A 72,089-nucleotide genomic window follows, 5' to 3' on the forward strand; every position below is an offset into this window, starting at 1 on the left:
ATGTATCCAGATCGAGACTCGAAGTCATCCAGATCGGTGTCAAAGCTTGCATCGACGTAACTCTTTACGATGAACTCTTTATCACCTCCATAACCGAGAAATATTTCCTTAGTCCTCTAAGGATAATTTTGACCGCTGTCCAGTGATCTACTCTTGGCTCACTATTGTACCCTATTGCCAAACTCATGGCAAGGTACACAATGGGTCTGGTACACAGCATGACATACTTTATAGAACCTATGACTGAGGCATAGGGAATGACTTTCATTCTCTCTCTATCTTATGTCGTGGTCGGGCTTTGAGTCTTACTCAACTTCACACCTTACAATACAGGCAAGATCTAATCCATTTTGAACTCCTTCAAAATCTTGTCAAGGTATGTACTCATTGAAGAAATCTTATCAAGCATCTTGATCTATCTTTATAGATCTTGATGCCTAATATATAAGTAGCTTCACTGAGATCTTTCATTGAAAAAATTATTATTCAAGTATCCTTTTATGTTATCCAAAAATTCTATATCATTCCAATCAACAATATGTCATCCACATATAATATAAAAAATGCTACAGAGATCCCACTAACTTTCTTGTAAATACAGGCTTCACCATAAGTCTGTATAAAACCATATGCTTTGATCATCTTATCAAAGTGTATATTCCAACTCCGAGATGCTTGCACATGTCCATAGATGGATCGCTGGAGTTTGCACACTTTGTTAGCACCTTTAGGATCGAGAAAACCTTTTGGTTGCATCATATACAACTCTTCTTTAAGAAATCCATTAAGGAATGCAGTTTTGACATCCATTTGCCAAATTTCATAAAATGTGGCAATTGCTAACATGATTTGGACAGACTTAAGCATTGCTACGATTGAGAAAATCTCATCATAGTCAACACCTTGAACTTGTCAATAAACTTTTGCGACAAGTCAAGCTTTGTAGATAGTACACTACCATCAGCGTCCGTCATCTTCTTGAAGATCCATTTATTCTCAATGGCTTGCCGATCATCGGGCAAATCCACCAAAGTCCACACTTTTTTCTCATAATGGATCCTATCTCAGATTTCATGGCCTCAAGCCATTTATCGGAATCTGGGCTCATCTTCGCTTCCTCGTAGATCGTAGGTTCGTCAAGGTCTAGTAACATGACTTCCAGAACAGGATTACCGTACCACTCTTGTGTGGTTCGTGCTCTGGTTGACCTACGAGGTTCGGTAGTAACTTGATCTGAAGTTTCACTATCATTATCATTAGCTTCCTCTCTAGTTGGTGTAGGCATCACGGGAACGGTTTTCTGTGATGAGCTACTTTCCAATTCGAGAGAAGGTACAATTACCTCATCAAGTTCTACTTTCCTTCCACTCACTTCTTTCGAGAGAAACTCCTTCTCTAGAAAGTTTCCATTCTTGGCAACAAATATCTTGCCCTCGGATTTGTGGTAGAAGGTGTACCCAATTGTTTCCTTAGGGTATCCTATGAAGACGCACTTCTCCGATTTGGGTTCGAGTTTATCAGGCTGAAGCCTTTTGACATAAGTGTCGCAACCCCAAAGTTTAAGAAACGACAGCTTAGGTTTCTTGCCAAACCATAGTTCATATGGTGTCGTCTCAACGGATTTATATGGTGCCCTATTTAACATGAATGCAGTTGTCTCTAATGCATAACCCCAAAACGATAGTGGTAAATCAGTAAGAGACATCATAAATCATACCATATCTAATAAAGTACGGTTACGACATTCGGACACACCATTACGCTGTGGTGTTCCAGGTGGCGTGAGTTGTGAAACTATTCCACATTGTTTAAATGAAGGCCAAACTCGTAACTCAAATATTCGCCTCAGCGATCAGATAGTAGAAACTTTATTTTCTTGTTATGATGATTCTCCACTTCACTCTGAAATTATTTTAACTTTTCAAATGTTTCAGACTTGTGTTTCATCAAGTAGATATACCCATATCTGCTCAAATCATCTGTGAAGGTCAGAAAATAATGATACCCACCGTGAGCTTCAACACTCATTGGACCGCATACATCGGTATGTATTATTTCCAATAAGTCATTAGCTCGCTCCATTGTTCCGGAGAACGGAGTTTTAGTCATCTTGCCCATGAGGCAAGGTTCGCAAGTATCAAGTGATTCCAAAAGTCCATCTCCATGGAGTTTCTTCATGCGCTTTACACCAATATGATCTAAACGGCAGTGCCACAAATATGTTGCACTATCATTATCAACTTTGCATCTTTTGGCATCAATATTATGAATATGTGTATCACTACGATCGAGATTCAATAAACCGTTTACATTTGGTGTATGACCATAGAAGGTTTTATTCATGTAAATAGAATAACAATTATTCTCTGACTTAAATGAATAACTGTATTGCAATAAACATGATCCAATCATATTCATGCTCAACACGGACACCAAATAACATTTATTTAGGTTCAACACTAATCTCGAAGGTAGAGGGAGTATGCGATGGTGATCTTATCAACCTTGGAATCACTTCCAACACACATCGTCACCTCGCCCTCAACTAGTCACTGTTCATTTTGTAATTCCTGTTTCGAGTTACTAATCTTAGCAACTGAACCGGTATCAAATACCTAGGGGATACTATGAACACTAGTAAAGTACACATCAATAACATGTATATCAAATATACCTTTGTTCACTTTGCCATCCTTCTTATCCACCAAGTATTCGGGGCAGTTCCGCTTCTAGTGACCAGTCCATTTGCAGTAGAAGCACTTAGTCTCAGGCTTGGGTCCAACTTTGGGCTTCTTCACGGGAGTGGCAACTTACTTGCCATTCTTCTTGAAGTTCCCTCTCTTTCCCTTGCCCTTTTTCTTGAAACTAGTGGCCTTGTTAACCATCAACACTTGATGCTTTTTCTTGATTTCTACCATCGCCGATTTCAGCATCGCGAAGAGCTCGGGAATCATTTTCGTCATCCCTTGCATATTATAGTTCATCACGAAGTTCTAGTAGCTTGGTGATAGTGACTAGAGAAATTTGTCAATCACTATCTTATCTGGAAGATTAACTCCCACTTGATTCAAGCGATTGTAGTACCCAGACATTCTGAGCACATGCTCACTAGTTGAGCTATTCTCCTCCATCTTGTAGGCAAAGTATTTCTCAGAGGTCTCATACCTTTCGACACGGGCATGAGTCTGAAATACCAATTTCAACTCTTGAACATCTTATATGCTCCGTGGTGTTCAAACCATTTTTGAAGTCCCGGTTCTAAACCGTAAAGCATGGCGCACTAAAATATCAAGTAGTGATCATACCCAGCTTGTCAAACGTTCATAACGTCTGCATCTGCTCTTACAATAGGTCTGTCACGTAGTGGTGCATCAAGGACATAATTCTTCTATGCAGCAATGATGATAATCCTCAGATCATGGACCCAGTCCGCATCATTGCTACTATCATCTTTCAACTTAGTTTTCTCTAGGAACATATCAAAAATATATAGGAGCTATATCGCGAGGTATTGATCTACAACATAGATATGCAAATACTATCAGGACTAAGTTCAGGATAAATTAAGTTCAATTAATCAAATTACTAAAGAACTCTCACTTAGATAGACATCCCTCAAGTCATCTAAATGATACGTGATCCAAATCAACTAAACCATGTCCGATCATCACGTGAGATTGAGTAGTCATCAATGGTGAACATCTCTATGTTGATCATATCTACTATATGATTCACGTTCGACCTTTCGGTTTCCAGTGTTCCGAGGCCATGTCTGTACATGCTAGGCTCGTCAAGTTTAACCTGAGGATTTTGCATGTGCAAAACTGTCTTGCACCCGTTGTATGTGAACATAGAGCCTATCACACCCGATCATCACGTGGTGTCTCAGCACGACGAACTGTCGCAACAGTGCATACTCAGGGAGAACACTTATACCTTGAAATTTTAGTTAAGGGATCATCTTATAATGCTACCACCGTACTAAGCAAAATAAGATGCATAAAGATAAACATCACATGCAATCAAAATATGTGACATCCTATGGCCATCATCCTCTTGTGCTTTTGATCTCCATCTCCGAAGCATTGTCATGATTTCCATCGTCACTGGCTTGACACCCTGATCTCCATCGTAGCGTCGTAGTCGTCTCGCCAACTATTGCTTCTACAACTATCGCTAATGCATAGTGATAAAGTAAAGCAATTACATGGCGTTTACATTTCATACAATAAAGAGACAACCATAAGGCTGCTACCGGTTGCCGATAACTTTTACAAAACATGATCATCTCATACAACAACGTATATCACATCATGTCTTGACCATATCACATCACAACATGCCCTGCAAAAACAAGTTAGACATCCTCTACATTGTCGTTGCAAGTTTTACGTGGCTGCTACGAGCTTATAGCAGAACCGTTTTTAGCTACGCATCAAAACCACAACGGTGATTTATCAAGTTTGCTGTTTTAATCTTCAACAAGGACCGGCCGCAGTCAAATTCGATTCAACTAAAGTTGGAGAAACAGACACCCGCCAGCCACCTTTATGCAAAACTAGTTGCATGTATGTCGGTGGAACCGGTCTCATGAACGTGGTCATGTAAGGTTGGTCCGGGCCGCTTCATCCAGAAATACCGCCGAATCAAAATAAGACATTGGTGGTAAGCAGTATGACGATCACCGCCCACAACTCTTTATGTTCTACTCATGCAAATCATCTACGCATAGACTTGGCTCTGATACCACTGTTGGGAAACGTAGCATGCAATTTCAAAAAAAATCCTACGCTCACGCAAGATCTATCTAGGAGATGCATAGCAACGAGAGGGGGAGAGTGTGTCCACGTACCCTCGTAGACCGATAACGGAAGCGTTTGACAACGCGGTTGATGTAGTCTAACTTCTTCTCGTTCTGACCGATCAAGTACCGAACGTACGACACCTCTGAGTTCTCCACACGTTCAGCTCGATGACGTCTCTCGAACTCTTGATCTAGCAAGGTGTCGAGGAAGTAGATGAGTTCCGTCAGCACGACGGTGTGGTGACGGTGATGGTGAAGTGATCCGTGCAGGGCTTCGCCTAAGCACTACGAGAATATGACCAGCGTAAACTGTGGAGGGGGTGCCGCACACGGCTAGAAATCAATGTTGTGTGTTCTAGCGGTGCCCCCCCACATATATATATATAGGTGGGAGAGGGAGGGGAGCAGCAAGGGGCGCCCCAAGTAGGAGGAATCCTACTTGGGCGCCTCCCCCAATTCGGCCTCCCCCTTCCATAAGTTCCGGAGGGGGAAACAAGGAGGAGGGAGGAGGGAAGGAAGGGGGAGGCCGAATCCCTCCCCTTCCTTCTCTCTGTTGGGGAACCTAGTAATTTTAAAAAAAACCTACGCACACGCAAGATCGTGGTGATGCATAGCAACGAGAGGGGAGAGTGTCGTCTACGTACCCTCGTAGACCGTAAGCGGAAGCGTTATAACAATGTGGTTGATGTAGTCGTACGTCTTCACGATCCGACCGATCCAAGTACCGAACACACAACACCTCCGAGTTCAGCACACATTCAGCTCGGTGACGTCCCACGAACTCACGATCCAGCAGAGCTTCAAGGGAGAGTTCCATCAGCACGACGGTGTGATGAAGGTGATGATGATGCTACCAACGCAGGGCTTCACCTAAGCACCACTACGATATGACTGAGGTGGATTATAGTAGAGGGGGGCACCGCACACGGCTAAAAGATCAATGATCAACTTGTGTGTCTCTGGGGTGCCCCCTGGCCACGTATATAAAGGAGTGGAGGAGGGGGGAGGGCCGGCCCTCTATGGCGCGCCCTGGAGGAGTCCTACTCCCACCGGGAGTAGGATTCCCCCCCCTTCCCTAGTTGGACTAGGAGAGAAGGAAGGGGGAGAGGGAGGAAGGAAAGGGGGGCGCCGCCCCCCTCCTAGTCCAATTCGGACCAGAGGGAGAGGGGGCGCGCGGCCTGCCCTGGTCTCCTCTCTCTCTCTCTCTCTCCACTATGGCCCAATAAGGCCCATACACTTACCGGGGGGTTCCGGTAACCTCCCGGTACTCCGGTAAAATCGCGATTTCACCCAGAACTATTCCGATGTCCAAATATAGGCTTCCAATATATCGATCTTTATGTCTCGACCATTTCAAGACTCCTCGTCATGTCCGTGATCATATCCGGGACTCCGAACTACCTTCAGCACATCAAAACACATAAAATCATAATACATTAGTTACATTGCTTGCAAGGCTTATAGTGATGTCCATTACCAAGAGGGCCCAGAGATACCTCTCTGACAATCGGAGTGACAAATCCTAATCTCGATCTATGCCAACTCAACAAGCACCATCGGAGACACCTGTAGAGCATCTTTATAGTCACCCAGTTACGTTGTGACGTTTGGTAGCACACAAAGTGTTCCTCCGGTATTCGGGAGTTGCATAATCTCATAGTCATAGGAACATGTATAAGTCATGAAGAAAGCATTAGCAAAAAACTAAACGATCAAGTTCTAAGCTAACGGAATGGGTCAAGTCAATCACATCATTCTCTAATGACGTGATCCCGTTGATCAAATGACAACTCATGTCTATGGCTAGGAAACTTAACCATCTTTGATCCAACGAGCTAGTCAAGTAGAGGCATACTAGTGACACTTTGTTTGTCTATGTATTCACACATGTAATAAGTTTCCGGTTAATACAATTCTAGCATGAATAATAAACATTTATCATGATATAAGGAAATATAAATAACAACTTTATTATTGCCTCTAGGGCATATTTCCTTCACTCTCTTCCCCTCTTTCCTTTCCCTCAGGTGCAGCCCATATGGGGGGGTCAGCAGCCCCTGCTGGCTGCTGCGTTTCCCCTCTTGGCCCATTAGGCCCATACCTTTTGTCGGGGGTGCCCGGAACCCCTTCTGGTGACCCGATATGTACCCGGTACCCCCGGAACACTTCTGGTGTCCGAATACTATCGACCTATATATCAATCTTTACCTCTCGACCATTTCGAGACTCCTCGTCATGTCCGTGATCTCATTCCGGACTCCGGACAACATTTGGTCACCAAATCACATAACTCATATAATACACAATCGTCATTGAACGTTAAGCGTGCAGACCCTACGGGTTCGAGAACTATGTAGACATGACCGAGACACCTCTCCGGTCAATAACCAATAGCGGAGCCTGGATGCTCATATTGGCTCCTACATATTCTACGAAGATCTTTATCGGTCAAACCGTTATGACAACATACGTTATTCCCTTTGTCATCGGTATGTTACCTGCCCGAGATTCAATCGTCGGTATCTTCATACCTAGTTCAATCTTGTTATCGGCAAGTCTCTTTACTCATTCCGTAATATATCATCCCATAGCTAACTCATTAGTTACTTTGCTTGCAAGGCTTCTCATGATGTGTATTACCGAGAGGGCCCAGAGATACCTCTCTGATACTTGGAGTGAAAAATCCTAATCTCGATCTATGTCAACCCAACAAACACCTACGGAGATACCTGTAGAGCATCTTTATAATCACCCAGTTACGTTGTGACATTTGATAGCACACAAGGCATTCCTCCGGTATTCGGGAGTTGCATAATCTCATAGTCGAAGCAATATGTATTTGACATGAAGAAAGCAATAGCAATAAAACTGAATGATCAATATGCTATGCTAACGGATGGGTCATGTCCATCACATCATTCTCCTAATGATGTGATCTCGTTCATCAAACGACAACACATGTCTATCATTAGGAAACTCAACCATCTTTGATTAACGAGCTAGTCTAGTAGAGGCTTACTAGGGACACGGTGTTTTGTCTATGTATCCACACATGTATCAAGTTTGCGGTTAATACAATTCTAGCATGAATAATAAACATTTATCATGATATAAGGAAATATAAAATAACAACTTTATTATTGCCTCCAGGGCATATTTCCTTCATAGCAGTGTTATGCTCCAGCAAAATTTCGTTTGTGAACTGATTGATGTATCCATATTTAATTCATCAGGCTAGTCATCTTGGCTCAAAGAATAGGATTGGCTTGTTGTTGTAGCATTGTTTAGAAATTCTATTGGCTCACAGGTTAGTTTCTTAGTTAGATTTCTTAAGTTAATCATCATTTTATTTCTTTCCATAATATCCCTCTAGTCTGTGTGTAAATTTTACAAGTATGGTGGCATCCACTTGCCTCCATTGCTGCAAGATGGAACTTGTTTATTGATTGCCTAGGTCACATTTGGCCTGCTCGTGTTTTCTTCAGAGTTTCTCATCAGCAACATACGTACCCCACTTCGATTAAGATTGTGCATGCATAATTATACCCGTTCTTGCTTTTTACCTTCAAAAAACCCTATCATTTTGGTAAATATGTTGGCCTCATGATTCGTGTTGATAATGGAAAGTTTCCAACCTATAACTGCTAGGAGCATAATTATTTTTTTCCCACTTTGTTTGTAATGAGATATCTTGTATATTGCATTATTGCTTACACAGACTACATATCATGTTGTCAGTTCTTAATTTCCAGCTCCAAGGAAATCATGTTGCTGTGTATCTTTGAGTTCATATTCATCACCAGTGGGTAAGTAGCTCTTCTACCATGGAGTGCTATCATAAGGAGCTGGCAAGGTTCTTCTGGCAGGCTGTCGATGGCCGCTCAAAATACCACATGGTCAAATGGGTGGACATCTGCCTACCTAAAGATCAAGGTGGGCTAGGTATCACGGCCTCTCGACGCATGGACGTCGCCCTAATGTTGCGTTGGGTCTGGCTGATCTTGCATGGAGAGGGCGGTTTGTGGTTGCAACTTCTTCAAGCCAAATACTTGCGGGGTGCGCCCCTCTTGACAGGCTCCGACATAGCTGGGTCTCAATTCTGGAAATCTATCCAGAAGATTAAGCACGAGATTCGGCTCGGCACCACCTTCTCGGTTGGGAATGGGAATGACACTCAATTCTAGCTCGATCATTGGTTGGGTGATGAGCCACTATGGGTTCGTTTCCCTAGCCTTTTTGCTATCTGTTCGGACCCGTATATTCTGGTTTCCGCGGCGTGGGTAGACGGCCAGTGGAACATCGCGTTCTGCCGTGCATTTGGCCAGGAGGAGGAGGCTCTGCAATGGGACAGACTGAGGGCCGCCGTCCCATCGGGGCTATCATAGTCCCTTGACATTGTCTCCTAGAGTCTCTCCTTCGGGAGAATTCTCTGTTAGTTCGGCATATCAGGCGCTGTGTCATGCTCCGGCCAGACAGTGGCTATCACCACTGTGGAAGGCCCCCTGTGCCGCTTAAAGTAAAAATATTCGTCTGGTAGCTGCTCCGGAACTGCTTGCCCTCAGGGACTAAGGTCCTTAAGCGCAACGGTCCGGGCGATGGCGTGTGCCCCCTTTGTAGTGTTCCCGACACGGGCATTCACATCATGTTCTCCTATTCCGCGGCACGGGCTCTATTGAGCTTTATTCGGGAGACACTCGGGCCCGATTGGGAGGCTGGAGACCTGGCCGAGTTCCTGCAAGCCAGGGCGACCCAGTCGGGTCGCAAGAGCCACCTTTTTTGGGGTCGCAAGCGCCGCCTTTCTTGGTGTATCTTTGCGGCATTAACGTGGACCCTTTGGACAACTCGCAACAAAATGGTGATTGAACGGATCTTCCCGCGACGGGCTTCTGGCTCGTTCTTCAAATTTCTTGCTTTTTTACAGCATTGGCACCTGCGTGCTAGACAGCGGGACCGTGACCGGCTTGGAGCGATGTTGGATGCGCTAGTGGCAACGGCGGCGTCTTTCTGCTCCTTGGGCTTGCTTCGGAGTTTGCCACCAGGTGGCCTTTTTTGTTTCTTCTTCGTTTCTTGGGCGTGCTTGTGCTGTGGCCCCAGCCGTCTGTTCCTACTATTGGTCCTGGTACTTGGTTGTATGGAGGTTGGCTTTATTTATAAAATGGGGCGAAAGCCTAGTTCCAGAGTGCTATCATAAAAGCTAAAAATGCATGTGTCTTCATGTGTGAATCTTCAGCGGTAGTTCCAAGTTTGCTGCTCGACAATTTTCAGACTACAAGTAAATTGATAGTCAATCATGCTCTTATTTGTAAATACGAGTTGGTCTTCAACGTGTTCAGCACAAATGAGTAAACAGACCCAACAATAGTCTAATGATGTTTATTTATAGTCTTAGATTTGTAACCTCGCATAGAAGTATAATTAAAACCACAGGGAAATCATCTTCTTATGCTCAACAACACTCCAAGAGCTGATTCTGCAGTTTAATGTATGTTTCCTTTTTCTGTCCTTAGTAGAACACAAGTTGATTAATTTTCTAATAATTTGCGAATCTCCAAGTGAGTATTATTGGCTCGAGAATCTTACGGGAGTTAGGGATTTAATATTGTATAAGTGAAAGGGAACACTCTCTTTAAGTAGCAACCGGAGAAAGCTTACAAGTCATTCAGTCTTGGCTATGAACGCAGGTGTTAATTGCTACTCGATAGATTTACAATTAATATCATTCTTTTGTTTTCTCTAACAACCAAGACGAGTGTTGTGCTAACTGAACTGGTGATGTTCCTTTCTCCAATTATTCACCTTGATTGCTGCCACCTATTTCCTGTTGGTGACTGGGTCTTGACACCATGTTTGTATAGATAAAATCACCCACCATTTCTACGTTAAGTAATTTGGGACGGAGGGAGTACTAAGGTGGTTACAAATTTGTTTCTGCTGCAAAAAAAATACTTCCAGGAAATAATTTACTCCATTTTAGAGTAATTGTAAGAACCCGCCACATTAAAGGCTAGGTTATCAGAAAACACAGTTTTACAGAGCTTGCACTTTTTTATATAATTTTAAATTTGAGAAAACCACAAAATCTATTCCCAGGCTATAGTCACTTGTGATGGCCAAGGCCTCAAACACTACTGGAATAGCTTCTTGGCAGACGGCAAAGGCATAGATCCCAGACGGTAAACTCCTTTGCCGTCAGCCAGCGGACGGCAAACCGTCCGTCTGAACGTGTGCCAGCAAAGGCCTTCTTTGTCGTCCGCTTCCTAGAAACGGACGACAAAGGATTGTAACGTCCGCCGTCCGAGGCCAGCAGACGACAAAGATAATGGACAGCAATGGGGTGGGGTGAGAGCCGTTAGGGGATTAACGGCGCTCTTTGCCGTCCGCTGACAGACGGCAAAGAGCTTAGCTAGGCCAGAACTGGGAAGCTGCCACGTGGCCAGCTATGCCGTCTGCCAGCAGATGGCATAGATGGCCCTCTTTGCCGTCTGCTAGCAGACGACAAAATGACCAAATAGGCAGCTAGTGTTCCCAGTTTGTACAGGTAACTACCACGTGTCCTCTTTGCCGTCTTTGCCGTCCGCTAGCAAACGGCAAAGAGGCTATATATCCCCTGTTTTTATTTAAATCCAATTAATTAGACATGGTTTCAAACACAGATATACATGCATACATATCCAACATATCCAACAGCATGTCCAACAACATATTTCATCAAATCCAACAACATATTTCATCAAATCCAACAACATAGTTCAACAAAGTCCAACATATCCATATATACATAACCAGAAACAAGTTTCCAACAACATATCCATATAGACATACATATCCAAACAAGTTTTCATAAACAACAAGGAAGCACTAGAAGAATAGTACTCTCCATGAATCCAAGCTTCCTCATGTAAAGCAAATCTGCAAATTGGGAAAGATGAAAGTTAGAAGAAGAAGAAGACTAGTTGGAAGAAGAAGAAGAAGATTTTTTTTCTTCTCTTTCTTTTTCTCCTCTCCTCTTCTTTATCTTCTTCTTCTTCTAACTAAGGTAGGTAAAAATGCCATTTTATTGCTAAGCTAGGTAAAAATGCTAAGTGTAGGTCATTTTAGAGCTAAGCTAGGTAAATAGGTCATTTTGGAGCTTAGTAAGGTTATTATGTCATTTTCGAGGAAAATAAGCTAAGACTATATCATTTTGGAGGTAACAAAGATTATCATGCCATTTTTGACCTAAGTATGCTAAGTATGTCATAAATGAACTGAATAAGCTAAGTATAGCTCATTTTTTTATCTAACTTAGGTAATTATGCCATTTAGGAGGAAAATAAGCTAAGTATCCATTTGTAAAGCAAAACACTAGAGAAAACTTACCCTCATCACAACAAATGTGATGAAGATCGCAACTAAGGTAACAATTGATCCAACGGCATAATGATACCAAGCCTCATTATCAATGGCATATTTTCTAATCTTCTTAAGCTTTAGGCGCATTGCATCCATCTTCAAGCGCATTGTATTCATCTTCATCTTGTGATCATCGATGACATCGGCAACATACAACTCCAATGTCATCTTCTCTTCTTCAATTCTTTTAATTTTTTCTTTCAAATACTCATTTTCTTTTTCAACTAAATTTAACTTCTCGACAAGAGGGTCGGTTTCAAATTCCGGTTCACATACCTCCTAGATTAAAATATCTCTATGTTAACTTGATGGCCATGTACCTGCAATTTGGTCTAAGGGCCTAATAAACCCGGACGGAGGGAGTACAAAGTAAGAAAATTATACATACCAACTATATAAATCATACAATCATACAAATAACTATATAAATCAAGTACAACATAAAAATTTGAATACCTAATAATCACTATCGGTAATGACGTGCTCATCATCATCATTAATAAATGCATCATCATCACTATCGGTAATGACGTGCTCATAATCATTAATAATAAATGCATCATCATGTGGAAGGCCACCTTTACGTAATCGTTCAAGCATTGACAGGTCATCTGCAGCAGTAACTTCTTCTTCTTCCGGCTCTTCTTGTTCCGGCTCAGGGGTGAAGTCGGATTCACTATCGTTGTCTACTTCAATGTTCTGGGGTGGAGTAGAGCGGTTCTTGAAACGTTTTTTGGAAAGACATGTTTCTTGGAGAATTCTCCCTCGTCATATGTGTCTTGGTTAATGTGAGGTTCATAATCCTCTTCATTGGGGGGGGGTCTAACACGTGGCGGCACTTCATAAATGACATCCCAACCACTCAGATTTGGATCACTTTGACAGGCCCACGGTAGATAGAAAACTTGGGTTGCCTGTTGAGCCGTAATATAGACATCGGGAACATCCAAAATGGGTGCTTTATTTGATTTCGACTAGCCCTATATGTTCATGAGTCCTTCTAGTCTCCCTCGACTGGAACCAATAACATCTGAAGAGTACGACATTTGGTGGGTTTTCACCATAGAATTGAAGTTCATAAATTGCTTCAACTCTTCCATAATACTCGATACCTCCTTCACCGATAGCAGAGACACAACAATTTGTATACTTTTGGTCGTCCATAGATAGCTCTTTGCCATAGGTACGAAAGCGATACCCATTGATGTCGTATTTGTCAAATGAACAGACCTTATAGTCAAAACCATTAGCTACTTGTCTCAATTCGGCATCCATAATCTCTGAATTAGCCTACAAGTTTAATATGAAAGGATTGTTGCATTAGTCACAAATTAGCCAAAGAAATGAAAGGGTCTAATGGAAATTATCGTTTTTTTGAACCAAGAGATGAAACCGGGATATTCGGCTCCTTGCTTTGCCAGAAGCTCATACTCTTCGACGGAATCCTTTTGGATCACTGCTCCATACGAGAATATGGCGACGTATCGACTGCATCAAATATCCAGGAATAAGAGCAGTTCAAAGGAATTAGAAGTTGTGAAACAATGTACCGAGATCTTACTCGATGTACGGCCGCACTTCTGTTAGGTTGTTGAAGAGATACAGCGAAACGGTCCACCATTCTTCAACATCCAACGATACTGGTTTCCAACCACTAGCTGGTGCGAGATTCCCTTTGAATAGGCTGAGGTTGGATTGACCCTTTTTAGGGTCGTCAGCATTGTACTGAGGCTTCGGATTATGCAAATGACGATTTTTGGCTTCGTAGTGTGCTGTCACGAAGTTTGCCGCCTCCTCAGTGATGAATGCCTCGGCCATCGATGCTTCTATTCTACGTTTATTTTTACATTTTGCTCGAAGCGTCTTCTGCTCAGTTGAGTAGCACCAACGATTTTGCACGCCCCCCCCCCAATCGTGCCTCAGTCAGGAGATGCAAAATCAAGTGTTGCATTGGATTAAAGAAGCTTGGCGGAAAGATCATCTCTAACTTGCAGATCAACTCCGGCGCCAATTGTTCCATTTCTTGTAGGAGGCCAGGTGATAGTTCTTTCTCACAAATAACACGGAAGAAATAGCTCAGCTCTGCCAGTACCAGCCATTCATCCTCAGGGATGAAGCCACGCAACATCACCGGCATTATCCGCTCAATCCATATGTGCCAATCATGACTTTTTAGACCAAATATTTTCAATTTTTGAAGACTCGCTCCCCTCTTTAGATTTGCTGCATACCCATCAGGGAACATCAACTGCATTTTCACCCACAAAATAATTTCCTTCATAGCTGGCCTTCCAAGATTGAACCATGCCTTTCGCTTCGTCCAGTTCCCCTTTCCTTTCGGTTCTTTCATATTTTGTAATGGTCTATAACATAGCTCCTCTTGATCGACTCTAGCCTTAGTATTATCCTTTGATTTCCCCTCTATGCCGAACAATGTACCAAAAATGGCTTCGGCGATATTCTTTTCAGTGTGCATCACGTCGATGTTGTGTGGGCAAAGGCGGTCTTTGAAGTAAGGCAGATCCCAGAAGCATGTCTTGTGAGTCCAGGCGTGTTCTTATTATACCCCTTGAAATACCCTGGACGCTCTGGATCTGGCTCGAGAGCGTTTAACTGATCTAGGGTATGTTGGCCTATCAACGCAGGTGGTGCAGAGTGTTTGACAACTCTATCTTTGATGAAGTTCTTCTTGTCTTTCCTGAACTTATGGTGAGGATGTAGAAACGGTCTGTGCAAGTCGAAGCAACTATACTTGTGCCCTGCCATCAGCGAATGAAACTCAAGAGCTCCCTTGAATGTGGGGCCCGGGAACCTTCCATGCACACACCAGCCAATGAATAGCGCATACGCCGGCAAGTCATGCGTCGAGTACATGTACCAGGCACGCATTATGAAGTTCTCTTTGCTAAAGGCGTCGTATGTCTTGAACCCATTATCCCAAGCTTCTTGCAATTCGTCCTTAAGCGGCTGCATGTACACATTCATATTCTTCCCCGGATAGTTGGGCCCTGGAATTATCAACGTCAGGAAAATGTTCTTTCTTTGCATAATCTGCCCGGGGGGGAGATTGAGCGGAATGACAAACACGGGCCAACAGCTGTATGGGGCTGCCATCTGACCAAACGCACTGAACCCATCTATGCTGACGGCGACTCGAGGATGCCTTGGATCTGCCTTTTTTCCTTATGTAATGCATCGAAGCGCTTCCACGCTTCACCATCCGATGTGTGCACCATCATCACATTCCCATCTGCATCTAGTTCGGTTCTTTTGCCCGTTTTGTGCCATGTCATCTGTCTGGCCGTATCTTCGACCCTGAAAAGACGTTGAAGTCTTGGTACGATTGGCATATACCGAAGAACATTAACGGGTATTTTGGTCTGCGTCTTCTCACCCATACCATTGTCTACCACAACATACCTGGAAGAATTGCAAATGGGACAATAGTTCAAGTCCTCATATTGAAGCCTAAATAAGACACATCCTTTCTCACAGGCATATATCTTCTCATAGGGCATCTTAAGAGCACGGAGGATTTTGTCTGACTGGTACATGTTTGGAGGTAGCACATGGCCTTTGGGTAGAAACCGTCCGAATACTGTCATCATCGCGTCGTAGCATTCTTTGCCCAAGTTAAATTGAGCATTCAAAGCATTATTTGTGAGATGGCATCCAGCTGACAAAGCTCAGTGTGCTCGTGGAGAGGACGTTTTGAGGACTCCAACATTTCAGTGAAGGCCTTTGCAGATTCCTCCATCTCCTCGTCCAAGTCCCGAGCATCGTCAAAGTCTTGCACCATGTCTGCGATCCCGGTACCATGCTCGTCGGTGCGACGACGAACCACCTCGGCTCTGGCATGTTGGGCAAACTCACTATGTAATGTCCAGACCGTGTAACTAGGCGTAAAACGCAACTTCTGCAGGTCTTTACTCATTTAAAGCTCGTCCCTCTTTTTATAGTTGTCGCAACGGGCACAGGGGCACCAGCTTAATTCCTGGCCATTTGCAAATGCTGCTCTAACAAACCCCTTGGTTTTTGTTAACCATTCCTCGGTCCAAACTTTTTGACTAGTGTAACCGGTGTACATCCATGCACGATCACTCTTATTGACTTCCTACTGGACACACAAGAAATATATACATAATTAAGCAAACCATATCCATCAGTTAATGGAGTTTGTCAGTTTTATTACGTCCATGCAACCTACACGCTAATAGGTAAAGATAGGTCCTAATCCCACCCGAGTATGTGTAGATTGGGTTCTTTTTCCCATGCTCTGCTCTGGATCCGACGCAAAATTTCGGCAGCACCTCCACGCTGTTCTCCTGATACACGTCTCGGCAATAAGCAGAGAGGATGTGTACCCAGAGAACAACGGGGAGGCACTGACGAAATTCTGCATCGGATCCGGAGCAGAGCATATGGGAAAACGAACCCAATCTACACATACTCGGGCTGTCCATGGATAACATTGGACAATTCAAAAGAATCACGATTATAAATATGCAAATGCATGCATATTTATAGATGTAACCCTTTCAAACGGGAGACGCATGGTGGTTAGGCATACTGATGATTGACACCTATAGCTAGCAAGTTTCATTGGCACGAAGACCGGAACAGAGCAAATGAAGGGGGGAGGAGGAGATGTCATTTGTGCTCACCAACGAACGCAGGGGCGGAGCTCGTTGAACACTAGACCCTCGCAGCGACGAAATAACTGCACATTTAAATCCAAAAATGAGTAACATAGCAATTTTGTTTCTTCCGTTGACCTAACTAAATATTGACAATAGGACGAGCGGGTTAGGGGGTCCTTGGCGTCGATGGAACCCTAAATAGCAAGTATCATCGGTGCGAGATACATGTGGCGCTCGGCGTTGAACACTAGATCCACATTCCACAAGTGAAGCCGGCGCCCGGCGTCCCGCAACAATAGTTCTGGTGGCCGATGACGGTCGAACACCATCGCGAATTTGTCTAGCAGCCTCTGCGATGAGGATTAAAGCCAAGTTTTGAAATTTCAAACAACCAAACCGACTTGAGTCAGTTTGGGTGTTTCAAGTTTCAACACTTGCCTTTTAATCGTCATCGCAGAGGCTGCCAGGCAAATTTGCGATGGTGTTCAACCGCCATCGACGCCGAGAACAGTTGCTTTGGGACGCCGGACGTCAGCGTCACTTGTGGGACATGGATGTAGTGTTCGACACCGACGGCCACAGGTATCTCGCACCGACGATACTTGCTATTTAGGGTTCCATCGACACCGAGGAACCCCTAACCCGCTCGTCCCCGGGCGCCCTCTTTTTTCCTTTTCTTCTTCTCTTCTTCTTCTCCTCCTCTCCTCTTTCTTCTTCTTCTTCTTCTTCTTCTTCTTCCACATGTATCTCGCACCGACGATACTTGCTATTTAGGGTTCCATCGACACCAAGGAACCCCTAACCCGCTCGTCCCCGAGCGCCCTCTTTTTTCATTTTCTTCTTCTCTTCTTCTTCTCCTCTCTCCTATTTCTTCTTCTTCTTCTCTCTCCTCTTTCTTTCTTTCTTTCTTCTTCTTCTTCTTCTTCTTCTTTCTTCTTCTCCCTCCTCCTCTTCCTCCCTCCTCCTCCTCCTTCTACTCCTCCTCTTCTTCTAAACTAAAACTAAAACTAATCTAAAATAAACTAAAACCAAACTGGAAATAAAACTAAACTAAAACTAAAACAGAAACTAAACTAAAAGAAACTAAAAAACTAAACTAAAAAAAGGGGGAGAACAAACCTGCAGGGGATCGCCGGTGGAGGGCGAGGTCGGCCGGTGGGGCGGGGCGGCGCAGGGGCCGCGGGGAGGAGGGCGGCAGCGGGGCGGGGCGGTGCAGGGCCGCGGGGAGGGGTCCGGCACCGGGGCGGCCCGGCGCAGGCCTCTCCGGCGACGGGGCGCGGCGGAGCGACGGGGCGTGGCGGGGTTGCTGTTCGCGGGGGGGGGAGGGCTGGCCGGCGGCGGGGGCTGGGTCCGGGGGGCGGGGCTGGCTGGCGGCGGCGACAGCGGCAGCGGCGGGGGAGGAGAGAGGCGGGCGCGCGTGAGGGAGAGAGAGAAAGAGAGAGAGGGGAGACGGCTCGGCCCGTTAAGTGGGCCTTCTTTGCCGTCTGCTAGCAGACGGCAAAGAGGGTGGCCGTTTAGGGCTGGCCCACGTCTCCTCTTTGTCGTTCGCTGGCAGACGGCAAAGAATCTGACCTAGCCACGCCGTGCCCTGTGGGGCCCACCTGGCTCTTTGTCGTCTGCCGTCTAGCTCTTTGCCGTCAGCTGGTTGACGGCAAAGAAGCAGCTGACGGCGAATAGCCTTTTGCCATCTGCACTTTCTTTGCCGTCCGCTTTGTGAAAGCGGATGGCAAAGAGGCTCTTTGCCGTCAGCTGGCAGACGGCAAATTGCCAGATTCCAGTAGTGAAAGCCTACATGCTTAGGCCCATTAGCATGCATAAAACATCACAACCATTTTCTCTAAAAGTGCAGGGTACATAGTTATTGGGACTTTATGGTAATGAACACCGGATAGGTTTTTCCCGTCAAAAAAAAACACTGGATAGGTTTTCATTTTGGTAACAATTAAATTTCTCTTCAAATGATTTTTGTATGAATATGCATTAAAAGGAACATAAAAGTTACATGCAAAGCTATTGGCTTACCCTAACCATGAGAAATATGGCATGCGGAACTACTGAGAATGAGAAAAGAAAAGAGACAAAAACACAAGAAGAGAATGCAGTATGTGACAAGATGAGGCAAATGCAAAATGCTTCAATAAAGAGAATGAGAAAAAGATTTGTAACTTGCTTTGTTCACTTTTCCTTCCTCATCAAATGCTTATATGTAGTGGTAACCCTTTGTATGGATATGCATCCAAAAGAACATAAAAATTACACAAAAAACTATTGTCTTACCCTAACCATGAGAAATATGGTATGCGGAACTATTGAGAATGAGAAAAGAAGAGAGACAAGAACACAAGAAGAGAATGCAGTATGTAACGAAATGAAGCAAATGCAAAATGCTTCAGCAAAGAGAATGAGAAAAAGATAAGGACCGAATAAAGAGAATGAAAAACAAACCCATGACTGAAGGAAAGAGAACGAGAAAATCACAAAGAGAAGAACATATTCACAAAGACTTCGGAGATATATCTCTTTTTTTTTTGCGAACGCGCAAAACCTTTGCGCGTCGATGTATTAGAAGAGGGGAACAGAAAAAACAGAGGTTTCCGCGCCTTGCCGCGGTTACAGAGCTTCCATGGTAGCAAATAGGTGAGCAACCCAAACATGCCGGTCGAACACACAACTCCCTACGCACAGATAGATCCATCTCTCCAAATGTCAACAACCCTTTTTCCACCGGAGAGCTTCCAAAGCTCAATCTCGCCACCTATCCGCCTGCAAAGCTCATGAACAACGACCGCCGATCGTTGATAGACGCGGCCATTACGCTCCTTCTAGAGCATCCACGCAGTGAGAAGAGCTATGGAGTCAAATCCCTTCCTCTTTGCCTTCGGACAATCAGTTGTCTCATCGGGTCACATAATGGACAGGTGACGTGCGACTGCAAGCCATGCCTCAAACGTCAATCAGCAGTCCAGATCCGTCGCCGCATTGCTAGCCAGAAGTGCAACTTACATCCGAGCGCAAGGCTTCCAAAGCGCCCCGCACGGAAATCGCTCCAAGCCAGCGAAGAAGACTTGGTACGCGGAGCTGGCAGAGCACACCTCCAACAACGTCCACTCCAGAGTCCCGGGGCTACACGAGGTTACTGTTTTTGTGCCTCTATAGCTGAGTTCGTTTGCTTCATGATAAATGCAAGATTATTGGTAGCTGCTATCCTGTAAATTTGGAACTTTTACTATCATTAGTTGCAGTACTAGGAGAGATGCTAAACTACTATCATGTAGTCCAGCAATGCTGCAAAAGTGATATGCTGTAGATACGACGTTCGAAAAATGCAACATATGTACAGTTCTGTACATGATTTTACATAATCAACCTCAAGTGAATAAGGGTTAGAATGTTCAATTCCGCATTCGTTGTATCTCGGTTGGCTTGACTTATAGGAGAACTTTTCTGGGGGTATGCAATGACAGATGGCATAAGAGAATCATTCATTCAGAGAACTGCAAAAGGCACAGGTAGATTTTTTTTTTGTCAAATACACTATGACCTTGGAACAAATTATGTTCGTCGTATTGCGGCTTCATCTCTTCGCCGTGATTGTGCTAGGAGTGATGTTGTTGTGCTCAGCGCCTATGTATCCTCTGAGTGTGTGCGTGTGTTGTGATGGCGTGCGTTTGTATCGGATGATTGATGATCGTTGTATATATATATATATATATATAACAGGGTGAAAACATTTTTCGATAATATATAGTAGCTAGTACTATGAAATTTCGCAGTGCTCAAGCATAAAGAGGCATCATAAACAACCAAGTTTTTCCACATTGGCCAATTAACACTTGCCTTTGTTTATTTATGGGTGCATGCATGCACATACATTATACTACTACTAGGTGAGTACATAATAATTAAGCCCAACAATTCTCTGTGTTTGGGGGCTCTTCTTTTCTAACTCGGCATTCACCTTCTTTGTCTCAGCCTTCTCAACCTTCTCAAGCTGCTTAATCTTCCTCAGCCTCCCGTTTGTACCCAATGGGCATAAGGATAACCTTGAGCGCGCTAACGGCATCTTGTGCGCCGTGGATGCCCGCTTTTTCTACGTCCGCCTTTCTTTCCGGCTGCCATACTTGTTCCTTCTTCCAATCAAGCAGCGCCTTGGACGTCACGCCCCAAACGACGATGAGTTTCGTCTGCTGTAGGGTGATCCGGCTCGGGCCTTTCTCATCCATCGCCGCCACCACCGTGGCATTGATCGTGTTGAACCTCGCCGCCTCGGCGACCACGAGGCACAGCCTGGCCAGGCTGGTGCCGAGCGTGGCTTCGTATGTCGGGTTGGGCCGGGGCGGGGGCGTGAACGTCGACAGGAACCGAACGTCTTGCGCGACGGCGTCGCTGTCGCTGTCGAGGTCCTTAAGCTTCTCATGGCCCCCGACGAGGCTGCCGTAGTCCTGCGCCTTGGGGAGCGGCGTCGAACCTTTGATCAGGTCTTTGTACTTGGGGAAGGCGTACCAGACTCCAGCCGCATTCTTGAAACCGACAATGTACACATTGTCGGTCCGCACAGCGAGAACTACCGCCTCCTTCGGCGTCTTGCCTTCGATGGTGATCAGGATCCACAACGGCGGCTGCTTCTTGTCGCCCGTCTGGGGAGCCAGCTCGGGAACGTTTTCCACCTCCCTCCCGCTGGACGCCAGCATCCGGTAAAGGCTTTGCTGGAACTTCATGTTCTTCGTCTTGGTGACTTGGTAAGTGAGCTTCATCGCCGGCGACGGGTCGGACTGCAGCGTCGTGATCGTCTCCACGCCGGCGGGAGGTAGCGGTGGCAGGACGCCGCCACGGGCGCGCCGCAGAGGAGCTGCAGCGGGAGGTAGCAGTGGCAGGGCTCCAGTGCCACGGGAGCGCGGCAGAGGAGCTTCGGCCGGAGGCAGCGGTGGGCGTGCTCCGGCGCCCTGGATTTCTTGGCCTTGGACTTCTGGAAGGACGAGGGCGACGGCGCCATGGGCTCGCCGCAGAGGAGCTGCAGCGGGAGGTAGCGGTGGCAGGGCTCCAGTGCACGGGAGCGCGGCAGAGGAGCTCCGGCCGGAGGCAGCGGTGGGCGTGCTCCGGCGCCCTGGATTTCTTGGCCTTGGACTTCTGGAAGGACGAGGGCGACGGCGCCATGGGCGCGCCGCAGAGGAGCTGCAGCGGGAGGTAGCGGTGGCAGGGCTCCAGTGCCACGGGAGCGCGGCAGAGGAGCTCCGCCCGGAGTTTGCGGTGGGCGTGCTCCGGCGCCCTGGCTCTCTTGGTCATGGGCTTCTGGCAGGACGAGAGCGACGGCGCCACGGGCCCGCCGCAGAGGAGCTGCCGCGGGAGGTAGCGGTGGCAGGGCTCCGGTGCCGTGGCCGCCAGCGTGCTCTGGAGAGGCCTGACGGCCAGCTGGCGGGCCACCCTTGCCTGCCGCGCCGCCGGCAAGCAACAGTGCCGTGGTTGCCAGCAAGCACACCATCAGCTTGGTGGGGCGATGGAGAGCCATGGTGGACGCACCTCTCTGTCTGTCTCAGTTGTTCTGGTCACACGGTGCAAGCATACCATCTCCTATATATACAGGAAGCCACAAGAATGGAGCGTTTTCTCTTCGCAAGAAGAAAAAGAGAGAGAGAGAGAAGAGAAAACGCTGCAGCTGCACCGCGAATTTGCTGGACTGGAACAGGCATGCATAATTGTGCGAGGCTGTTTAATCGTGCCGGCCCATAGACCTCCATGGAGGATTTCAAATAGTAAGTAACCACCCACCCATGTGTACACCTCCATGGAGGAGGATTTGAAGTAGTAAGCAACTGCCCACTCATGTATTAATGTATATGGACCTCCATATGGAGGAGGATTTTAAGTGGTAAGCAACTGCCCACTCATGTATATGGACCTCCATGGAGGAGGATTTTAAGTACTTAGTAAGTAACCGCCCACCAATGTATATAGACCTCTCCATGGAGGAGGATTTTAAGTAGTGCAAGCAACCGCCCGCCCATAGACCTCCATGAGGATTTCAAGGAGGGTTCGCAACCGCCCGCCGATTATGCGGGACACTGTTTTATCAAGCTTCTGCTCTCCAACTTCGGCTCCCTTGTTTCAATTGCCTTTCATTCTTCAGTCTCCACCTCCTAACCCAAGAATGACCCTGCATGACGAATCTTGATTATTTGCCATGGCTTGGCCAGTGAGACTAATCTCGGAACTGATCCTTCTCAACTCAGACGACTTGGCAAACATATTTGTCCATTCAGGCATCCAATTGCCTTGCTTCTTCAGCGTCCCAATCCAACAACCACCACCATGCATGACGGGTGTTGATTATTCGCCATTATTGATGTGGCTTTGCTGGCGAGACTAATCTCGAAATTCATCTTTCTAAACTCAGATAACTTGGCAAACTTATTTGTCTTCAGGCATACAGCTGGCTTCCTTCTACAACCTCCCAATCCAAGAATGACCATGCATGATCATTTGGCATTAATTGTTGATATGGCTTTGCTAGTAAGAATAATCTCCAAATCCATCTCTCTCACCTTACACAACTTTGGCAATTTTTCGCTGGTATGAATAATCTCGATGCTGATCTTTCTCGCCTTAGAGAACTTGGCAAACATATTTCTACATTGCGGCTTCATGGATCGCCACGCTGCCACCGGAGTTTGGGATTATATGACACACTTTATACCTCCACAAGACTGCCAGTTACTGAAGAAATAATGGTACATGAAAATAAGTTGCCCGTACATACGTAAGGTCGTCTGGCAAGACAAGTTTTTCACAGGAACCATGGTGTATATACAACAAGATGCCGGTACATAACAAAGGCCTCTTTGCAAGTGGATAAATTGGCCGGAAAGTAAATTCAAGGTACAATAGTGCTCAGAAGTACAGCAAACGTCTACACTCAGACCAACAACTGGATGATAATTCTCTTGCGCAGCGGTTTATTTCCTACAAGAACGGCTGTGGCCCCGCAGGAACCAACACTAGCGTACCCATGCACAGGTCGACAGCCGATGTGATGATACTCATGGAGCCGATGCCTTTGCTGAATCCGAGTTCCGCCCAGCTGCTGCTGCCGCGTTGCGCGATCTGGGCACTTTGCTTGCCGCGACGTGCAGATGCTGGCATAGAGGCCTTGGTGCCCCGGTTTCCCTCTCGAATCCCCGCACACAGACAAATCCTGCATCACAGCATCACATTCTCTTGTCAGGGAAACTCCAGATAGATTACGGAGAAAGATCATCCTTTACGACCCGAATAAGTTCACAAGCAACAGAACAATCCTTTGTAAATGCAAAAACGATGAGGTCCATATAAGAAAAAGGAAAATGCAAAAAGAAATCCTTTGGAGCCATAGTAAATATCCTTCGGAAGGTACATGTACTGGAATCCTATTGACAGTTAGTTGCTTGTGAACAACCATATGACATTTGAGCTTGGGCTATACAACAAAATGGAGGGAGTTTCAGTCAGTTATCAGAGTTCTCTTCGAGGTCACCGAGGTCGATAACCAACCAAGAGGATAAGTGGAGTATTGCTGCGCCTTTTTTATACTACTTGAACTTCTAAATTAATTCTTGTTAGATAGATGATTTGGCAAGAAAAAGAGGAGCTGGACTAGTTTGTAGCGCGTATTTACATGATGTTCCTACTAGTACTGCATTGCTGCTTGAATTATTCAGAATTATTGCTGTAATTTCACTGGAAGATGTTTTTGGTGTGCAAGTTTTGTTGGAAGTAAGCAGAAATGGTGCTGAAAATCCTACTGAAATTGTGCACAATATTGTTATGTACGAAGAGGATCCCAACGATCTCTTCATTAGGAAGTTTATCATTTAGTTAGGAAAATAAGATCTATGTTTTTTTACTAAGATGGATTGGTAGGAAAAAAACGGTTAGATTGGATTGGTAGACACAGGTTACTGCTGGGGGAAAACACTTTGACAGGACCCCGCCATTGTGTCCTCCCTGGGCGGCTCGGTAGGTGTCCCAAACCCTAGCCGCCGCCGCTTCTACCTCGCCTCCCTCTGTCTCGCCGCCGCCGGAGGAACTCTAGCCATGGACGGAAGCATCATGTCTGCCTTGGTTGTTTGGAGAGAATTCCGCTATTTTTAACTTGAGCCTGGAAATTGCTTTACTCCACAGTTGGTGCATTTCAAAGATAAATTCCACTTCAGTTAGTTCAGTGTTGTGTTTCATACTGATGATCTAGCAGTTCTCAGCATACGGTACATGGGGCATGTCTGTTCAAGCATAAATGTATATCCTTACTCATAAAACAATGGTTATATCATGTGATCTGCATTTTGCAAATTGATGAACAACAAAAGGCAGCAAGATTTTCCCCCATGGTAAAATGCACTGGCAACCTAACTGAAACGTATTGTTCTTACCTTTCCAGAAGCACTGCTGTATTTCTTCAGTTGTTAGACCTGCAGAAGGAAAATAAGAGCTGTTGGTAATTACAGATAATTTGTCTAAATTGGTGATGTATGTTAGTCACAACCTTTGAATATGGAGGGCACTGAAGTTCCAAAGTAGACCATTCGTCTTTCCAACTTCCATAACTGCTCCCTTGCAACGTATATCGGATCGTAGCTAGATTTGTGGTCTGCAAATACCTGTAAATTCACAAAAACATTGAAAATCAACTCTGTAGAGAGGGGAGCCCATGGCTTGCAGCTTATCTCTACCCTATTCATGAGGAAAAAGAAATATGTGGGTCTATGACATACCTCATTAACTTGAAAATAAGTGCCGTTCAGTGGGAAACTACCCTTCGTAGCTGTTCGACACGGAACCTGTTAATGTTCCAGTAACTCGTCATTAGTAGACTGGAGAAGCACATGCAATTTTGCAGACAACAATGAATTATTATATTATTAATAAACCTTGAGTATTTAGTACTCCCTCTGTCCCAAAATATAAGAACGTTTTTCATACTAGTGTAGTAGTATGAAAAACGTTCTTATATTTTGGGACGGAGGGAGTAGCTCACTAATAATATTCTTTTGCATAGATTAAGAAACTCACATTTATGCAACCCTTTTTCAGCGCCAGTACTATAGATTATTCTCATGCAATAAATAAAAGTTAAATATAAAGAACAGAAGTGCATTTGATCGACCAGCAATGAGTTATTCATATGTCTTAAAATGTTAGTGTGTATTATGTTATTATGTAGCTCACCAATATATTTTTAGTACACCTGGACTGGCCCAGAAGGTCAAAACATACACGGATGTTCTTCTTTTGAGCAAAGATTATAGATTATTATCATGCAACAAACACAGGCTAGATACAGCACAAATATGTATTTGAGCAAAGATATAAATTAAACACACCATGTTAACCTTCAACTTTTCCTTGAATTTAAAATGCATTATGAGTTAAGAGATTGACTAACAACTCTGTTGTTCTATTTTATTATGCCAATTCAACAATTCAGGAAATTTATATGTAGCCTTCCATTTCTAGGATGGCTTTGCTCACGTCACATAAACTAACATCTCTACTGTAAACGGTATTCAAGATTGCCAGGTAATTTATTGCTTTACCAGAATGGTGGCTCTGACATATCTAGATTGGTTTTCCCGCTCAAGCACACAATATTGACACTTCTCATTATTACAAAATCCATCTTCCATCGGAGAGTCAGAACATGGTTTGGGGGCCTTGGTCATTTCATTTATGTCATCTGCATTGAGCCACAATATCCACTTAAGATCAACTTAGAAGTGCAGTCAAATTACATGTGCAGTCATGCATTCTCAAATAAAATAAGCTTGCCTTGCATCCATATGGTCAATAGGTAAGGGCTTGGATCGCCAGTTTCCCGTTGATCAAGTCCTAGCTGTAAATCATTTTCTGGGTCAGGAACAATGTTTTCAAAAGCTTAAATGAAAGTGACAGTATCTAACCTGCTGCACAAGGGAGTGTGAATCTGGAATTTCGTAACTGCAGGGAAAATCTAACTTCAGTGATGGAAATCAAAGAACTGAGCATTCTCTAGATAAATAATATTATTTACATTGGAAAACAGTAGCTATATAGTAAGTGTAAAGTCATGCAAGTTTAAGCCAAAGTAAAATCAGATCACTGCTTACACATAGTGTTCTGTCCGAAGCCTGCGCACGTTCTTTAGTTTAGGGACAGGAATTGAAGCTGATCCAGTGCTAACAGCAACAAGTGCTTTCGCGATATCATCAGACCCGAGATCCATATTGCTTTCTTTAATGCAGTTTTCCAAGTTCTGAGCAAAAGCTTGCAAGTTAAGCTTAATTAGTGGGATTTCACCAGTATCTGGATCGTAATCTTCAATATCATTTTCAAGAGTTTCTGGACATTCTTCCCGTGCTGGACTTGCTGGCTCCTCAATAATCGGCTCTGAATTGTTAGTGCGAAAATCATGTCCCTGGGTACTTCCCTCAAGCTGAGGAAGCACAGTTGAGTATGGAGTTGGCATGCCACCACTCTGGAAACTGAATTGATTGCTCGACTTCACCAAACTTTTCTCCTGAGGTGCAGGAAGTGCAAGCCGTGCACTTCATTAAAAGGAATCAGGAAAACAGAAGAAGATTCAGAAGGATAAGAAATTCACAAATCACTAAGTACACAAAAATAAGAGCTCCCAGTTAAGACCAAGAATTCAAGATAGGTGTCACATAAGTTTTGGTTGCACAAAAGATAAGAAATATGATGTGTGTATCGAAACTAACAAAACCATCTGATTAGTAGCATGTTATACTCAAATCTAAACCAACAGAAGGCAATTGGTGCAAGGATCAATTATGCAAGTCCAATCAGTGCTAATGCTTTTCAAGTTTCCTGGTTGCTTCTTAAGATTCTCGTTTTTTGCTCATCGAATGTAGGTTACTATTTCTGAAACAGTAAAAACTGTGATAATACCTTGCGAAGGCACTTGCAAAATGCCTGCATTCGCTTCTCATTGGACAAGCATTGCAATTTGGCTTGTTTTTTGTACAGAACACCTGCGATGATTGGAAAAAAATACTTATTTACCCTTTCCAGGGAGTATTTCTCTACGAGTTCCAAAAGAGAACAAATTCATCTGCAGATCCTAATAGAGTACCTTTCCAAAAGTAATCATATGATAATGCAGCTCGTACCTGTGAAAATTGTTAAATCTGTTAAATACTTTAGTTATTACTAGTACATGATTCACAAAAATTTCAATTTACATGGAAAGAATAACATATCATTTACCAGTAAAAAAACAAGTACATAAATTTAAACTGATATTAATATACTCACAGTGTTTTTTGATCAAGTTTACACAGACGAGGCCAAAGGTACTTCTGTATAGTCTCCAAGACAGGATATCTTTGACAAGAAATCGACATAAACAAATATTAACTGAAGATACAAGATGAAATAAATGTTTAGACAATGGAGGACTCTTACAGCTCGAGGAGATGTAGCTGCAGAGATTCTGGAAGGGGTTGAATAGGCACCCATCCCAGTCTTACACATATGCGGCCAACATTGGTGTCAACCTAAAGTGGTCAAAGCATTGTTGGGTAAATATGAAATTGATTGCAGATGAATTAAAACTACTCCAATAGCAACTTACAGGGAAAGCGAGATGATGTAATGTCAGTAGACGAACACATTCAACACTTTTGAGCCCCAGTCCACGTATGCTAAGCAAGTAGTCCCTGAAAAGTACACAAGATCGGTTTTTTAGCAGAAAAACTTCTCATACTGCATGGGGCTCGTTTTCCTAAAACTAGACAAATCATTCACTACTTTAGTCAACTGCATCACATTTTACAACCTTTTTGTTCCATTCACGTAACTTGTACATTAGCAGTTCAGCACATGGTGCTCAGTTTTTAGTATTAAATGCAACATCCAACTTGTTGGGCGTCTTGATCCATCTCATTCATTCACACTAGGTTATATTTAACTTCTCATTTCAAACACTAGAAAATGTCACCAGCAGAAGGTAAAGTGATATACTGAGTATCTTACTTTGCTGAGTCAGGGGGGATATCTCTTAACCATTCAAGATCAATGCTTCCATGATCTCTAACCAAGCGATTCAGGAATTCCTGAAAACAGCAATTAGTGTGAGCATAACTGGGGGCATTAGATATCTCAGTGCTACACAAGAATTTAATCCCGCGCCTGCTATTTCAACAAAACATCAAACAGTACATACAAAACTAGTAAATCATTGGCTCCTAGTTACTATGTACTATTAAACCGTAAGGTTACTGTCGCCTTCCCAGAAAGAGAACAGATGTAACTTTGAAAACAAAGTCAAGCAGTGCAAACAGAACTTATTAAATCCCACTGTTCAGTTTGTACCTGGATTCGTTCTGATAAAACATTATTCATTCCTCGTTCCCGGATGGCCTGAGAAATTCTTTGTACATCTGCACATCGTACTGCTTCCCAATCAACAGAGTCTCTTCTTTCAGACTTCCTTTCTTTCATGTGGCCATCAGCACAGGCCTGTCTTCGAAATTTGTCCCAGTCAAAGTTTTCAGTATTTTTTTTTCTTGTGGTTCTTGTTTTCTTTGGACTTGCTGCTTCTGCTGCTTTATCTGGTCCTCCGACAGTAGATTCATCCACCCTGTTTGCTGTTTCTGCTACCGTTCCACCAGTGACAGAGTGTGATTCATACTCCTGGAAATCTGATGCTTCAAAACTAGTCTGCTCGTCATAGTGCAACTTGACTGCATGTGCATCAACATTTTGTTAAGCAACTAACAAAACTGCATGTCAATAAAAATGATGGAAGAGATGCTTGCTAACCTGGAAGATCCGTGCTTGTTTTTGGAGCATTTAGTGTTGAGATAACAGTCTTGCTATAATTCATTTGTGCTATATGATTATCAAATGGCACCAAGAGAGGAAGTTCCTTCTCAGTTCTGTCATTTTTTAAGTGCAATGATGCAGAACCAGAGGAACTATTAGAAGATGTAGGCAGAACATATGATTCATTTGCCATATCTAGTTGTTGATGATCAACTGAGATAAATGGATAATGCATAATGGAAGTAGAGGGAATTCCATGCTGACTTGCACTATCATCATTTATTGCTGTTGTTTTGATTCTTTGGCATTCAAGTTCCTTGGTTGAGGCATCGTTTCCTGCTAATGAATTTTCACCATCAAAATTGCTTCCAAGCTGCTGAGAAGCTGAACCACCGCCGCTGCCAACAGAATCTTTAGGTGAACAATTTTTCCCAGAACTTGAAGACAATCGAGATTGAAGAATAGTTTCTGAAACTGCAACACTTTGAGAAGATGACATATCCTTCTGGAACTGCATTGCTCGTGAGCTTCTTTCAGATGTTATTAACTCTATGGAGAAATCTGGAAATTGTGATGCTTTGGGGTTTATTTCCGTCTCTTGTTGGTCGCAAAAATCTCCATTTGGTTCTTTGGAGTAGAAGGAATAATCTTCACCTTTAGTCAACTCATAAGCACTACAATTGTTTTTTGTTTCTACATGTATGTTCTCATTGTTTGTTGACAGCTCCTCAAAGTTCTCTCGTAGATCTGGTCTTGCACCGTTGTCAAATAGGTCAAATGTGCTTATCCCTCCTACTGCACTCGTGCTAATTATTTCTTCATAATCTTGACTGATAATATCATCCTTACAATTGCTATTAACTGGCCCTGGAGGAAAACTTGCAGCAAGGGCCATATAGGCAGAGCTGAAAAAATAGCAACCATAACCAGAGTTCGTAAACAAGAGTAGTTCATTTATTTTAAAGAACAGATTGTATCAGAGTATTGACTATGGCTATCATACCTCGAAAGATGGTCAGCTACATTCTGAGTGAGGAAAACCCCTACTACGGAGTCAACTACTGATCCTTTCCATGGAGAAAAGTGCCTGTCGCCTGATTAACATGCGGGTCAACATAAGCTATAAATTTCAACCATCGGTTCATGGAAATTAAAATTTTAAAAACAATACAATTAACATTTTCACACCCATCTTTCATATATACTGCAATTTGTCGTATTCAGAGATCAAAGGCGAGCCTAAAGGTTACTATCATATTCTTCCACCGGTGTTAATGGAACATGAATGTTTCCACATTTACCATTCATGAAAGCCAAATCCAGATTTTTGGAAGCAAAGCGCAAGCTTCTCAAATTGCAAACTTTGAACATTACCTATTATAAGTTGCTGCAGTAGAGAACTACTGATCGCTTGCTACAGATGATCTCAAAAGATTTTTATAGCAACACCAGCCACCACACTGAGCAGAGGGGTTACTTCAGCATTAAAGGTTTTTCAAACTAGGATGTCCGATAATAGTTAATGTGGATGTTTCAGTAACTATATCGACCAACTCTTTCATTGGCAAACCCTTGAGATAGGTGCCAGGCGGTAAAAAGGGGTAACAAGAATGTTCAAGAAAAACTGAATTCAGCATATCATGAATGTTAAAATTGATTTGAAATCTTAATGAATTTACGCCTCCAACAAAGTACCTTGAATTAGTCGCATGCGTGCTACAAATGAATTAGCACGGCCCTGAAAAACCTCTCTTTCTTGTTGCCACCATTTCTCTTTGTCAACATCATTCCCATCAACAGGCACATCAGTTGCTTTCCCCATCAAGAGGTTCCAAACTCTTGTTGTCTCAAAATCCAATTCAACTTTAGCTCGAGGGCGCTGCTTCTTGACTAAATGCAATGGCATCTCATATGGAAAGATCATCTGACTACCAAATGGTACAAGAGAATTTGATTGGCTGCCTGTTGCTCCAAAAGGGACAACAGCTGATGTAGTCAGAGATGGATACATCTCATTTGTATGCACAGGCTCGGTGTTCAAATCAAGATATTTCAGCCCTGATGCAACTCTTTGAAGGAAATCCATATATGGAGTTGACTTATATTGTGAGTTTTGTGAGCTTTTTTCTGTTGCTTCAGAATAAACATCATGGTAGAATTTTCTGTTTTCTGGAGGCTGAAAAAGTCCATCTGATCTTCGGTAATGGCGTCGTACCCTTCGTGAACGTTTCTTGGTAAAAAAATTAAAACCAGGACTTTCATACAGGGCCTCCAGGCATGACTGAGATAACCGTGGCAGTACTTGTGCCCTATTCATCTCAATATTCATTATAGGAACATACGAACTCCTGCGGACTCGGACCGTTCGCTTCTTTTTTATCCCACCAGCTTGACAAAATGCTAGCATCTGAGCAGCAGTACTTAAGATGATCGAGTCCCGTGAGCCAGCTAGGGAGGACTCACTCTCTCTGCGCTGTTGATGTTTCTTTTTCTCCACTCTCGACACCTTAGTCTGACTTTCTGTGGATGCTGTTTCAGGTATAAACGTAGCTGAGCAATGCATAGCAAAACCAGCCTTGCTAGAGTCGTTTGCCTCCAAGCCCTTGTTATACCCTTCCATTATGGTAACCCCAATCCTTGTGGCATCAAGACCATGAGTGCTTCGTACACTGTCTTGTTTTGTTGTTGGCTCCCTGCTAAAACATCCAGAAGTTGCAGGCGGAACTTCTTGTGTACAGTTTGTTCCCATCTCTGGCAAATGTATGTACTCATCTAACAGTTTGTTCATCTTGCGACTCATGCCAAAAGCTAATCCTCCTGGTGAAGTTTCCATGTCCACGTGTAGTCCATGTGCACCCTGCGCAGTTGATACAGTGGCAGTTGAACAGAAAGAACTTTTAGCATGAATGAGTTTCTCCTCAATGTGGAGACATGAGTTGCCAGCTGATGATTGGTCTCCCAGTGCTCCTTGTTCACCAAATTCCAACTGCAACCTTCTTCGGACTGATACAGCTCTGCTTCTAACAGCGTCTTCTGCTCCCCTGGAGACTGATTGGTCGCTAACAGGTCCCGGGCAATTCTCCAGAGAGCTGAGATTTCTTTTCTTCCGGACATAACTTCTCTTGGCTTTCTGATTAGTTCCTTCTTCTGGCGTTGCAACAGCAGGCTTTTGCTTCTTGATTTGCTTGTTAAGTTTCTGATTAGATTCTTCTTCTGGCGTTGTAACAGCAGGCTTTTGCTTCTTGATTTGCTTGCAAAGTTTCTGATTAGATTTTTCTTCTGGCGTTGCAACAGCAGACTTTTGCTTCTTGATCTTCTTGTCTTCACGGATTACCTTCGCTCTATGTTTCTTCCTCCGAGGCTTCGCTTTTCTTGCAGGGGCCTCCTCAATTTCCTTGAATGCAGCTGCTGCTGATAAAACTGTGTGATCATTCAGCTGACTTTGTGTCTTGAGCTTTTCTGGTGTCTGCTGATACGTTTGCATGTTCTGATCAGTCACACCTTCAGCGAGCAGTGAGGCCAATTCATCAGTATTTGCAGGAATAGCCAATTGTAAATTACAGTGGCTATCAGAGATACCTGGTGATGATGATGACGATTGTTGACTGTCATCAGCTTGAATCCCGGTTGTGGGTACTTCTGCATCTACACCATCTGGCTGAAGCTGTATTGGTGGATGTTCAGAACTGCAATTAACTGGAACTGCTAGTGTTGAAGGGTCTATGGCCATATCATTGGCAGCAACATCTGACTCCCTTCCAAGTGACAGGAAATCTCTTCGAGCAAACTGAATAGAAGCATCATCTTCAGAATCTGTGGAGAAAATACAGAAAGAAGAAAATTGCAGTCAGGTCTCCATATTCAGCCCAAAGATTCGAGGAAGCCAACATACAACCTCGGAAGATGTCATGCTGCCATGAAGAGGAAACGCTCACCTCGTGCTACACCGAGCGGAGCAGGAACTGGAGTGGCCGTATGAGGTGGTGGCGGCACAGGCCTGGATGCCCTCCTATGGAACACCACGATACTTATCGGCACCTGCGTGCAGCACCCAGCAGGCAGGTTACAGGGCGGCCGGACGGAGGACCCGGCATCTTGTTGGGCAGCGCCACTCATCCGAGTGGCACCCCCGCGCATAGCATTCACCATCGCCGAGGCATGGCTGATCCCGGGTCCAGCAAGATTTTGCCAGCCTATGGTGGCCGCCGCATCGCCCTGCAGGAACAAGGGCGTGTTGCCAGGAAGGCCTGGAGCGCCGCTCTCAGGCCACACGCCCGGGGTCCAATTCTCTTGGTTAATGGCAGGATTCGCCTGCGGATTGAGCCCTGAGGGCCCCATCCGTGCTTAATCCACAACCTGCGCAGAGAAGTAGAAGATCGAATCGGAGAAAAAGGAACAAATAGCACGCGAAAGGGAGAAACGGGGCAAGGGGTTGCAAAACCTCCACAAACCCCTGGAAACAGAGCAGATTTGGGGGGTGGCACCCCGCCGTCCAGTCTGCCGGAGAAGAGATTGATCCGGCGAGGGAGGGGAAGGGCGCGAGCAGGGAGTGGGAGGGGCAGAACTGGAGGAGGGGAGGGAGGGGCTGGGCGGCGGAGCAAATGCGGGGAGTTTGTTAGACGAACACGAGGGGCGGCGTTGAGAGGAAAAAGGAGAGATACTGCGCTCTCCTCCGATCTCTCCGTACCTTAACCGCAACCAAGCGCAAGAATCGGAACGTACACACTATCGTTTTGAGTGAGTGGACTCCTCCGCGCGCCGGCGCGAAGCCGACGCGACGGAGGAGTCTTCTGTCTGAAAGACCGCATGACCGAAATCTCTATTATTAAAAGCGAATTGTCCGTTTTTGTTCAGTTTTTTTAACATTGTTTTGTTCGTTTCTTGTATCAACTCTGACGCTATATTATTTGCCTTTTATTCGTTTTGGTCGTCAGTTTGCCCTGTGTCCGTTCATATTCATGCCAATTTGTTTGCAATGTGTGCAACCGGCCGACCTATTTGATCCATTTGGCCAGTGCGCTGACACATTTATCCCTCGGTCGTTTATTTTCAACTTCCATATTTTCATGATCAAACATTAGATAGCAAAAATAATAATTTTACTCCCTCCATTCACTTTTTGTAAGTCATTTCAAACAACTAAAAATGAACTGTTGTGCACACTGTCTAAAATGTCTTCAAGGACTTATAAAAGTGAACAGAGGGAGTAGCATTTTTGCATAAAACCATATGCCATGTCGGCGGGGAGGGTCAACCCCCTCCTCCTCCCCGTGACGCGCCGCCCCGCGCGCGCCTCATGGGAGCCCTAGATCGGCCGTCGGCGCTCCTCACTTCCCGCTGCCTTTCCTCCTCGTCGCCACGGGCGGCGTCCGCCGGGTGAAGCCCGTGGGATGTGGGCGGCGACGTGGCCTCTACTTCCCTCCCCTGTTCGTGATTGCGGCGGTGCCGGTCAGCTGCTCGGCGGCGCGGGGCGCGAAGTCCGACGAGCTCCCGGCGGCGGGGATGTCCATCCGACGGCTGCTGGGCTGGGAGGCGATGATGCGTCGTCGCGACGCTGGTGGCGGAGGTTCGGTTGGGGTTGGCCTGATCTGGATCTTGATTTGCGGCGTGCGGTGCGGCCGGTGGTACTGGTGGGGGTCTCGCCTAGCGGGGGTAGTCTAGTGGGGGCAGACACGGCTAGGAGGGTCGATGCTTTGCCCCTCCTCATGTGGGACTCGCCGTGATGGAGCCTGCTCCAGCCCAGATCGGGGTCAAGTAAGGTGCGCCGACCAGGTGAGGGGTCGCACCGAGGGGGTTGTGGCTGCCACCTACCTCCTGAAGTGGCACGACCTGGGAGTTGGTAGCCGCCTCGGACGGCCTTGTGTAATGGGCTTGCTGCTCGAGGTCATGCTGCCCAGTTCTCGATAGCATGGGGTCAGGTGTCGGACGGGCGACTATGACTAGGGGTCAAGGCAGCCGACGTCCGCTCGTCTGTTCGTGGTTCTGTCACCGGCCTAGGGCCCGGGACGGCTTTGGCCAATTGGCTTGATAGAAACCGGTGGTTTTCTGAGGCGGTGGATTTTTCGTCCTCGACATGGTGGTCATGTTATAGTGGCTAGGTAGGATGGTTCAGCGAAAGCAGCGCAAGGCCTTGGCCGTCCCTGGCGACGACGATGTCTATGGACGTCGTTTTCCTCCTCGGTGGCATTGCTTACAGTCCATCCTCCCCAGGCAATCTGACTTCCTCCCTATTGCAGCGTCCTCCCGTCCCCGACATCTTCTTCGGTGGTGTTCATCTGATTTCTCGATACCAAGATTCCTCTAGTGGCCTCTTGTCGCTGATAACGTACCTCGATGTGACCTTGGCCTCTTTTAGACGACAGACTACTTGGTGTGCAAGGTCATCCCAGGACCAAGGGGTTGCTGGGATCGGTGTCCTGCAGGTAGGCTGCCAGAGGTATTCTTTAGTCAAGTTGCATTGTGTGTGGTTGTCAGTTACTAGTGATGCTCTCTCGGGTTGGCTGGTGGGGCACCAATGAATGTCGTGCTTGACCTTGTCAGACCGACAACGACGACGTCCGTGGACGTCGCTCTCCTCCTTGGAGGCGTTGTTTATTCACCCTTCCTCCGTCAAAGTGATGGTATCTTACTTCGCCTGGCCTATCGATTGAAGTGTTCCTAGGATTGGTGGCATGCGTGGTGAGGTGTGTTGAGGAAATCCGGAAAAACTTAGGCTTTTGACTATAAACAATAGGGTAAAACCCCAGTTCAACTTTTATTAACAATGAGTAAGAACAAAGGTCTTAGAAATTACATGTGGGCTTGAGCTAAGCCCTAACGAAAAGAAAAGAGACTACTCTAATATAAAATAAAAAAAACTACAAAAAAGAAAGAATAAAAGGAGAAAAACAGAGAGAAAAGAAGAAGAAAGTAAAAGGAAAAAAAGACAAAGAAACTAAGCTAAGTAACAACATGCTGTCAAGCCAAGCAGTAAATTGAGTGGCATATTTGCTTTCCATCCTGTATCTCAGTAATTTGAGCTCTTCAAAATAAATGAATTTCCAGCCATGGAATGAAGGTGTGATGTTTTCAAAAATCTTGTTGTTTCTGGATATCCAAATGGCCCTTGATCTAGAATTATGAGCTCCATTAAGAAGGGATATCTGAGTTTATCTTTCAAATCTTGAAAAGCCTCCAAAATAGATAAGTTCATTTCTGGAGGGGCAAATGAACTCCCAGCATTGGGCAGCAAAAGAGCACCCCGAAAACAGATGGTACAGAGTTTCTTCCTATTGATAGCTGTTGACTGCACAATTATAGGCCTCAAGTTCAAAGCTCTTTCTTCTCAATAAGTTTGTTGTATTTACCCTATCATGGAGAAGCATCCAGAAAAAAACCTTATGTTTAGGCTGGCAAGGGCTTTTCCAGATCCAGTTAAAATTGGGGGGGGCTGCTTGTGGCCAATTAACAACTTATATGCTTTGATTGAAAAGTAGAATTCATTTCCCCATATGTAGCTCCATGTGTCCTGATACGTATCCAATGTATCTATAGTTTTTCATATTGCATGCTATTATAGTATCTTGGATGTTTTATGCATTTACAAGCAATTATATATCATTTTTTCGGACTAACCTACTAACTTAGTGCCAAGTGTGAGTTGTTATTTTTTGCTTGTTTTTTGGTTTTTTCAGAATATTAATAAATGAAGCCCAAATGCCACGAAATTTTTTGACAATTTTTTCTGGACAAACGAGACCCTGGAAGGTTCGGGAGAAGACCAGAAGACGAAGGAGGTGCCCACAAGGTAGCAGGGCGCGCCAAGGAGGGTAGGCGTGCCCTGGTGTGTTGTGGGGCCCATGTTTAGCTTTTTTACCTAATTTCATCTCTACAGATTCTCTAAAATCGGGAAACCAACAGAGAGCCACCTGAAACCCTTTTTTCGCCGCCACAAGCTTCTGTTCTCGAGAGATCCCATCTGGGGCCTTTTCTAGCACTCTGTCGAAGGGGGAATCAACCATGGAGGGGTACTACATCAACCTTGTTGCCCCTCCAATGATGCGTGAGTAGTTTACCACAGACCTACGGGTCCGTAGTTAGTAGCTAGATGGCTTATTCTCTCTATTTGATCTTCAATACAATGTTCTACTCGATGTTCTTGGAGTTCTATCCGACGTAATCACTTTTTGTGGTGTGCTTGTTGGGATCCGATGAATTGTGAGTTTATGATCAGATTATCTATGAATATTATTTGAGTCTTTTTTGAACTCTTTTATGCATGATTATTATAGGTCTGTATTTCTCTCTGGTATATTGATTTGGTTTGGCCAACTAGATTGATTTTTCTTGCAATGAGAGAGGTGCTTTGTGATGGGTTAGATCTTGCGGTGCTCAATCCCAGTGACAGAAAGGGACATGACACGTATTTGTATCGTTCACATGAAGGATAAAAATATGGGGTTTATTCATGCGTGAGTTTACTTTGTCTACATCATGTCATCTAGCTTAAGGCGTTACTCCATTCTTTATGAACTTAATACTCTAGATGCATGCTGGATAGTGGTCGATGTCTGGAGTAATAGTAGTAGATGCAGGAGGAGTCAGTCTACCTGTCTCGGACGTGATGCCTATATACATGATCATTGCCTTAGATATCGTCGTGATTATTCGCTTTTCTATCAATTAGCCAAAGTAATTTGTTCACCCATCGTATGCTATTTTCAAAAGAGAAGCCTCTAGTGAAAACTATGCCCCCCCGGGGTCTATTAAATCATATATCAAAATCCAAAAATATATTGCTGCAGTTTTATTTGCATTATTTTATTTTGTGTTTTATTTATCTATCACTACGAGATTTGATCCTTGCAATTGACCACCAAGGGATTGACAACCCCTTATTGCGTTGGGTGCAAGTATTTGTATTTTGTGTGTAGGTGCTGCTAACGAGTTGTTGCGTGATTCTCCTACTGGATTGATAACCTTGGTTGCTTTTTCGTGTTTGCTTGCTTGTCTTAATATTATGATTAGCATAACTATCCCTCCCTTGTCACCGGATTTTGAAGTTCTCTACTTCAAGCAGAAACAAGGAGAAAATTTGAAAGATGCTTGGCATAGATTAATAGAATCTTATCGTGTTTGCACCATAAAAGGGGATGTAAAAAATTCTTCGCAAGTTTTATATAGGTTTAACCATGGCCCATAGACAACTCTTGGATTTTGCTGCAAAAAGAAATTTTTTTGAGAGTGATGCTAATACTGCTTACGGAATAATAGAGAGTATATTGGGAGTTGCACCTTAATAGAAAGGATTCAATTATACTCAAGAGGGGATCCCAATCCTAGACAAACTAGGTGATCTATAGAAAAACTTGATTGTATTGTGATAACCCACAAGTATAGGGGATCGCAACAGTTTTCGAGGGTAGAGTATTCAACCCAAATTTATTGATTCGACACAAGGGGAGCCAAAGAATATTCTCAAGTATTAGCAGCTAAGTTGCCAATTCAACCACACCTGAAAGACTTAATATCTGCAGCAAAGTAGTATGGAAGTAACGGTGACGGTGGCAAAAGTAACAGTAGCATTTTTGTAGCAATTGTAACAATGGCAATGGAAAAGTAACTAAGCAAAGTTCAATATGTGAAAAGCTCGTAGGCAATGGGTCAATGATGGATAATTATGTCGGATGGCATTCATCATGCAACAGTTATAACCTAGGGTGACACAGAACTAGCTCCAATTCATCAATATAATGTAGGCATGTATTCCGAATATAGTCATACGTGCTTATGGAAAAGAACTTGCATGAGATCTTTTGTCCTACCCTCCCGTGGCAGCGGGGTCCTATTGGAAACTAAGGGATATTAAGACCTCATTTTAATAGAGAACCGGACCAAAGCATTAGCACTTAGTGAATACATGAACTCCTCAAACTACGGACATCACCGGGAAGTGTCCCGACTATTGTCACTCCGGGGTTGCCGGATCATAACACGTTGTAGGTGACTATAACTTGCAAGATCGGATCAAGAACACAAATATATTCATGAAAACATAAAGGGTTCAGATCTGAATTCATGCCACTCGGGCCCTAGTGACAAGCATTAAGCATAGCAAAGTCATAGCAACATCAATCTTAGAACATAGTGGATACTAGGGATCAAACCCTAACAAAACTAACTCGATTACATGGTAAATCTCATCCAACCCATCACCGTCCAGCAAGCCCACGATGGAATTACTCACGCACGACGGTGAGCATCATGAAATTGGTGATGGAGGATGGTTGATGATGATGACGGCGACAATTTCCCCTCTCCGGAGCCCAAAACGGACTCCAGATCTGCCCTCCCGAGGAAGAACAGGAGGTGGCAGCGACTCCATATCGTAAAACGCGATGAATCCTTCTCTCTGATTTTTTTTCTCCCTGAACGTGAATGTATATAGTTAGAGTTGAGGTCGGTGGAGCTTCGTGGGATCATGCAAGCCAGGGGGCGCACCCAGGGGGTAGGGCGTGCCCCCCACCCTTGTGGACAGGTGGTGGGTCCCCCTCTGTTGATTCTTTCGCCAATACTTTTTATTAATTCCAAAAATATTCTCCATGAAGTTTCATGTCATTCCGAGAACTTCTATTCCTGCACAAAAATAACACCATGGCAATTCTGCTGAAAACAGCGTCAGTCCGGGTTAGTTCCATTCAAATCAGGCAAATTAGAGTCCAAAACAAGGGCACAAGAGTTTGGAAAAGTAGATACGATGGAGACGTATCAACTCCCCTAAGCTTAACCCATTGCTTGTCCTCAAGCAATTCCGTTGACAAACTGAAAGTGAAAAAGAAAAACTTTTACAAACTTTGTTTGATCTTATTGTTGCAAATATGTAAAGCCAGCATTCAAGTTTTCAGCAAAGATTATGAACTAACCATATTCACAATAACTTTTAGGTCTCACATTTACTCATATCAATGGCATAATCAACTAACGAGCAATAATAATAAATCTCGGCTGACAACACTTTTTCAAAACAATCATGATATGATATAACAAGATGGTATCTCGCTAGCCCTTTCTGAGACCGCAAAACATAAATGCAGAGCACCCCTGAAGATCAAGGACTGACTAGACATTGTAATTCATGAAAAAATAGATCCAGTCACAGTCATACTCAATATCAATTAATAACAATGCATACAAATGACAGTGGTGCTCTCTAACTGGTGCTTTTTATAAGAGGATGATGACTCAACAATAAAAGTAAATAGATAGGCCCTTCGCAAAGGGAAGCAGGGATTTATAGAGGTGCCAGAGAGCGAGTTTTTGAAACAGAGGTGAATAATATTTTGAGCGGTATACTTTCATTGTCAACATAACAACCAAGAGATCTCGGTATCTTCCATACTAGATACATTATAGGCGGTTCCCAAACAGAATGGTAAAGTTTATACCCCCCCACCACCAACAAGCACATTCCACGGCTGGTCCGAAACAACGGGTACCGTCCAACTAACAATAGTCCTGGGGGAGTTTTGTTTGCAGTTATTTTGATTTGATTTGAGCATGGGACTGGGCATCCCGGTAACCAGCCATTTTCTCGTGAATGATGAGCGGCGTCCACTCATCGTGAGAATAACCCACCTAACATGGAAGATATTGACAGCCCCTAGTCGCTACATGAGCGATTCGGGCATACAAAACAGATTATTATTTGAAGGTTTAGAGTTTGGCACATGCAAATTTACTTGGAATGGCAGGTAAATACCGCATATAGGTAGGTATGGTGGACTCTCATGGAACAACTTTGGGTTTATGGAAGTGGATGCACAAGCAGTATTCCCGCTTAGTACAAGTGAAGGCTACAAAAAGACTGGGAAGCAACCAACTAGAGAGAAACAACAGTCATAAACATCCTTTAAGATTAATCAACACTGAGTGCAAGCATGAGTAGGATATAAATCACCATGAACATAAATATCGTGGAGGCTATGTTGATTTTGTTTCAACTACATGCGTGAACATGTGCCAAGTCAAGCCACTCGAATCATTCAAAGGAGGATACCATCCTATCATACTACATCACAACCATTTTAAAAGCATGTTGGCTCGCAAGGGAAACCATGATAAACTCCTAGATCATTAAGCATGCAATGATTGACTATAACCTCTAATTGTCATTGCAAACATGTTTCATTCGTAATGGGCTGAATCAAGAACAATGAACTAATCATATTTACAAAAACAAGATAGGTCGAGTTCATACCAGCTTTTCCTCATCTCAATCATTTCATCATATATCATCATTATTGCCTTTCACTTGCACGACCGGACGGTGTGAATAATAGTAATAGTGCACATGCATTGGACTAAGCTGGAATCTGCAAACATTTATTCAAAGGAGAAGACAAGGTAATATGGGCTATTTGTTAGATCAACAATAATGCATATGAGAGCCACTCAACATTTTCATCGTGGTCTTCTCCTCTTGACCCCCAAAGAAAAGAAAAGAATTTCAAAGAAATGCACTGAAATGTTTTTGGAGTTTTTGTTTTTCTAAAGAAAGTAAAACAAGAACGAGAAAAACTATTTACACGGGAAAGCTCCCAACAAGCAAAATAAGAATGAGAAATCTTTTTGGGTTTTCTTTTAATACTACTACTAAGTAATCATGGAAAGTAAACTAAACTACAACTAATGTTTTTGGTTTTTTCTCAAAGTTTTTCAAACACACAAGAAGAAAGCGAGAAAAAGTAATAAACTAACATGGATAATACAATGAAAAAGTATGAACACCGACAAATGGAATAAGTGTGTGAACATGAATGTGATGTCGGTGAGAAATACGTACTCCCTCAAGCTTAGGCTTTTGGCCTAAGTTGGTCTAGGGCCATGACTGGCCCAGATTGAATCCGAAATCATAGTTGGGGTTGTACTGTGCTGCGGCAGCTACCGCCTGGCGAGCTGCTTCATGGAGGTGAGCGGCCTCCGCTGTTCTCTCATACTCGTTTGCCTCCTCTCTAGTTATAAAATATCTCCCATTTACCTGAAAGTTAAAGAAGGAAGGAGCAGGAAGGTTAATATGGACAACACACCGTCTGTCAAAGATTAGTCGATATTGAAGGGATTGTTCATTCCTCTCAAGAAACTGGTAGCGTACCATAGCATTATAATCTAGAAAAGCAGGTGGTAACTCAATGTCATTCCCTCTTATGGGTACACCAAGATAATTAGCTAAACGAGTTGCATAAATCCCACCAAATAAATCTCCATCTTTAGCATTAAGATCTAACCTCCTCTCAATAATGGCCCCCAAGTTATATCGCTTGTCACCTAACACCGCACACTTGAGGACACTAAGATCTGGAACGCAAAGGTGGCAATGCTCATGCTTACCATTAATGCATCTACCTATAAAGAGAGGAAAATAATGTATGGCAGGAAAGTGAATGCTCCCTATGGTAGCTTGTGTGATATTCCTAGTTTCTCCCACAGTGATGCTAGCAAGGAACCCATTGTATTCAGCTTTGTCAGGCTCGAAATGAATGCCCCATTGTGGGATTTTGCATGCAGTATTAAAATCTTCAAGGTCCATGGTATATGATTCATCATAAAGATCAAATAAAACAGTATGGGTATTGCGCTTAGATGAAAATTTGAACCTCCACACAAAGGAATCAGTGAGGAAATAGTATTGTCGGCACTTATCGGACACGAAGTCCTCAAGGACGGCATTTTGTATGTATGCATCAAACTCATCCTTGGAACCTGCATGGACCATGAATTCATCCGACGGCCATTCACAAGGCTGCACTTGAGCTTCCCTTGGTGGTTCAAGGTCCGGGTCACGTATCGCGAGCCTCGGTGCTTGCTTCCTCGAAGAACCACCTTGGTACATTTTCCTAGACATTTTTCTTCCTCTGAATTTTTTTTGAAATTTTTAGTGACTCGAAATAAAAGTGAACCAAACTCAACAAGATTGATAGCAACTACTCTTACAAGTATCTAGAGGCTACATCATGCATCAAAACTACTTTGGACCATATAAATTTGACATGCAAGCTCAAGAACAAGGTCACCACAACAACAAACATTTGCAATAAATAAAGAACTAGAACAAAAACTAATTGGACCATTGGAGGAGTCACATACCGAAGAACAATCCCCCAAAACAGTTTTGCAAATGGAGCTTTGCACAAGGAGATTGAAAATGGCAGCAAGATGAGCTAGGACACGGGTTTGAGATACATGATGATTTTTTTTGGAGGAAGACGAAGTGGATGTGTGCTGGAATAAGTGAAGGGGACCCACGTGGGGCCCACAAGGCAGGGGGCGCCCATGGGGGTAGGGCGCGCCCTCCACCTTTGTGGCCCACTGGTGCATCCCCCGGTGCAAGTTCAGTGCCAGAAATTCTCAAATATTCTATAAAAAATCATACTAAATTTTCAGGGCATTTGGAGAACTTCCATTTTGGGGACATTTTTTATTTCATGGATAATTTAGAAAATACACAGAAAATACTATTTTTGCTTTATTTATTCTAAATAACAGAAAGTAAAAGGTGGGTACAGAAGGTTGTGCTTTCTAAATTCATCCATCTCATGCCCACCAAAAGGAATCCATTAACAAGGTTGATCAAGTCTTATTAACAAACTTCTTTCGAATAACATGGAACCGGAGAATTTTTCTAATAACACTAAGTTACCTCAACGGGGATATGCATGTCCCCAACAATAAGAATATCATATTTCTTTTTGACAATGGGAAGAGGGAATTCAAAACCTCCAATAGTAATAGTTGAAATTTTTCCAATAGAATTAATACTATGAACTTGAGGTTGTTTCTTCGGAAAGTGTACCGTATGCTCATTACCATTAACATGAAAAGTGACATTGCCTTTGTTGCAATCAATAACAGCCCGTGCAGTATTCAAAAAGGGTCTACCAAGAATGATCGACATACTGTCGTCCTCGGGAATATCAAGAATAACAAAGTCTGTTAAGATAGTAATGTTTGCAACCACAACAGGCACATCCTCACAAATACCGATGGGTATAGCAATTGATTTATCATCCATTTGCAAAGAGATTTCAGTAGGTGTCAACTTATTCAATTCAAGTATACGGTATAAAGAGGAAGGCATAACGCTAACACTGGCTCCAAGATCACATAAAGCAGTTTTAACATAGTTTCTTTTAATGGAGCATGGTATAGTTGGTACTCCTGGATCTCCAAGTTTATTTAGTATTCCACCCTTAAAAGTATAATTAGCAAGCATGGTGGAAATTTCAGCTTCCGGTATCTTTCTTTTATTAGTGACAATATCTTTCATATACCTAGCATAAGGAGGCATTTTAAGCATATCAGTCAAACGCATATGCAAAAAGATAGGTCTAATCATTTCAGCAAAGCGCTCAAAATCCTCATCATCGTTTTTCTTGGATGGCTTAGGAGGAAAGGGCATGGGTTTCTGAACCCATGGTTCTCTTTCTTTACCATGTTTCCTAGCAACGAAGTCTCTCTTATCATAACATTGATTCTTTGATTGTGGGTTATCAAGACCAACAGCAGGTTCAATCTCTACATCATTATTATTACTAGGTTGAGCATCAACATGAACATCTTCATTAAAATTATCACTAGGTTCATGTTCATCACCAGATTGTGTCTCAGCATCAAAAATAGAAATATCATTAGGATTCTCAAGTGTATCTACAACATGTTCACTAGAAGCATGCAAAGTCCTATCAGTTTTCTTCTTCTTTTTATTACTAGGACTAGGTGCATCAGTATTAATTCTCTGAGAATCTTGCTCAACTATCTTAGGATGACCCTCAGGATACAAAGGTTCCCGAGTCATCTTACCACCTCTAGTCATAATCCTAACAACATTATCATTGTTCTTACTATTCAATTCATTAAGCAAATCATCCTGTGCCTTAAGTACTTGTTCTACTTGAGTTGTAACCATGGAAGCATGTTTACTAATAAGTATAAGATCATTAATAGTTCTACTCATATAATCACCCAGGTAGTCAAGCATGTAAGCATTACGTTTCAATTGTCTACTAACATAAGCATTAAAGTTTTCTTGCTTAACAATAAAATTATCAAACTCATCCAAGCATTGACTAGCAGACTTATTATGAGGAATGTCACCTTGATCAAATCTATAAAGAGAATTTACCTCTACTACCTGTGTTGGGTTATCAAGACCATGTATTTCTTCAATAGGCAGTAGGTTCTTAACATCCTCAGCTTTAATACCTTTTTCTTTCATAGATTTCTTTGCCTCTTGCATATCTTCAGGACTGAGAAATAGAATACCTATCTTCTTCAGAGTTGGCTTAGGAGTTAGTTCAGGAAGTGTCCAATCATTATCATTACTCAGTATATTATTCAATAGCAATTCAGCTTGCTCAACAGTTCTTTCCCTGAAAACACAACCAGCACAACTATCCAGGTGGTCTCTGGAAGCATCGGTTAGTCCATTATAGAAGATATCAAGTATTTCATTTTTCTTGAGAGGATGATCATGCAAATCATGAAGTAATAGGAGAAGCCTCCCCCAAGCTTATGGGAGACTCTCTTCTTCAATTTGCACAAAGTTAAATATTTTCTTTAAGGCAGCTTGTTTCTCATGAGCAAGGAAATATTTTTCCAGAGAAGTAGTAAATCATATCCTGGGGACTACGCACACAACCAGGAGTAAGAGAATTAAACCATATATTAGCATCACCCTTTAATGAGAAAGGAAACAACTTAAGAATATGATAATAACGAATTTTTTCCTCATGAGCAAATAGGGTGGCTATATCATTCAATTTAGTAAGATGTGCCACAACAGTTTCAGATTCATAACCATAGAAAGGATCAGATTCAACCAAAGTAATTAACTCGGGATCAACCGAGAATTCATAATCCTTATCAGTAACACAGATAGATGAAGTAGCAAACTTAGGATCATATTGCATTCTAGCATTCAAAGACTTTTCTTTCAGCTTAGCTAACAGATTTTTAAGATCATCTCTATCATTGCAAGCAAAAAAGTCTCTAGCAGTTTCTTCATCCATAATATAACCCTCAGGTACAACAGGCAATTCATATCTAGGGAGAGAATCATCATCTTTAGTTTCAATAATATCACCAGTTTCAGTAATTTCATTCTCTCTAACCCTAGCAAGTTGTTCATCAAGAAATTCTCCTAGTGGCACAGTATTATCAAGCAAAGAAGTAGTATCATCATGAGCATCATGCATAGCAGAAGTGGCATCATCAATAACATGTGACATATCAGAATCAATAGCAGGTGTAGGTGTCGCAAGTTTACTCAAAACAGAAGGTGAATCAAGTGCAGAGCTAGATGGCAGTTCCTTACCTCCCCTCGTAGTAGAGGGATAGATCTTGGTTTTGTTATCTTTCAGATTCCTCATAGTGATCAACAGATATAAATCCCAAGTGACTCAGAGAATAGAGCTATGCTCCTCGGCAACGGCGCCAGAAAAAGGTCTTGATAACCCACAAGTACAGGGATCGCAATAGTTTTCGAGGGTAGAGTATTCAACCCAAATTTATTGATTCGACACAAGGGGAGCCAAAGAATATTCTCAAGTATTAGCACCTGAGTTGTCAATTCAACCACACCTGAAAGACTTAATATCTGCAGCAAAGTATCTGGTAGCAGAGTAGTATGAAAGTAACGGTGATTGTGGCAAAAGTAACAGCAGTAGTTTTGTAGCAATTGTAAAAGTGGCAACAGAAAAGCAACTAAGCAAAGATCAATATGTGAAAAGCTCGTAGGCAATGGGTCAATGATGGATAATTATGTCGGATGGCATTCATCATGCAACAGTTATAACCTAGGGAGACACAGAACTAGCTCCAATTCATCAATATAATGTAGGCATGTATTCCGAATATAGTCATACGTGCTTATGGAAAAGAACTTGCATGAAATCTATTGTCCTACCCTCCCGTGGCAGCGGGGTCCTATTGGAAACTAAGGGATATTAAGGCCTCCTTTTAATAGAGAACCGGACCAAAGCATTAGCACTTAGTGAATACATGAACTCCTCAAACTACGGTCATCACCGGGAAGTGTCCCGACTATTGTCACTCCGGGGTTGCCGGATCATAACACGTAGTAGGTGACTATAACTTGCAAGATCGGATCAAGAACACAAATATATTCATGAAAACATAAAGGGCTCAGATCTGAATTCATGACACTCGGGCCCTAGTGACAAGCATTAAGCATAGCAAAGTCATAACAACACAATCTTAGAACATAGTGGATACTAGGGATCAAACCCTAACGAAACTAACTTGATTACATGGTAAATCTCATCCAACCCATCACCGTCCAGCAAGCCTACGATGGAATTACTCATGCACGGCGGTGAGCATCATGAAATTGGTGATGGAGGATTGTTGATGATGATGACAAAGACAATTTCCCCTCTCCGGAGCCGAAAACGGACTCCAGATCTGCCCTCCCGAGGAAGAACAGGAGGTGGCAGCGGCTCTGTATCGTAAAACATGATGAATCCTTCTCTCTTATTTTTTCTCCCCGAACGTGAATATATGGAGTTGGAGTTGAGGTCGGTGGAGCTTCATGGGACCCACAAGCCAGGGGGCGCGCCCAGGGGGGTAGGGCGCACCCCGACCCTTGTGGACAGGTGGTGGGTCCCCCTCTGTTGATTCTTTCGCCAATACTTTTTATTAATTCCAAAAATATTCTCCGTGAAGTTTCAGGTCATTCCGAGAACTTTTATTCCTGCACAAAAATAACACCATGGCAATTCTGCTGAAAACAACGTCAGTCCGGATTAGTTCCATTCAAATCATGCAAATTAGAGTCCAAAACAAGGGCAAAAGAGTTTGGAAAAGTAGATACGATGGAGACGTATCATATTGCAAAAGTCTAATTAACCTCTTAAAAATATTAGCGGGAATCTCAATCGCATGAATACTTTGATTGCCCTTTGCAATAAGCGGTTAGATACTTTAGATATTAGAATTGCTTCATTTTCTACAAATAGTGGGAAGCGTAAAGAACCAGCGGGATTTGAGAAAAATCCCACCAAAAGAATTAAAACCAACGAGGACAACACTTGAAACTTTGCATTATGCCTAGCTAGGGGCGTTAAACAATAGCGCTAGTTGGGAGGCAACCCAATAGTTATCCATAATTTTCTTGTTTCTTTTTCTGTTTTTTAGTGTGCAAACAATTATGCTACTGTTATGGTTGTGTTTTAATTAGTGTTTGAGCCAAGTAAAGCCTTTGGGATGATTTGGATAATAGTTGATTTGATTATGTGAAAAAACAGAAACTTTTGCATACAGTTCTAGAATTTTGTAAATTCACTGGAATGTGCTCTTGCTCTGATTTGTTTACACATAATTTTTTTGACAGAAAGACTGTAAGGGAACCCCCCTACAGTATAATTGGTGCAACAAACCCAAATTGCAAGTACCGTGCCTTGAACATGGGTGGGTGGGAAGGCATCAGCCCCTTCCCACCACTAGGCTATGCCTTAGTCTGCTTGTTTACACATAATTGATATAAAAATTGCCAACATTGCCCTAATTTTTCAGAATTTTTAGAGTTACAGAAGTATGGTCAATGTTCAGATTACCGGACTGTTCTATTTTTGCAGATTCTAGTTGTGTTGTTTGCTTGTTTTGATGAATCTATGGATTGTATCGGGGGTATAAGCCATGGTGAAGTTAGAATATAGTAGGTATAATGCAATAATAAAATATGAATGAGTTTACAACAGTACTTATAGTGGTGATTTGCTTTGTTATACTAATGGATCTCACTAAGGTTTTGTCGAGTTTTGTGTGCTGAAGTTTTCAAGTTTTGAGTGAGACTACGATGGATGAAGAATAAGGAGTGGCAAGAGACTAAGCTTGGGGATGCCCGAGGCACCCCAAGGTAATATTTAAGGACTTCCAAGCATCTAAGCTTGGGGGTGCCCCGGAAGGCATCCCCTCTTTCTTCTACCAACCATCGGTAACATTACTTGGAGCTATAATTTTATTCATCACATGATATGAGTTTTGCTTGGAGCGTCGTGTATTATAGAAGTCTTTGCTTTGTTTGCTTTTTATTTTGTCACAATCATCTTTGCTGGACACACCTATTTGAGAGAGACACACATTTATCTTGATTTGTTAGAATACTCTATGTGCTTCACTTATCTTTTGAGCTAGGCAGTTGCTCTAGTGCTTCACTTACATCTTTTTGAGCACGATGGTGATTAAATTTTGAAGAAATATTTGCACTCTCATGCTTCACTTGTATCATTTTGAGATTTGATAATAGTAATGATAATATGCACAAGATGTGAATTTGTCCTAATGTGATGGATATCCAAGAAGGATATAATAAAAACTTTCATATAGATCACTAAATAAGATGAGTTTGATTCCTTGCAATAGTTTTGCGATATGAAGATGATAATATGTGATTTATGCTAGGGAGTAATTGTGGTTTAGTAAGAATATTGGTGTTAAGGTTTGTGATTCCCTATGCATGCACGTAAAATCGATAGTCTGTAACGAAGTTATATCCTGCTTATGGTGCATTATTCAGTGTTAGTTATGTCCAATGCATGTTTATGACCGTTTTCGTTTTCTAGTAGGTCACTTTTATCTATTTGATAGCCTCCATTTGTACTAAGCGGGTATGCTGCTTGTGCATCCAATTGCTTAAACCTAAAGTTGTGCCAAATGAGTCCACCATACCTAAGCGGTATTTACATGCTGTTCCAAGTAAATTTGTATGTGCCAACTCTAATTATTCAAAATAATTTCCCGATTTGTGTGCCCGTACCGCTAGCCAATATCTTCCATGTTAGGTGGGCTATTCTCATGATGAGTGTTTATTCATTTGTCATTGCACAAGAAAGTGTGAGGTAATAGGGATGCCCAGTCCTGAAATGAATTAAAATGAAAAAATCCCTTGGGAAGTAGTTGGTATGGAGGGCACCCGTGGTTACGGCTAGCCATGGATTGTGAAAGAATGGTGGAAAGGAAATGAACTTTATTTTGTGTTTGGGAACCGCATATAATGTGTCTAGCATGGAAGATGTTGGGAACTCTTGATAACCCACAAGTATATGGGATCGCAACAGTTTTCGAGGGTAGAGTATTCAACCCAAATTTATAGATTTGACACAAGGGGAACCAAAGAATATTTGCAAGTATTAGTAGCTGAGTTGTCAATTCAACCACACCTGGAGATTAATTATCTGCAGCGAAGTGATCAGTGGCACAGTAATACGATAGTTTTGATAGTAATAGTTACAACGAAAGTAACGGTAATAGTGATAGCAATGATTTTGTAGCAATTGTGACAGTAGCAATAACCATAGTAACTTAGCAAGAACAATATGTGAAAAACTCGTAGGCATTATTGGATCGGTGATTTCGTTGGATGATATTCATCATATAACAGTCATAACCTAGGGCGACACAGAACTAGCTCCAGTTCATAAATATAATGTAGGCATGTATTTCGTAAATAGTCATACGTGCTTATGGAAAGAACTTGCATGACATATTTTGTCCTACCCTCCCGTGGTAGCAGGGTCCATATGGAAACTAAGGGATATTAAGGCCTCCTTTTAATAGAGAACCGGAACAAAGCATTAACACATAGTGACTACATGGACTCCTCAAACTACGGTCATCACCGGAAAGTATCCCAAATATTGTCACTCCGGGGTTTGCGGATCATAACACGTAGCAGGTGCATATAACTAGCAAGATCGGATCTAGAACATAGATATAATGGTGAAAACATAAACGGTTCAGATCTAAAATCATGGCACTCAGGCCCTAGTGACAAGCATTAAGCATGGCATAGTCATAGGAACATCAATCTTAGAACATAATGGATACCAGGGATCAAGCCCTAACAAAACTAACTCGATTACATGATGAATCTTATCCAACTCCCTCACCGACCAGCGAGCCTACGAAGGAATTGCTCACTCTCGGTGGGGAGCATCATGGAATTGGCGATGAAGGAGGGTTGGTGATGACGAAGATCGAAGATCCCCCTCTCCGGAGCTCCAAACGGACTCCAGATCTGGCCTCCCGATGAAGAACAGGAGGTGGCGGCGGCTCCGTATCGTGAAAGGAGATAATTCTTCCTCCCTGATTTTTCTCTTGAAATGTGGGTATTTAAGGAGTCGGAGATAGGGTCTGCGGGGCCACCAGGTGGGCACAACCCACCTGGGGGCACCAGGAGGGGCGCCCTAGTGGGTTGTGCTCACCCAGCCCCCCCTCTGGTGGTTCTTGGCTCCAGTATTCTACTTTTATTCTGAAATAAATCTCCAAAAAGTTTCGTTCCATTCCGAGAACTTTTATTTCTGTACAAAAACAACACCATGGTATTTCTGCTAAAAACAGCGTCAGTCCGGGTTAGTTTCACTCAAATCATGCAAATTAGAGTCCAGAACAAGAGTAAAAACGTTAGGAAAAGTAGATACGACAGAGACGTATCAACTCCCCCAAGCTTAAACCTTTACCTGCCCTCAAGAAATTCAGTTGATAAACTGAAAGTGAAAAAGAAAAATTTTACGAACTCTTTTGCTCTTGTTTACATAAATAAGCATAAGTAACACCTAGGTTTTCAGCATAGATCATGACTAACCATATCAGCAATAACTCTTAAAATTATATTAACTCATATCAATGGCATAATCAACTAGCGAGCAATAATAAGATATCTCAAAATGCCAACACATTGTCAAAACAATCATGATACAATATGACAACAGTGCTATCTCGCTTGCCCTTTCTGAGACTGCAAAACATAAATGCAAAGCACCTCCAAAGTTCAAGCAGCGACATTGTAATTCATGGTAGAAAAGATCCAGTCATGATGCACCCAACATTAACTATACACAATGCACGAGGATGACAATAGTGCTCTCAGATCTGGCACTTATTTTAGAAGGTGATGACTCAACATAAAAGTAAATAGATAGTCCCTTCGCAGAGGGAAGCAGGGATTTGCAGAGGTGACAGAGCTTGAAGCTTTAAATCAGAGATAAATGAAATTTTGGGAAATGCAGCCTTCCTATTCACATCACGACCAAAAGTTATCGATATCTTCCATGCTAAACACATTAGTAGCGGTTCCCAAGCGATAAAAGTAAAGGTTTACTCCCCCTCCACCAACAAAAACACTCCATGGCTAGCTAAATTCAGGGGTGATGTCCATTCCAAAAACATTCCTGGGGGAGTTTTGTTTAATTATTTGTGATTTTTTTATTTCGGGACTGGGAATCCCTTTTACCGCCCTCTCGTGCAAGGACTAGTGAATAAACACTCATCATGAGAATAACCCGCTTAGCATGGAAGATACTGACTACCCCCTGTCGCTCTATGAACAATCTAGGCACACAAAAACAGATGTTTATTGAAATTTTAGAGGTGACACATGCAAATTTACTTAGAACGGCAGGGTAATACCGCATATAGGTATATATGGTGGACTCATCTGGAATAACTTTGGGTTTTGGGATTTTGATGCACAAGTAGTATTTCCACTTAGTACAGGCGAAGGCTAGCAGTTAGGTTGTGAAGCAGCCAGCTAGAGAGTGAAAACAGTCATGAACATGCATGAATAATAAACATTAAATACTAGCATGAAGAACAGGAGGTGGCAGCGCTCCGTATTGTGAAACGAGATAATTCTTCTTCCCTGATTTTTCTCTCCAAATATGGGTATTTAAGGAGTCAGAGATAGGGTCTGCGGGGCCACCAGGTGGGCACAACCCACCTAGGCACCAGGAGGGGGGCGCGCCCTGGTGGGTTGTGCTTACCCAGGGGGCCCCCTCCGGTGGTTCTTGGCTCCAGTATTTTTCTTTTATTCTGAAATAAATTTCCAAAAAGTTCCGTTCCATTCCGAAAACTTTAATTTCTGCACAAAAATGATACCATGGTAGTTCGGCTGAAAACAACATCAGTCCGGGTTAGTTTCAGACAAACCATGCAAATTAGAGTCCAAAACAAGAGGAAAAGCATTAGGAAAAGTAGACACGATGGAGACGTATCAACTCTCGGTCGTGTCGTTGACAGGAAAAGCATGCCTCTCAAAATAAATGTTTTATCTCTATTTAAACCTTGAACTCTGGCACCTCTACAAATCTCAACTTCCCTCTGCGAAGGGCCTATTTATTTACTATTATGCAATTTTTATTTTTATTTTGAGTCTTCACCTCTCTTATAAGCACCAACTTGAGAGCACTATTTTCATACTTATGCATTGTATGTAGCTAATATTGAGTGTGTTTCATGAATGGATCAATGATTGAGCTTGATGGGCTAGGGATAACTTTCTTTAATGTTGATATTTTGAAAGACAAGATTGCTTGTTAGTATGCTTGAGTATTTATATTTTCATGTCAAACTATAGACTGTTGCTTTGCATCATTCGAATCTCAGTATTCATGCCACAAAAAGAAAAATTACATGATGAATATGATAGGTAGCATTCCACATCAAAAATTCTGTTTTTATCATTTACCTACTCGTGGACGAGCAGGAATTAAGCTTGGGGATGCTTGATACGTCTCCAATGCATCGATAATTTTTTATTGTTCCATGCTATTATAGTATCAATCTTCAATACAATGTTCTCCTCGATGTTCTTGGAGTTCTATCTGATGTAATCACTTTTTGCGGTGTGTTTGTTGGGATTCGATGAATTGTGAGTTTATGATCAACTTATGTATGAATATTATTTTAGTCTTTCTTGAACTCTTTTATGCATGATTATTATAGCTTTGTATTTTTCTTCGATCTATTGATTTGGTTTGGCCAACTAGATTGATTTTTCTTGCAATGGGAGAGGTCCTTTGTGATAGGTTCGATCTTGCGGTGCTAATCCCGGTGATAGAAAGGGACATGACACGTATTTGTATCGTTGCCATTAAGGATACAATGATAGGGTTTATTCATGCGTGAGTTTACTTTGTCTACATCATGTCATCTTACTTGAGGCGTTACTCCATTGTTTATGAACTTAATACTCTAGATGCATGCCGGATAGCGGTCGATGTGTGGAGTAATAGTAGTAGATGCAGGCAGGAGTCAGTCTACTTGTCTTCGACGTGATGCTTATATACATGATCATTGCCTTAGATATCGTCATGATTATTCGCATTTCTATCAATTGCCTAATAGTAATTTGTTCACCCAGCGTATGCTATTTTCAAGAGAGAAGCCTCTAGTGGAAACTATGACCCCTGGGTTTATTTAAATCATATATCAAAATCCAAAAATATATTGCTGCACTTTTATTTGCATTATTTTATTTCTTGTTTTATTTATCTATCTATCACTACGAGATTCGATCCTTGCAATTAACCGCCAAGGGATTGACAACCCCTTGTTGCGTTGGTTGCAAGTATTTGTTATTTTGTGTATAGGTGCTGCTAACGAGTTGTTGCATGATTCTCCTACTAGATTGATATCCTTGGTTTCGAACCGAGGGAAATACTTATTCTAATGTACTACATAATTCCCTCCTCTTCGGGGAAATCCCAACACAGATCACAAGTAGCATGTCCACTGACTCTCTAAATTCAGAATGCTCATTTCTATGCAAATGTTTTCCATTTCCAAAAATTCATCATATGACTGGCCTGCTAAAGGGAGGTAGAAAAGATCTTCAAGGCACTCTGTGTTAATCACCTGATTGACATTCACTTGGGTATTCAGAGCAAAGGAATATAGGTGGTGGAATTTATGTTTGAAGATGTAATCCTGCCATAAATCCTCCCAAAATAGTGCACTTTTTCCATCTCCTACATTCTTGCAATAGCCTTATATTGATCAATAAGAGCCAAATTTGATTTCCACCAGAAAGAACCTACTAGTTGGTCCCATGGTAATTGATCATTGCTATTGTATTTTTCCCAAACCAGATGGACCCAAGGTATGTCATATCTGTTGTAGAATTTATGAAGGTTTTTCATCAAGAGGTTTGATTATAAATATCCATGACCCCCAAGCCTCCTTGATTCTTTGGTCTCCAAACAGTGTGCCAGGCTGCCATTGCAGGTGCGTGATCTTCCAAATCAGGGCTTCTCCATAAGTAGTGCCATAGATATTCGATGATTTGTTTCTTAATGATTAGAGGGATATCCAAGCAACACATGGAGAAGATTTGCAGTGAAGCAAGACCTGATATTACCAGAAGCAGTCTGCCAGCTTGGGTCATAAAATTAGCAATGACAGCTAACCTTTTTGCTATTTTGTTCACCAATGGGAGGCATTGCGCAACATTTGGTTTGTAAATCCCCAATGGAAAACCCAAGTAAGTGAAAGAAAAGTTCGTCTTGCACATTGTAGTGTGTTTGTGAAGATATATGTATTCTTTCCTCTTCAACATTAATCGGAACCATGATACACTTCCCATAATTGACTTTCAATCTAGTAGCTTGACACGTCTCCAACGTATCTATAAATTTGTATTGTTCCATGCTATTATATTATCTGTTTTGGATGTTTATGGGCTTTATTAAACACTTTTATATTATTTTTGGGACTAACCTATTAACCCAGAGCCTAGTGCCAGTTTCTGTTTTTTCCCTTGTTTCAGTGTTTCGTAGAAAAGGAATATCAAACGGAGTCCAAACGGAATGAAACCTTCGGGAGAGTTATTTTTGGAACGGAAGCAATCCAGGAGACTTGGAGTGTACGTCAGGGAAGCAACAAGGTGGCCACGAGGCAGGGAGGCGCGCCTGCCCCCCTGGGCGCGCCCCCACCCTCATGGGCCCCTCGTGGCTCCCCTGACCGACTTCTTTCGCATATATATATCAATATACCCTAAAAACATGGGAGAACATAATAGATCGGGAGTTCCACCGCCGCAAGCCTCTGTAGCCACCAAAAACCAATCGGGACCCTGTTCCGGGACCCTGCCGGAGGGGGGAACCCTCACCGGTGGCCATCTCAATCATCCCGGCGCTCTCCATGACGAGAAGGGAGTAGTTCACCCTCGGGGTTGAGGGTATGGACCAGTAGCTATGTGTTTGATCTCTCTCTCTCATGTTCTTGAGGTGATACGATCTTGATGTATCGCGAGCTTTGCTATTATAGTTGGATCTTATGATGTTTCTCCCCCTCTACTCTCTTGTAATGGATTGAGTTTTCCCTTTGAAGATATCTTATCGGATTGAGTCTTTAAGGATTTGAGGACACTTGATGTATGTCTTGCCGTGCTTATCTGTGATGACAATGGGATATCACGTGATCCACTTGATGTATGTTTTGGTGATCAACTTGCGGGTTCCGCCCATGAACCTATGCATAGGGGTTGGCACACGTTTTCGTCGTGACTCTCCGGTAGAAACTTTGGGGCACTCTTTGAAGTACTTTGTGTCAGTTGAATAGATGAATCTGAGATTGTGTGATGCATATCGTATAATCATACCCACGGATACTTGAGGTGACATTAGGGTTTTGGTTGATTTGTGTCTTAAGGTGTTATTCTAGTACGAACTCTTGAATAGATCGATCCGAAAGAATAACTTTGAGGTGGTTTCGTACCCTACCATAATCTCTTCGTTTGTTCTCCGCTATTAGTGGCTTTGGAGTGACTCTTTGTTGCATGTTGAGGGATAGTTATGTGATCCAATTATGTTATTATTGTTGAGAGAACTTGCACTAGTGAAAGTATGAACCCTAGGCCTTGTGTCAACGCATTGCAATACCATTTAGGCTCACTTTTACCACTTGTTACCTTGCTTTTTTTATATTTTCATATTACAAAAACCTATATCTAGCATCCATATTGCACTTGTATCACCATCTCTTCGCCGAACTAGTGCACCTATACAATTTACCATTGTATTGGGTGTGTTGGGGACACAAGAGACTCTTTGCTATTTGGTTGCAGGGTTGTTTGAGAGAGACCATCTTCATCCTACGCCTCCCATGGATTGATAAACCTTAGGTCATCCACTTGAGGAAAATTTGCTACTATCCTACAAACCTCTGCACTTGGAGGCCCAACAACGTCTACAAGAAGAAGGTTACGTAGTAGACATCAAGCTCTTTTCTGGCGCCGTTGCCGGGGAAGTTAGTGCTTGAAGATATATCTTTAGATCTTGCAATCGAATCTTTTAGTTTCTTGTTTTATCACTAGTTTAGTTTATAAAAGAAAACTACCAAAAAAATGGAATTGAGTTTGTCTCATACGCTTCATCTTTTTAATACCTTTCGTGAAAATGATGGGAAGGAAAATTGTGCTCAAGTACTAGAAGAAGAAATACATAGAATGGTTGGTATAAAATATGTGAATGATGAGCATGATTGCAATGTTGTTAGTATGAATTCTATGAATATCCATGATGCTAATGATATGCAAAGCCACAAGCTTGGGGATGCTATGTTTGATGGAGATGATATGTTTAGTCCCCCAAGTTTTGATGAGCAAATTTATTATGATGGAAGCATGCCTCCTATTTATGATGATTATTGTGATGACACGTATGCTATAAAGAATAAAGATAACCATGAAACTTGTCATCATGATTTTAATTTTCAATTGGATTATGCTTCACATGATAGTTATTTTGTTGAGTTTGCTCCCACTACTATTGATGAGAATAAATTTGCTTATGTGGAGAGTAGTAAAATTTGTATGCAAGAAGATCATGAAAAGAATGCTTTATGTGCTGGTTATATTGTTGAATTCATTCATGATTCTACTGAAAATTATTATGAGGGAGGAATGTATGCTTGTAGGAATTGCAATAATATCAAGTTTCCTCTCTATGTGCTTAATGTTTTGAAGTTATGCTTGTTTTGCCTTCCTATGCTAGTTGATTATTGTTCCCATAAGTTGTTTGCTCACAAAATCCCTATGCATAGGAAGTGGGTTAGACTTAAATGTGCTAGTCATATTCTTTATGATGCTCTCTTTATGTTTCAATTCTTATCTTTTATGTGAGCATCGTTGAAATCATCATGCCTAGTTAGGGGCGTTAAACGTTAGCGCTTGTTGGGGGGCAACCCAATTTTATTTTAGTTTCCTGCTTTTTGGTTCTGTTTAGTAATAAATAATCTATCTAGCCTCTGGTTATATGTGGTTTTATGTTTTAGTTAGTGTTTGTGCCAAGTTAAACCTATAGGATCTTCTTGGATGATAGTTATTTGATCTTGCTGAAAATTCCAGAAACTTTCTGTTCACGAAAACAATTGTTTAAAATCACCAGAACGTGATAAAATAATGATTCCAATTGCAGCAGATCAATAATAAAATTATCTAGGTCTTCCTATTTTGGTAGAATTTTTTGAGTTCCAGAAGTTTGCGTTTGATACAGATTACTACAGACTGTTCTGTTTTTGACAGATTCTGTTTTCATTGTGTTTTTTTGCTTATTTTGATGAATCTATGGCTAGTAAAATAGTTTATAAACCATAGAGAAGTTGGAATACAGTAGATTTAACACCAATACAAATAAAGAATGAGTTCATTACAGTACCTTGAAGTGGTGTTTTGTTTTCTTTTGCTAACGGAGCTCACGAGATCTTCTGTTAAGTTTTGTGTTGTGAAGTTTTCAAGTTTTGGGTAAAGATTTGATGGACTATGGAATAAGGAGTGGCAAGAGCCTAAGCTTGGGGATGCCCAAGGCACCCCAAGGTAATATTCAAGGACAACCAAGAGCCTAAGCGTCGGGATGCCCCGGATGGAATCCCCTCTTTCGTCTTCGTTCATCGGTAACTTTACTTGGAGCTATATTTTTATTCACCACATGATATGTGTTTTGCTTGGAGCGTCATTTTATTTTTTATTTTTTTGCTTGCTGTTTGAATAAAATACCAATATCTGAAATTCTTAAATGTTAGAGAGTCTTCACATAGTTGCATAATTATTCGACTACTCATTGATCTTCACTTATATTTTTCGGAGTAGTTTGTCGTTTTCTCTAGTGCTTCACTTATATCTTGTAGAGCACAATGGTGGTTTTATTTTGAAGAAATAGATGAACTATCATGCTTCACTTATATTATTTTGAGAGTCTTAAACAGCATGGTAATTTGCTTTGGTTATGAATTTAGTCCTAATATGATGGGCATCCAAGAGGGATATAATAAAAACTTTAATATAAAGTGCATTGAATACTATGTGAAGTTTGAATCTTTATAATTGTCTTGAGATATGAAGATGGTGATATTAGAGTCATGCTAGTTGAGTAGTTGTGAATCTGAGAAATACTTGTGTTAAAGTTTGTGATTCCCGTAGCATGCACGTATGGTGAACCGTTATGTGATGAAGTCGGAGCATGATTTATTTATTGATTGTCTTCCTTATGAGTGGTGGTCGGGGACGAGCGATGGTCTTTTCCTACCAATCTATCCCCCTAGGAGCATGCGCGTAGTACTTCGTTTTGATAACTAATAGATTTTTGCAATAAGTATATGAGTTCTTTGTGACTAATGTTGAGTCCATGGATTATACGCACTCTCACCCTTCCACCATTGCTAGCCTCTCTAATACCGCACACCTTTCGTCGGTATCATACACCCACCATATACCTTCCTCAAAACAGCCACCATACCTACCTATTATGGCATTTCCATAGCCATTCCGAGATATATTGCCATGCAACTTACCACCGTTCCGTTTATTATGACACGCTCCATCATTGTCATATTGCTTTGCATGATCATGTAGTTGACATTGTATTTGTGGAAAAGCCACCGTTCATAATTCTTTCATACATGTCACTCATGAGTCATTGCACATCCCGGTACACCACCGGAGGCATTCATATAGAGTCATATTTTGTTCTAATTATCGAGTTGTAATTCTTGAGTTGTAAGTAAATAAGAGTGTGATGATCATCATTATTAGAGCATTGTCCCAGTGAGGAAAGGATGATGGAGACTATGATTCCCCCACAAGTCGGGATGAGACTCCGGACGAAAAAAAAGAGGCCATAAAAAAGGAGAAAAGGCCCAAATAAAAAAAGAAAACAAAAAAAATAAAAAAAATGAGAGAAAAAGAGAGAAGGGGCAATGCTACTATCCTTTTACCACACTTGTGCTTCAAAGTAGCACCATAATCTTCATGATAGAGAGTCTCCTATGTTGTCACTTTCATATACTAGTGGGAATTTTACATTATAGAACTTGGCTTGTATATTCCAATGATGGGCTTCCTCAAATTGCCCTAGGTCTTCGTGAGCAAGCGAGTTGGATGCACACCCACTTAGTTTCTTTAGTTGAGCTTTCATACACTTATAGCTCTAGTGCATCCGTTGCATGGCAATCCCTACTCACTCACACTGATATCTATTAATGGGCATCTCCATAGCCCATTGATACGCCTAGTAGATGTGAGACTATCTTCTCCTTTTTGTCTTCTCCACAACCACCATTCTATTCCACCTATAGTGCTATATCCATGGCTCACGCTCATGTATTGCGTGAAGATTGAAAAAGTTTGATAACACCAAAAGTATGAAACAATTGCTTGGCTTGTCATCGGGGTTGTGCATGATTTAAATATTTTGTGTGATGAAGATAGAGCATAGCCAGACTATATGATTTTGTAGGGATAGCTTTCTTTGGCCATGTTATTTTGAGAAGACATGATTGCTTTGCTAGTATGCTTGAAGTGTTATTGTTTTCATGTCAATATTAAACTTTTGTCTTGAATCTTATGGATCTGAATATTCTTGCCACAATAAAGAGAATTACATGGATAAATATGTTAGGTAGCATTCCACATCAAAAATTCTGTTTTTATCATTTACCTACTCGAGGACGAGCAGGAATTAAGCTTGGGGTTGCTGATACGTCTCCAACGTATCTATAATTTTTTATTGTTCCATGCTATTATATTATCTGTTTTGGATGTTTATGGGCTTTATTAAACACTTTTATATTATTTTTGGGACTAACCTATTAACCCAGAGCCTAGTGCCAGTTTCTGTTTTTCCCCTTGTTTCAGTGTTTCACAGAAAAGGAATATCAAACAGAGTCCAAACGGAATGAAACTTTCGGGAGAGTTATTTTTGGAACGGAAGCAATCCAGGATACTTGGAGTGTACGTCAGGGAAGCAACGAGGTGGCCACGAGGCAGGGAGGCGCGCCTGCCCCCTGGGCGTGCCCCACCCTCGTGGGCCCCTCGTGGCTCCCCTGACCGACTTCTTTCGCCTATATATATCAATATACCCTAAAAACATCGGAGAACAGAATAGATCGGGATTTCCGCCGCCACAAGCCTCTGTAGCCACCAAAAACCAATCGGGACCCTGTTTCGGCACCCTGCCGGAGGGGGGAACCCTCACCGGTGGCCATCTTCATCATCCCGGCGCTCTCCATGACGAGGAGGGAGTAGTTCACCCTTGGGGCTGAGGGTATGGACCAGTAGCTATGTGTTTGATCTCTCTCTCTCTCTCTCTCTCTCTCTCGTGTTCTTGAGGTGATACGATCTTGATGTATCGCGAGCTTTGCTATTATAGTTGGATCTTATGATGTTTCTCCCCCTCTACTCTCTTGTAATGGATTGAATTTTCCCTTTGAAGATATCTTATCGGATTGAGTCTTTAAGGATTTGAGAACACTTGATGTATGTCTTGCCGTGCTTATCTGTGGTGAGAATGGGATATCACGTGATCCACTTGATGTATGTTTTGGTGATCAACTTGCGGGTTCTGCCCATGAACCTATGCATAGGGGTTGGCACACGTTTTCGTCTTGACTCTCCGGTAGAAACTTTGGGGCACTCTTTGAAGTACTTTGTGTTGGTTGAATAGATGAATCTGAGATTGTGTGATGCATATCGTATAATCATACCCACGGATACTTGAGGTGACATTGGAGTATCTAGGTGACATTAGGGTTTGGGATATTTAAATTAGTGCCCCTGGTTCCTTAGTTGTGCTCACTTTTCCCCACGCTCCAAACGTTTGCTCACTTTTCCCCTCTTCCTTAGCTGAAACTCTCACAAATGCTCATAGGGGGCGTTTGCCGTCTTGACCGTTAATTGCTGACGAGTGGGGCCGAGTCTTCGTCTAACTGTTGCTTGCTGACGGGTGGGACCGCAAGGAGACACGTATTGGGCAGCTTGTCTGAATCTGAAACAGATCTAGACAGGCCGCACTGCACCGCGCCGCCCCGCCCCCTCCGCCGGCGTCGGGCCGCGTCCACCGCAGTTGTTTCCTCCAACCTATGCCCCTATTCCGTTCGTCGGCGACGCCGCGTCTCCGCCAGATATAGCCCACCTCCCCATCTGGGATTACGTAGCGATGTTGAGTGAGGACGCCCGGAAGGCAGTCGACCGTGGAGAGGATTGGGTCGAATCTGCGGCAGATAATTCATGGATTAAACCTGGGTAAGCATTGTTTCCTCTCTAATTGACGTTCTAAGTCGTATTGTAGGCCATATTTGACTTCTGTTTGCTTGAATCATTTGAATTTGTGCTTGATTTTACCCAGCTAACTGAAGCCTTTGTTTCCTTCAACAAAATAGGATTGATCCCGCGCTGGCTTTCCGGCCGGCGATTAGAATGGAAACTGTTGTGCTGCGTGGTACTAAACCGCATTTGATTTCATCATTTTTCTATCCCAAAGTGGTAGAAACCAGCATATCTTTCAAAGTTTTGCGAGCTGAGCTCCGAAACACCTATCCCTGGAGTGATGCCGATGATGTTGAACTGAATTACTTCAGCAGTGATGAGCAAAGATTTCTCCCACTAACTTGCGACGATCATATGCCGTTGCTTTTTGCTGGGATTGCTGGCTGCCGACTCGGTAAACTCCAAATTGATGTGCTTCAGCCACACGCAGAACGGGCGAAGGGGGAGGGAGTTCAGACATCATCTGTCTGTGCTAATAGCCAGCTTCCCGACACTCCTTGTAGGTCGACACCAAGTAAAGCAAGTGGTTCATGGAGCCACAACATGCCTGCTACCAATTCTGGTTCCGATTCAGCTGCTGCTTCTCGTGTACTTTCTGCAGTTGGTGTAGAAGAAGACGCAGAACCTGACAAGGCAGTGCCTACAAATGATGATGAAGACGAGATGATGTTTCCTGAACTGGTCGATGTAGCCAGTCAGCAAGCAGTGGATGACGAATATATGGAGGAGCCCATCAGCCAAGCTAGGTTTGATGACACTGACGATGAAGAGAAGGTGGAGAACATGGACAGCTTAATCGAGGATGAATACGATGGTGATGACATGCCAACAATTGAGTGGAACTGGGAAAAACCTGAGCTTAGTGTAGGTACCATTTTCCAATCAATGGTGGACTGTCGGAATGCAGTGACAACATGGTGCATTATATCTGAAAACACCTTTAAGATTAAAAGGAGTGAGCCAGCAAGGTTCACAGTTTTTTGTCCATATCCTAGGTGTAGGTGGAAGTTGCATGCATCTCATATGAGAAAGAGCAAATATATTCAGGTAATCCAAGTTCAGTTAGTAATTTAGTTTCAGATCATTGAGTAAGGTTTCTTAACTGTTTTTTACCCTTTTATTTTGTTTCAGATAAAGAAAAACACCTGTCCGCCTGGAGGGGGAGGGGGAAGGCCAAAACCAAGCTAGCAAAAACTAGGTGGGTGGCAGATGCTATATTGGATTGGCTGAGAGAAGAACCTGGACTTGGTCCAACAACACTCCATGGGAAGCTTTTTGAGAAGTACAAGATAGAAATTCCTTACATGAGAATTTTCAATGCTAGGGAAAAGGCTCTTGACAGAATTAATGGTCAATGGAATGACAGTTTTCAGCTGCTTTACACTTTCAAAGCTGAAGTGGAGATGGAAAGTCCAGGGAGTGTTGTAGAGATTGACAAGCATACAGTTCCATTCAAAATAAAAGGGAAGTCATTTCAGAAGGAGTGCTTCAGAAGGGCTTTTGTTTGTTTCAAGGCTTGCTGGCAGGGGTTTCTAGATGGTTGCATGCCCTATTTGGCTGTAGATGCTACACATTTGACTGGAAGATGGAGAGGACAGCTAGTAGCAGCTTCTGCAGTTGATGGACACAACTGGCTATTCCTAGTTGCATTTGGTGTGGTGGAGGCAGAGTCTGAGGAAAGTTGGGTCTGGTTTCTGCAGCAGTTGCGCAACATTATAGGCACACCCCTAGGTTTAGCTATACACACAGATGCTTGCAAGGGTTTAGAGAGTGCAGTGGAAATTGTATTCCCTGGAGTGGAGCATAGGGAATGTATGCGACACCTAGCGCATAATTTCAAAAAGAAGTTCAAAGGTAAAGTTTATGATGAGAACTTATGGCCAGCATCATACACATGCAGCAAAAGGAAGCACGAACACCATTTGAGAGTGTTGTATGCTCAAAATCCTCTTGTGAAGGAGTACATGGATGCACATCATGGCAAGGTGTGGTCAAGAAGCAAATTCAACAAAATCTGCAAAGTAGATTATGTGACCAGTAACCTTGCAGAATGCTTCAATTCAAAGTTCAAGTCAGTGAAAGGGCTTTTGTTGTGGCAAGCATTTGACAAGATGAGGCAAATGATCATGATAAAGATGGCTCTTCGCAAAAGAATTGCAGAAACACAATATGTTGGTCATCAAATGCTCCCATCACTGATTAAGGCATTGCACTTGAAGGCAAGAGGACTGAAGATGAAATGTATTCGATCTGGTACATATGAGGGAGAGGTTACCTATACTGACACTAAAAATAGGGTATGGAGGTATCCTGTGAACCTAAGTACTAGAGAATGTACTTGTAGGCAATGACAGATCCGTGGGAAGCCATGCATACATGCCCTACATCTGATGACCGTTATCGGGGGTGCAGATGGTGAAGTTGATCAATATTGCTCTGAGTATTTCTCTGTTGCCAAATTTATGGCTGCTTATTGATACGTCTCCGTCGTATCTACTTTTCCAAACACTTTTGCCCTTGTTTTGGACTCTAACTTGCATGATTTGAATGGAACTAACCTGGACTGACGCTGTTTTCAGCAGACTTTCCATGGTGTTATTTATGTGCAGAAACAATAGTTCTCGGAATGACCTGAAACTCCACGGAACATATTTTTGGAAAATATTAAAAATACTGGAAGAAGAATCCACGTTAGGGGGCCCACACCCTGTCCACGAGGGTGGGGGGCGCGCCCCCTGCCTCGTGGGCCCCCTGACGCTCCACCGACCTCAACTCCAACTCCATATATTCGTGTTCGGGGAGAAAAAAATCAGAGAGAAGGATTCATCGCGTTTTACAATATGGAGCCGCCGCCAAGCCCTAAAACATCTCGGGAGGGTTGATCTGGAGTCCGTTGGGGGCTCCGGAGAGGGGAATCCGTCGCCGTCGTCATCATCAACCATCCTCCATCACCAATTTCATGATGCTCACCGCCATGCATGATTAATTCCATCGTAGGCTTGCTGGACGGTGATGGGTTGGATAAGATCTATCATGTAATCGAGTTAGTTTTGTTAGGGTTTGATCCCTAGTATCCACTATGTTCTGAGATTGATGTTGCTATGACTTTGCTATGCTTAATGCTTGTCACTATGGCCCGAGTGCCATGATTTCAGATCTGAACCTATTATGTTTTCATGAATATATGTGAGTTCTTGATCCTATCTTGCAAGTCTATAGTCACCTACTATGTGTTATGATCCGGCAACCCCGAAGTGACAATAATCGGGACCACTCCCGGTGATGACCATAGTTTGAGGAGTTCATGTATTCACTATGTGTTAATGCTTTGGTCCGATACTCTATTAAAAGGATACCTTAATATACCTTACACTACCGGAATTTGCTTATTTGCCGTCTGCCTATTCTTTGTCGTCTGCTGGCGGACGGCAAAGAAGGTCTTTGCCGTCAGCTTGCAAAAAACGGACGGCAAAGAACTAGCTGATGGCAAATAATGTCTTTGCCATCAGCCAATTCTTTGCCGTCAGCTGGCGGACGGCAAAGAGAGAGGTGGGCCCCACTAACGAGCTGCTTAGAAAAAAACCTAACGGCCCCCCTCTTTGCCGTCTGCTAGCAGATGGCAAAGAGCAAAAAAGCGGACGACAAAGGGGGGCGGACGGCAAAGAGATAACCTAACTAACGGCCGGGTCCCCACCCCTCTCCCTCCCTCCCTCTCTCTCTCTTTCTATCCTCCCCACCCCGACGACCACTGCCACCCGCCGCCGCCCCACCACCAGCCACCCACCGCCACCCCCACCACCCGCCGCCGCCACCCGCCCACCCACCGCCTCTCGCCCCGTCGCCCTGACCACCCGCCGCCCCCTTGCCCCGTTGCCCCACCACCCACCGCCGCCCCGCACCCCTGCCCTGCGTCACCCCTTCCATGCCGGCCAGCCGCCCCCTCCCCTCCCCTGCGTGGCCGTCCCCGCCCCGTCCCGCTGCGGCCTCCCCCTCCACCGGGCCGCCGCCGCCCCACCCGTCGCGGCCTCCCCTCCACCAGGCCGTCGCTGCCCCCACCCGCCGCGGACTCCCCTCCACCGGGCCGCCACCGCCCCCACCCGCCGCGGCCTCCCCCTCCACCGGCGATCCCCTTCGTAGGTGAGTGATCTTCCCCCCTTTTTTAGTTTAGTTTGTTTTAGTTTAGTTTCTTTTAGTTACTTTTAGTTAATTTAGTTTCTGTTTTAGTTTCTGTTTTACTTTAGTTTTAGTTTAGTTTTAGTTTTATTTTTAGTTTAGTTTATTTTAGATTAGTTTTAGTTTTAGTTTAGAAGAATAAGAAGAGTAGAAGGAGGAGGAGGGAGGAAGAGGTGGAGGGAGAAGAAGAAAGAAAAGAAGAAGAAGAAAGAAGAAGAAGAAGATGAAGAAGAAGAAGAAGAGGAAGAAAGAAGAGGAAGAGGAAGAGGAGGAGGGAGGAAGAGGAGGAGGAGAAGAAGAAGAAGAAAAGAAGAAGAAGAGGAAAAAGGAGAAGAGGAAGAAGAAGAAGAAGAAGAAGAAGAAGAAGAAAAGAAGAAGAAGAGGAAAAAGGAGAAGAGGAAGAAGAAGAAGAAGAAGAAAAGAAGAAGAGAAGAAGAAGAAAAGGAAAAAAACAGGAAAAAAGAAGAAGAAGAAGAAGAAGAAGAAGAAGAAGAAGAAGAAGAAGAAAAAGATACCCTGACACCCCGACCCCGACACCCCGACACCCTGACACCCCGACCCCGACACCCCGACAGCCTGACACCACACCCCGACCCACACCCCGACCCCGACCCCGACACCCTGACACCCCGACCCCGACACGCCACCCCGACACCCCGGCATGACACTTCGACCCCCGACCCCCGACACCCTGACACCACACCCCGACCCCGACCCCGACAACCCCGACACCCCGACCCCGACACGACACCCACGACACTAGAGGCCGACGGGGTCATATATTTGTGAATTATGAGTTAGGTCATATATTTTTCGATTTTGTTATGAAAAACATCATATATAATTGTGTTGATCGGGTAGATTTAAATGTGAAGTTGTTTCATCGCTGCGAGGTTTGGTGTTCGACGACCTCCCCGTGCGTTTGACGAGCTCTGCCCCTTCGTTCGTGGGTGAGCACAAATGACATGTCCTCCTCCCCCCTTAATTATTTGCTCTGTTCCGGTGTTCGTGCGGATGAAACTTGATAGCTAGCTATATATCTGTCTTGAATCATCAGTATGCGTAACCAATATGTGTCTCCCGTTCGAAAGCTTTATAGTTATAAATATGCATGCATTTGCATATTTATAACCGTGATTCTTTTGAATTGTCCAACGCTATCCATGGACAGCCCGAGTATGTGTAGATTGGGTTTGTTTTCCCATATGCTTTGCTCCGGATCCGACGCATAAATTTCGCCAGTGCCTCCCCTGTTGTTCTCCGGGTACACATCCTCTCTATTTATTGCAGAGACGTGTATCAGGAGAACAACGGGGAGGTGCTGCCGAAATTTTGCGTCGGATCCGGAGCATAGCATGGGAAAATGAACCCAATCTACACATACTCGGGTGGGATTAGGACCTATCATTACCTATTAGAGTGTAGGTTGCATGTGAAGGAAATATGCCCTAGAGGCAATAATAAAGTATTATATATTTCCTTATATCATGATAAATGTTTATTATTCATGCTAGAATTGTATTAACCGGAAACATAATACATGTGTGAATACATAGACAAACAGAGTGTCACTAGTATGCCTCTACTTGACTAGCTCGTTAATCAAAGATGGTTATGTTTCCTAGCCATAGACATGAGTTGTCATTTGATTAACGGGATCACCTCATTAGGAGAATGACGTGATTGACATGACCCATTATGTTAGCTTAGCACCCGATCGTTTAGTATGTTGCTATTGCTTTCTTCATGACTTATACATGTTCCTATGACTATGAGATTATGCAACTCCCGTTTACCGGAGGAACACGTTGTGTGCTACCAAACATCACAACGTAAATGGGTGATTATAAAGGTGCTCTACAGGTGTCTCCAAAGGTACTTGTTGGGTTGGCGTATTTCGAGATTAGGATTTGTCACTCCGATTGTCGGAGAGGTATCTCTGGGCCCACTCGGTAATGCACATCACTATAAGCCTTGCAAGCATTGTGACTAATGAGTTAGTTGCGGGATGATGTATTACGGAACGAGTAAAGAGACTTGCCGGTAACGAGATTGAACTAGGTATCGAGATACCGACGATCGAATCTCGGGCAAGTAACATACCGATGACAAAGGGAACAACGTATGTTGTTATGCGGTCTGACCGATAAAGATCATCGTAGAATATGTGGGAGCCAATATGGGCATCCAGGTCCCGCTATTGGTTATTGACCGGAGAGGTGTCTCGGTCATGTCTACATAGTTCTCGAACCCAAAGGGTCCGCACGCTTAAAGTTACGATGACAGTTATATTATGAGTTTATATGTTTTGATGTACCGAAGGTTGTTCGGAGTCCCGGATGTGATCACGGACATCACGAGGAGTCTCGAAATGGTCGAGACATAAAGATTGATATATTGGACGACTATATTCGGACACCAGAAGTGTTCCGAAGAAGTTTTGGATTAAACCGGAGTGCCGGAGGGTTACCGGAACCCCCCGGGGAAGTATTGGGCCTTAGTGGCCTTGAGGGGAGAGAGAGGGCAGCAGCCAGGAGGTGGCGCGCCCCCTCCCAGGAGGAGTCCTAGTTGGACTAGGAGAGGGGCGCAGCCCCCTTTCCCTTTCCCTCTCCCTCTCCCTCTCTTTCCTTCCCCCCTTCTTTTCCTAGTAGGACTAGGAAAGGGGAGTCCTACTCCTACTAGGAGGAGGACTCCCCCTCTCTCCTTGGCGCGCCTAGGGCAGCCGGCCTCCCCCTTGCTCCTTTATATACGGGGGCAGGGGGGCACCTCTATACACACTTGATATACGATATTTTAGCCGTGCGCGGTGCCCCCTCCACCATATTACACCTCGATAATACCGTTGCGGAGCTTAGGCGAAGCCCTGCGTCGGTGGAACATCATCATCGTCACCACGCCGTTGTGCTGACGAAACTCTCCCTCAACACTCGGCTGGATCAGAGTTCGAGGGACGTCATCGAGCTGAACGTGTGTAGAACTTGGAGGTGCCGTACGTTCGGTACTTGATCGGTCGGATCGTGAAGACGTACGACTACATCAACCGCGTTGTGATAACGCTTCCGCTGTCGGTCTACGAGGGTACGTGGACAACACTCTCCCCTCTCGTTGCTATGCATCACCATGATCTTGCGTGTGCGTAGGATTTTTTTTTGAAATTACTACGTTCCCCCAACAGTGGCATCCGAGCCTGGATTTATGCGTTGACGCTATGCACGAGTAGAACACAAGTGAGTTGTGGGCGATATAAGTCATACTGCTTACCAGCATGTCATACTTTGGTTTAGCGGTATTGTGAGATGAAGCGGCCCGGACCGACATTACGCGTACGCTTACGCGAGACTGGTTTCACCGTTCGGAGCACTCGTTGCTTAAAGGTGACTGGCGGGTGTCTGTCTCTCTCACTTTAGTTGAACCGAGTGTGGCTACGCCCGGTCCTTGCGAAGGTTAAAACAACACCAACTTGACAAACTATCGTTGTGGTTTTGATGCGTAGGTAAGAACGGTTCTTGCTAAGCCCGTAGCAGCCACGTAAAACTTGCAACAACAAAGTAGAGGACGTCTAACTTGTTTTTGCAGGGCATGTTGTGATGTGATATGGTCAAGACATGATGTGATATAATTTGTTGTATGAGATGATCATGTTTTGTAACCGAGTTATCGGCAACTGGCAGGAGCCATATGGTTGTCGCTTTATTGTATGAGATGCAATCACCATGTAATAGTTTTACTTTATCACTAAGCAGTAGCGATAGTCGTAAAAGCAATTAGTTGGCGAGACGACAACGATACTACGATGGAGATCAAGGTGTCGCGCCGGTAACGATGGTGATCATGACGGTGCTTCGGAGATGGAGATCACAAGCACGGTGCTTCGGAGATGGAGATCACAAGCACAAGATGATGATGGCCATATCATATCACTTATATTGATTGCATGTGATGTTAATCCTTTATGCATCTTATCTTGCTTTGATTGACGGTAGCATTATAAGATGATCTCTCACTAAAATTTCAAGATAAAAGTGTTCTCTCTGAGTATGCACCATTGCGAAAGTTCTTCGTGCTGAGACACCACGTGATGATCGGGTGTGATAGGCTCTACGTTCAAATACAACGGGTGCAAAACAGTTGCACACGTGGAATACTCAGGTTAAACTTGACGAGCCTAGCATATGCAGATATGGCCTCGGAACACAGAGACCGAAAGGTCGAGCGTGAATCATATAGTAGATATGATCAACATAGTGATGTTCACCATTGAAACTACTCCATCTCACGTGATAATTGGACATGGTTTAGTTGATTTGGATCACGTAATCACTTAGATGATTAGAGGGATATCTATCTAAGTGGGAGTTATTAAGTAATATGATTAATTGAACTTAAATTTATCATGAACTTAGTACCTGATAGTATCTTGCTTGTCTATGTTAATTGTAGATAAATGGCCCATGCTGTTGTTCCGTTGAATTTTAATGCATTCCTTGAGAAAGCTAAGTTGAAAGATGATGGTAGCAATTACACGGACTGGGTCCGTAACTTGAGGATTATCCTCATTGCTGCACAGAAGAATTACGTCCTGGAAGCACCGCTAGGTGCCAGGCCTCCTGCAAGAGCTACGCCAGAAGTTATGAATGTCTGGCAGAGCAAAGCTGATGGCTACTCAATAGTTCAGTGTGCCATGCTTTACGGCTTAGAACCGGGTCTTCAACGACGTTTTGAACGTCATGGAGCATATGAGATGTTCCAGGAGTTGAAGTTAATATTTCAAGCAAATGCCCGGATTGAGAGATATGAAGTCTCCAATAAGTTCTATAGCTGCAAGATGGAAGAGAATAGTTCTATCAGTGAGCATATACTCAGAATGTCTGGGTATAATAATCACTTGATTCAACTGGGAGTTCAACTTCCGGAC

At 43.2% G+C, this 72,089-nt stretch overlaps 2 protein-coding genes across 5 annotated transcripts; both read right to left on the bottom strand.

Moving 5' to 3' along the window:
- Positions 1-20,696: 20,696 nt before the first annotated feature.
- Positions 20,697-22,406, bottom strand: LOC141022441 (protein synthesis inhibitor I-like). The gene is made up of 2 exons (XM_073498692.1): positions 22,240-22,406; positions 20,697-21,685 (listed from the first exon to the last, which is right to left on the bottom strand). The coding sequence occupies exons 1-2, from the start codon at positions 22,340-22,342 to the stop codon at positions 20,832-20,834; spliced, it is 957 nt and encodes a 318-aa protein (XP_073354793.1). The 5' UTR covers positions 22,343-22,406; the 3' UTR covers positions 20,697-20,831.
- A 1,181-nt stretch (positions 22,407-23,587) lies between these two features.
- LOC109784097 (protein ROS1C) lies at positions 23,588-34,428 on the bottom strand. 4 transcript variants are annotated; one of them, XM_073498689.1, is made up of 21 exons: positions 34,319-34,428; positions 33,567-33,987; positions 33,211-33,444; positions 31,327-33,132; positions 30,635-30,725; positions 29,629-30,536; positions 29,179-29,549; positions 28,840-28,919; positions 28,439-28,523; positions 28,270-28,361; positions 28,120-28,188; positions 27,938-27,974; positions 27,754-27,836; positions 26,952-27,389; positions 26,766-26,802; positions 26,635-26,698; positions 26,403-26,542; positions 25,581-25,646; positions 25,352-25,466; positions 25,239-25,277; positions 23,588-24,025 (listed from the first exon to the last, which is right to left on the bottom strand). In XM_073498689.1, exons 2-21 carry the CDS (start codon positions 33,967-33,969, stop codon positions 23,871-23,873), a joined length of 5,313 nt encoding a protein of 1,770 aa, XP_073354790.1. In that variant the 5' UTR covers positions 33,970-33,987; positions 34,319-34,428; the 3' UTR covers positions 23,588-23,870. The 4 variants fall into 4 exon arrangements, with proteins under 4 accessions (XP_073354790.1, XP_073354788.1, XP_020198286.1 ...); XM_073498687.1 differs by having other exon boundaries at positions 34,083-34,384; XM_020342697.4 differs by having other exon boundaries at positions 34,073-34,370.
- Positions 34,429-72,089: the final 37,661 nt, after the last annotated feature.

This window comes from Aegilops tauschii, chromosome 1, assembly GCF_002575655.3.
Source record: "Aegilops tauschii subsp. strangulata cultivar AL8/78 chromosome 1, Aet v6.0, whole genome shotgun sequence".
NCBI lineage: Eukaryota > Viridiplantae > Streptophyta > Magnoliopsida > Poales > Poaceae > Aegilops > Aegilops tauschii.

Excerpts from the sequence above, each read along its gene's own strand:
- LOC141022441 (XM_073498692.1), bottom strand. The coding sequence starts at position 22,342 with ATGGCTCTCCATCGCCCCACCAAGCTGATGGTGTGCTTGCTGGCAACC. Across the intron at positions 21,686-22,239 it reads GGGTGGCCCGCCAGCTGGCC|CTCCTCTGCGGCGCGCCCGT; the intron begins GTCAGGCCTCTC and ends CTCCCGCTGCAG.
- LOC109784097 (XM_020342695.4), bottom strand. The coding sequence starts at position 33,969 with ATGGGGCCCTCAGGGCTCAATCCGCAGGCGAATCCTGCCATTAACCAA. Across the intron at positions 30,537-30,634 it reads GTAGCTGACCATCTTTCGAG|CTCTGCCTATATGGCCCTTG; the intron begins GTATGATAGCCA and ends CTATTTTTTCAG. Across the intron at positions 28,920-29,178 it reads TTTTATCAGAACGAATCCAG|GAATTCCTGAATCGCTTGGT; the intron begins GTACAAACTGAA and ends TGCTGTTTTCAG.